This window comes from Mustela putorius, unplaced genomic scaffold (assembly GCF_011764305.1).
Source record: "Mustela putorius furo isolate JIRA1106 unplaced genomic scaffold, ASM1176430v1.1 tig00000407_pilon_pilon_pilon, whole genome shotgun sequence".
NCBI classification, from domain to species: Eukaryota; Metazoa; Chordata; class Mammalia; order Carnivora; family Mustelidae; genus Mustela; species Mustela putorius.
In genome coordinates, this window is record NW_025421373.1 from 27214631 (window position 1) to 27286719 (window position 72089).

A 72089-nucleotide genomic window follows, 5' to 3' on the forward strand; every position below is an offset into this window, starting at 1 on the left:
GAAGCTCCTTATTTCTCACGAGGCTTCCCAGATCCTTGGTGTGGAGTGAGTGCTATCAAATATGTCTGAATTCAATCAGGTGCTCCACGTATCCTCGGAATGCCATAGTTAAAAATTTCCCAGCCATATCAATGGTGTCTTGGGCCTTGACTTCCAATGTGTATGTGACCAAATTCCCCTCATTGAGGCAAGAAACAGAGGTACTTGTTTGACTGAGATCCAAATGACAGAATGCCTGGTGTGGGGAAAAAAAAATGTTTATGTGTGAGAGGAAGCCACTCATAATTGTATTATAAACACAAGGGCATAAAAATCAGCTGTTCCATTTGTAAAAGCCTTGAGTGGATTGAGTTGTTCTTAGCACACCTTATTCCTTAACACTATCCATTCATCCATCCAACACATATTTATTGAGCCTCTACTGTGTCAGGCATTCTACATGGGGGATATAATTCTGGGCAAAACTAATGAGGTCTTTGTTTTCATAGAATATATATGTTGTTGGGAGACTGAATAAACAAAGATAAAAACATAATTTCAGACCGTGATATGTATGATAAAAATAGTGTTTTCATACAAAGGAACTGAGGGTAGGGCTTATAGATAACCAGAGCTCCATACTTGTTAAATGAATCAATAAAGGCTTTTTATTGGTCACCAGTGGCCTTAGACCACAGGTTGGCAGCAGATACTCTTAAGGATATAAAGGATAGAACCAGATCAATTGTGATCTTAGCTTTCCCATGAGGCACAAGAGAAACTTCATTTGCCTGATTGAATGGGAGTTTGGCTCAGAGGATCGTGGTTAGAGCTTTATTATCTCCTTCTGTTTCTGAGCTCCTTGGCAATGTTTCTGCACCTACAGCAATGTCATAAAAGCTCCTCAGTCTTCATGGTAACAGAGCTTGGAGGAGTTGCCTCAGGAATTTATGGCCGCTGGAGAAGGGGCACTGGAATAGCCAACTTATAACAAAATAACTTTAATAAATTTTGTCGACTGAGGAAAGGCAAAGTGTTTTACAGATCTAGAAAGCAAATCAGAATGGGGAAGGACTCAGACAGAGCTGAGAAAAGGTGGTTACGGAGAGAACTCAAATTTGACAAGAAGGGAGGGGTGAGAAGCAATCAGACAAACAGAGAAGTTCAAGGAGCCAGAGGATGCCAAGCTGGGTTTATATGGACTGTGACTTCCCATCTCTCATATGGGAATAAAAATGGGAATAAAAGACTTGTGTGAAATCTGTTTCAGAAATACAGAGTTCACCAAAAGAACCATCAGCCTGACCCAAAAAAGAGATGCCTTAGATTTGAGGCATTTCTCATTTGTCCTCTTTGAAAAATCAACTGGTAGGGTCATCAGAGACAATGTCACAGGGTTGTGAGGGATCTGTCCCATGCCTGGTGCCCGCCCGTCCATCCTTTTCTTCCCGGAATCGGTGTATCTCTGCAGGTCCAGGCCTTCAGCTGAGAAGGAAGACAGGACATAAACACCTTTTTCCTCTTCCTGTCATCCCAGCCACCCACAAGGCCCCCTCACCTCTGGCACGTCCCTGCTGTCGTACGGTCAGGGAAGCTGGGGGAGGCTTGGGGACTTGTGTGTTCAGCTGTGTCTGGCCTGACAGGGGAGGCAAACCAGAGGGTCAGTGCGAGGCGCCTGACAGGTGGAAAAAGGAGCAGTTATTCTGGCTTTCCTTTACCCTTCAAATGTGGTCAAATGTCATTGTGTCTCATCCTAACACTGAAACTCCAGAACATTCTGAAGCCCCAGGAGACTGTGAGGTATGAAAGTGTTTCGATTCACCAGACTCTTTTGCATCTCCTTGTTTAGTGGTCTCCCGTATGCTGCTGTGCTCGCGTGAGCATCCTTGCTGGTATTTCTCCCCACATCGCCTGCCATACCTCCTCGGACCTCCCTGTGAGACCCATCCTCCTAGGTCAGAGTCTCTGCTCGGCTGCCTCCTACTCATCCCCGGGGACCCGCAACCAGATTTCTGCTTCTCCCACTGTTTTCCCACCCTAGCACTTACTCCACATAGTTCGTTTAAACGTCTGTGTTCTCCTCTCTCTTGAAGGCTTATGGAAGCAGAGGGTCGTGTCTTGCTCCCCATCAGGCCTACAGAGCCCGGCCCAATGCTTGGCTTTCGCTCACTTGTCCAGCGAACGCATCAGTGGCCTGCCCATTCCATGGCCAGTCATGTTGTTTCACTTCCTCATCTATGAAATCAAGCTCTTTCTTTATTCATATCACGGAATTTCCTTGAGGGCCAAATAAAGTGATGAACCTTCTTTTAAAGGGTACAAAAGGTTGTGTGAAGCTGTAAGGGTGTGTTAAATGTTCTGTGTGATGCCAAGTGGAAAGATGATGTCTGAGGCGCCCCTTTTGTTTGTTGTCTGTTCCTGCTCTTCAGACACAACCATGTCAGTGTCTAATCAGTGCTGTCTTCAGAGGAAGATTGACGGAGACAAGCTCTCCTCTCTGCTCCTGCCAGGGTAATGGGCTCCTACTGAGGTGCTCGTCTTAATTTACCTAATAGTGGGCATTTGCCTCCTGCAAACTTATTGTTTTGATTTATTCAGCAGGCTTGCCATGATGAAAGTGTCCTCTTCGTTATTAAGACAAAGACCGACCTTTTCTTTCCTGAGGTGAATGACTGATAAAAGATAATTTTTTCCTTTTCTTTTCTTCTTCTTCTTTTTTTTTTTTAACCACCCAGTCAGGTTAATTGGATGGTTTCTATCCAGAGACCATCACGTTCTGATTTAATATCAAGCTCTCTTTGTAGAAGGCTCAGTGCCACTGAGATTAAATCCGGGACTAACCCATGGGCACAAGGGACAGGAGATAGATGCTTTATAGCCACTCATTATAAAGCAGAGCTGTTTCACAGAGGGGCCTGGAGGGGGATAGGGTGTCTCTGGAGGTGGGGTGTGTTTTATGCTAGGGCTGTTCACACAGAGGTTGGATGGTCACTGAGCTAAGTGCTGGGAAGAACCTGCCCCACCTCCTGGAGATCTGAGTTCTAGTCTTGTTTTGATGAAAACAACAACAACAACAACAACAACAACAACAGCAGCAGCAAAGTAGCAGTTAATTCTTACCAATTGTTTACTATGTGCCAGGGAGCACGCCATTTATGCGCACCTCCTCACTCTTCACAAAGGCACAATTAAAGTGTTCATTTCCTCCTTTTGCGGCTCTCTTGGCTGTGTGACTTTGGACTGGTCCCTTTACCTCTCTGAGCATCAGTATTCTCATTTAAAAGAGTTGAACTAGAGAGCCCATCCAGCTTAGTCATGTGACTCTCCTTCCCTACACCTCCCTCCGCACTACATATAAAAACCAATGAGAGGTCTAGGTGTCAAGCTTCAATTTTCAAGGAAATGGGCCCACTAAGTAACATCAAACAAGGGGCAGTCAAAGAGAAGACTAGAGTTCTGTCTGATAATCAGCCTGTCCTTCCAGTCTGGGCCTCTTTATATACTTGCTGGCCTAGAATAATGTTATCTCTTATTCTCATACTGTATTCTTCTCAAGACGGTTTGAAACCAAAAGGCTTAAGGATAGAGATATTCAGACAAAGGTTTTTTTTTTTAATATTTTAAAAATTTATTTGACAGAAATCACAAGTAGGCAGAGAAGCAGGCAGAGAGAGAGAGAGAGAGAGAGGAGGAAGCAGGTTCTCTGCTGAGCAGAGAACCTGACGTGAGGCTCTATCCCAGGACCCTGAGATCATGACCTGAGCCGAAGGCAGAGGCTAACCCACTGAGCCACCCAGATGCCCCCAGACAAAGATTTAAGAGTATCTCTGGTCCCTGGCTGAATCCAGGAGCCTGGCTTCTGACCCATCCAAATGGAGTGTGAGACCAGGCAGGCTGAGCCAAAGTGTGGTGCATAGTCCTTTAGTGATCCAGGTGGGTGACACGGGTGGGGAGGAGTATTTCATCACTGACACTGTTTAGAATCACTGGTGCACGGTGATAATAAAGCTGGACTGACTGTTACTGGTTTTAAATTCTCTGACGAAAATGCTCCTCTTAAATTCCACACAGGGCTAACTGTTCCTCCTGCCTGCCCTCCCTCGTATGCCTCTAAACACAGGCCCAGGATCTGTGTCCTGGGACTCGGGGAATAGGAGCAAGGAGGAGTTATGGGATCCAGGGACTGAGCAAGCCGCTCTTACAGACTCCAGGATCTGCCTGGGTTTCTCTAACTAGGAGTCTGAACTAGGGAATCCATCATTCTTCTAACATTCAACAGTATTTGTGAAGCCCCTACTTAATAACAGACCCTATGCATTATATATGAAGCATCATTTAATTTAATTGTTGTATTTAATCCTTTCAGACAGGTGACATCCCTCCAAGTGAGGAATTCAAGCTCAGAGATGCAGAGAACTTTACATACTTGAGCTTGGATCTCTGTTGCTCTCAAATCTGTGTGTATCTGGTCAGGAGTGCTTGCTGCCCCTCATCTATGCTCTGTGACTCTCTAGGTCTGCACTGGCCCCGTTGTGTCTAGCGAGAGCTCAATGCTTCTCTCAGACTGAGATCAGACCAGAACCCAGTAGTCAGGATGGTGGGCCTGCCTGCGTGGTCATGGATACCTTGCCACTGGGGACATCAGTGGAAAGAAAAGAGCTAAGGCCAAACATTGTAGCCTTGGAAATGAGAGCTAAGGCTGTGAACTTGACTTTGCAATGTATGGTCTGAGGAGAAGTCCTTAAAGGGAAGATGGGAGCAGATAAATAACTCCATGATTTTGTTCAGGAACAGCATTCTTAACAAGTTTCTGGAAGTTTAGTCTAGGTGAGTCAGGCACATGGGAAATATGTTCTTTTGCTGTGTGTCTGTTCCCCAGTGTCCCCTCCTGCCGTGCCTGAGCACCTCCTCAGTCCCTCTTCTCAATTTCATCCACTCTCTGAAAGCTCATGGTGTTCCCAGGCTCAGGGAGTGTAAGTAGCTCCACACCGTCAAACTTGAAGTCCTGGACAATCCACACAGCCCAGAGTCACCAGATTCATAGTCTGATTTCTGGTGCGTGTGTGCCTGTGTACATGTGTGTGCGTGTGTGTGCATGCTCACACAAGGGCGAGAGAGAAAGAGAGAGAGAGGTGTTAATTTGCCAGTTTGCGTAAACTTTTTCCAAACACAGTCTAATTGCTGAGGAACTATTTGGGAAGTTCCCAAGGAAGAAAAAGATCAACCACAAACAACAGCCTTGAGGAAGTTGGTAGAAAAGTTTGATTGTTTTCTCTTGGCAGCAATTTCTTCCTTGCCTAAGAAAGGTGTAGGAGAGACAGCAGTTCTCTGGAAGAGCTCTGGGCCAACATTTTCTAAGTGGTCTCAGGAGGGGGCTGAGGCTTTCGGCCAAGTAGCTGGTTGTCACTGAAAGCCAAACATTTGGTTTTGAGTTCAGCTCCCATTTGGAATTCATTTCCCAGACCTCAAAGTACGAGATGTCACTGTTGTTATTTATTTATTTTTCTTTATTCTTAAGCTTGTTTGTTTTCTGGCAGGGAGCCAAGGTAGTTTCTGTGAAGGCTATAGTCCTTAGGTATTTGTAAGATGAGGAAAATGCCACGGATGGTGTGTGAAGGGGATGTACAGAAATTGGACAAGAGGGAATTCAGCCAACTCTGCCTGAATTACCTTGTTTTTCTTCTGTTTTAGGAACTCAGGAAGTCAGAAACAATGTTCAGGAAGTCAGAAACAATGTGATCTATCATTGTCAGCCCACTCTTTATTCCTTCCTTCTTTCCTCCCTCTCTTTCTTCCCTCCCTCCCTTTTTTCTTTCCATCCATCCATCCATCCATCCACCCATCTATCCATCCATCCATCCATCCATCCATCCTTTCTTCTATCCATAAATGAAAACTGAATTCGGCATCTATTATAAGCTAAGTAACACGACAGCGAACTAAATATAGTGCCTGGCTTCCAGAAATTTATGGTTGAATGAGGGAGACAGACACAAACAGGATACTGCAATATAGCAAGGTTCTTATTCCAGCAGAAGTTTATACACCAGCATAGCAAAGAGGGCTGTGGCCTTAGTCTGGCATGGGGTTGAAGGCCACAAAAGTCTTCTCAGAGCAGTGTTTCCAGATGAATCTTGAAGGGTAAGGAGGCAGGGTGTGTTGATAAAAGAACCAGTTTTATATGATGGGCAGTCCTCATGGAAGAGCCGAGAAAGCATTAGTAAATGAAAGATGTGCTCCGGAGGGGAAACTGACTAAGTGACCTTGAAAGACAGGAGGAATGAATGGACATGCCCCTGTGTGTGAAGGCTTCTGCAGGGATGTGGCCAGGCTTGTCTGTGTCCAGTGTGGGGTGGGGTGGGGTGGGCTGGGCCTGAGTCAGGGCCCAGTGGCTTGGTTCTGCTAACAAGAGTGATAAACTGAGCACTAATCTAGTTACTTCATGACAAGCCTAGTGACAAGAGCTCTTAATGCATTAGCTCAATTTACTTCGAATGTGGATTATGTGTTACGAGAGATTATTTTATATGCTCCCCAGCTGAAGCAGTGAATAGCACTGAATCACATAGAAAGTTTCCTTTTTAATTCTCTTTTGAGCTTTTTGAAGCTGCTGTGTTTTTTAATTCTATTTTTACGCATGCTAATCTCCGTTTGAACAGAGGGGATGGCCTCAGGCCCAGAGCCTTGAGCAGGAAACAGTACTTAGCTAGAATTTAACAGAAATTTAATTGTTATTTACTGAGACAAAATTTTCAGTGCGATTTTTAGTGACATTATTCTTATGGCGACCGTCAATTTATGATGATACTGGTTTTCTGTTTATGGTAGCAATTTAAAGTTTCCTGTTACAGTATATTCATTTAAGTGAAAACAGATCCACTCAAAGAAAAATATTCCCTAATATTTCAGGTTTCATGCAGATATAGCGAAGATCAGGAAGGACTATGCCACTGACTAAAGTTTGTATTTTTTCATTCCTTCCAAAAACTTTGTCAGGAAAATGTTATTTTAATCTCAATTTAGTTATTACAAAATTGAGATTTATAGAGTTTGAGTAATTTGGCAAGTGGCAGAGCTGGGATTTGAACCCAGGTCTGTCTGACTCTGAATCCCGTGTTTTTAACCTCAAGGACATAGACCTTCAGAGACCAGATATCTGACTGTAGGTCTAAGTAGGATTCTGGAATGTTAGAGCTGGAATGGCCTTTTGGGAAACCATTTGGTCCAGTGATGTCAAACTTCTTTACTACTAGTTCCCCTTTTGTCATTTATTTTTCAATCTTTTGGAAGAATGAACAAATAATGTAGTCTCCCAGTGATTATGAGTCAATTAAAGATGTACTATCCCTACTGGAACTTTGAAAGAAGTAGCATTGCCTTGGGGTCTTAAAAAATTGTGTTGACAATAGAGCGTGAACCTCTTAGCATTTGCATGGATCCCTGGGGATCTGTGGTTCCTAAGTTGAAAAGGACCAAGGTAGGCCACTCCCCTAATTACTAAGACATGGAGAAAGGGAGTGGTTTTTTTCATGTGTGGGTAAGCGGCCACGTCAGGAACAGTCTTGATAAGGTAAATTTTCCTTCTGCCACATTATTCAGATGGGCCCAATTCCTTCTCTGAGAGCCTTAATCCAAGAGCTTGGCTACCTTTTTGTTTCCCACCACCCCTACTCCCTGGCTGCTTCCCATTCACTAACTTCGTATTTATGGTTCTTAGTTTAATCTTGTCTCCATTGTTTTCCCCTGGGGAAATGCATGTTCCTCAAGGAAGTAGTTATAAAATGGTTGTCAAATAATCCCCGAGACCATATTGCCCTGAAGAATGCTCTGGATTTCTAAGTCTGGGTCATGTCGAGGAACATTACTGTGCATCCTGCTAGCCGTCTAGGTAATATTAGAAGAACCTCCCCTGTCTCACCTCTGCTTCCCCCTCCACCCTCAGCATTTCTGGTTCCTCTGACAGGCGTTGTTCACTCTGGCAACATTGAACTACTTCCCTTGAACGTACCATGTACTCTTGTACCTTATAGCCTTTGCACATTCTGTTTCTTCTCAGAAATAGTGTTACCATTCACTTAACCCTTACCATGTGACACTAACTATGCCAAGAGCTTTGTTAGTTTATTTAATTTGGTCCTTAACACAGCTCTACAAGGAAAGAATTATTATGCCCTCTTAATATATAAGGACAACGAGACACAAAGTGAATTAACAACTTGTCACACCACTGGCCAGTGTCAGAGCCAGGATTTGAATCTGTAACATCGGACTCAGGGTACGTGTCTTGAATCACTTTCTCTTGTGATTTCCCATTCACATGACTTACTTTTATACAGTTCCTCTTAGATATCACCCTTATTATTGGTTTCAGTTGGAAATCTTTTCTGATGCCTCTTGGCTATGTTAGAATTCTAGGCTAGCTGTCTCCACAACATCATCTTGTTCCTCCCACTTTGTTGTGATTTTCTATTCACTTGTCTGTCATGGTTACCAGAGAGCAAGCAACATGGGGTATCTCTCACATTTGTAACCTCCACACCCAGGAAAATGTGGAGGACATTGTGGGGCCATGTGCATCATTGTTGACTGAGGAAAAGCATCATCTTTGTTTTTTCTCTCTTTCTCAATCTCTATACTTAGCCATCAGATATGGTAATTCTTACCTCTCAAGTGCCTTCTCTTCCCATCCCAATGCACATCTCTCAATTTCTTGCCTCTCTTAGTTCTGCTTCATGATCTCTTGTGGGCAGTAAGGTTCTCAAGCATTTGTTACTGCAGAGAAGCAGTTTCTTGAGTGATAAAACAGCAAGATTATTCTGTGAAATAACGTTGATCCCTTTCAGTGACTGTGGCTCACCTTTCTGTAAGTAGTCTTTGAATCTGGAGGTAAAGACTGTCTGATAGGGTTTTACAATCTCACTGAATGCCTCAAACTGCCAAGTGAGTAGAAAGTTGCCAAGAATTGGAAAAAACCTGGTCTACTGGTGCTAGTTCTGGATTCCAGGCTGGATGAAGCTGAACTTTGATAACTGAATTTTCTGTAAGTTCATGGGGGCATTGCCACATTGGAGAAGTACATTTTTTTAGTTGATCAAAGCCATGTAGCAATATTGCAAAACTCCTGGTTAGGGAAGAGTGTAGTATTCACAACCCAACGACATGGAACAAGCTTAAGCTGGAGAACCTCCTTAAAGTTCTGACACATGGCCATCATCACCATCTTCCTGGTCAAACTGTAAAGTTTCCGATGCTGTCTGCATTTGGATCCTACTTTTGCCTTCATCCTCACAGACTTATTTGGTTATTGGCTTCTCACATAAGCCCTCCTCATGTTTCCCTTCATTCCCTGAGGAAAAAACAGAAGTACTTGAATCCAATTTTGTGATCAAGCAATTAGATGCCCCAGTTAGCTTAAGATAAGTGAAATGGATAAAAGGGATATGTAGTCACAGGTGCCTTGAAACACATTTCAAGTGATTCCAAACATGCTCATCATACAATATAACTTTCATGTTGACACCTGAGCATGAACTAAAGATTACTTTTTGGCAAGGGTATTGCAATGACTTCTCAACTACAGACCCTGCCTCTAAGCTCTTTCTCTTCTTTCATTCTCTTTTCTGCCCTCTTAAGCAAAACTCTGGTCATGTCTCTCCTTCGCTGGGCTTTCAAGACCTTCCTCAAATGGAACCAAACAATCTTTGTGGTGTTCCCTGACCTACAGTCATTGTTCAGACATGCTGGATTGCTCACCCTGAACATGCGACCTTGTATCACGTCTTTCTGCCTTAGCTATTTCTTTTGCATCTCCCTGGAGGATCACATAGCCTCCTATTTTATTTTTCAATCCATCACAGCACTACTGAAATGGCATCATCACCACATCTTCCTGGATTTCCCCAATCAGGGATTTTCTCTTCCCTATATTTCCAGCTGTGTTGATGTCCATATTTTATCTTAAATTTCTTATGAAATTATTTATCTTAAAATTCTTTTATCTTATTTTCTCATTGATTAAAAATCCAAAGATTTTTTTAAAAAAAGATTTTATCTATTTATTTGACAGACAGAGATCACAAGTAGGCAGAGAGGCAGGCAGAGAGAGTGGTGGAGGCAGGCTCCCCGCTAAGCAGAGAGCCTGATTCCGGGCTCGATCCCAGGACCCTGGGATCATGACCTGAGCTGAAGGCAGAGGCTTAACCCTCTGAGCCACCCAGGTGCCCCCAAAGATTTTTTTTTTTTAATATTCAGAAGCAAATGGAAAGCAAAGAAAAGGTCTATAATTTCCTTGCTCAGATAATTAAAAAAATATATTTTATTTACTTATTTGACAGAGAGATAGAGAGCACAAGTAGGCAGAGCAGCAGGCAGAGGGAGAGAAAAAAGCAGGTTCGTGGCTGAGCAGGGATCCTGAGGTGGGGCTTGATCCTAGGACCCTGAGATCATGACCTGAGCTGAAGGCAGACACTTAACCAATCGAGATACCCAGGTGCCCTGCTCAGATAATCACATTATGTTAGTCACCATACAGTACACCATTAGTTTTTGCTGTAGTGTTCCATGATTCATTGTACATACCCTCTTTAATAGCCGTCACTGGGCCAACCCATCCCCTCACCCCTCTCCTCTCTAAAACCCTGTTTGTTTACCAGAGTCCATAGTCTCTCATGGCTCGTCTCCTCCTCTGATTTCCCCCACTTCATTTTTCCCTTCCTTCTCCTAATGTCCTCCATGCTATTCCTTATGTTCCACAAATAAGTGCAACCACATGATAATTGTCTTTTTCTGCTTGACTTATTTCACTCAGCATAGTCTCCTCCAGTTCCATCCATGTTGATGCAAGTGTTGGGTATCCCTCCTTTCTGATGGCTGAGTAATATTCCACTGTGTATAGGGACCACATTTTCTTTATCCATTCGTCTGTTGAAGGGCATCTTGGCTCCTTCCATAGTTTGGCGACTGTGGATATTGCTGGTCTGAACATTAGGGTGCATGTGGCCCTTCTTTTCACTACATCAGATAATTTTTCTTGAGATCAAAAACCATGCATGTACTTAGTTGGAAAAGTATGATTGATGGCACAGAAATAAATGCAAGAAAAAATAAAAGCCCCCCCCCCCATCTCTTTAACTGTAGCAAATGACAATCAGCTATGGTTTTGTTTTGTTTTTGTTTTTTTGGGTTTTTTTGAATCAGCTGCGTTTTATGTGACATGTTCACTTTACTACTGGAATTTCTACCCTCCCTGAGTGTTGCCACTATAGCTTTGTATCCAGTACTGCACCTTGGAGGCAGTGAGCAATCAATGTCTGCACTGTTGTTGTCACATGCTATCATTTCTAACTTGTTTCATGTATAAGGCACATGGTATCTATCATATACATATGTGCACATATACACACATACACATATGGGAAACCCAACTGAAAAAAGGCTACACCTGGAATAGCCTGAAATATATGACTGCCCCTCAAGAGGAGAGCCATGAGAAAAGAGAGTTTCTAGTCCTGCATCTTAGGGTTGCAAGGAATAGAGATTTTCTCAATCGTCTTCATCCTTTATTGAAAAGTTGAAAAGAACTGAGATCCCAGAAAAGCTACAACTCAAGTCTTGGGATAGGCAGGAATGGTCTTTCTCTCATCCCAGTCTTACTGCTGGGGCCTCTGCTTCTCTCTTTGTATCTGTCCCAATATCCTGTCTTTCCTAAAATGCCACCTTCCTTTGCTTAGTCATCCCACTCCTGTTTTCAAACGGCCACTTCTTCCCTGACTGCAGAACCGTCCAGCTTGGCAGCCCACAGTTGATGACAACAATCTCTCAACGACCAGAGTTCCGGTTTTCAGGAGGGTAATCAGATTGGCCCAGCTCATCTTTTCTTGCCAGACTGATAATGCAGGATGCCGATGGGCTGCTGTACTTATGCCAGGTGTCCACCCCGGACCAATCAAACATGAGCACGCAGAAGGTCACACGGTGACCTTCACCTGACCAAGCCACCTCAGCAGGGCTCTGGGGGGGAACAGATTCCCCAAGGGAAAGATGTGGGCAGGCTAAGGACAGAAATTTGAGATTAAATCAAGTAGTGAGTAGTTAAGTACTTGGGGGATATTTAAAGAAATGAAGATTTTGGGGGAACTTGAGGGCTTCTTTAATTATTTGAAAAGATTTATCCAGTGGATGAGGAGGCTCTTTTATTTCTGCTTAACTCCAGAGAGGATAACCAGTAAGTTATGTATAACCAGTTATAAGTTATATTATATGTATACATATATCTAAAACCATATATACATAAAGGTATAATATACATTTATAAATAAATATAAATATATATTTATATATAATATTTTAATATATTAGTAGATATATATTTTAATATAAACATATTTTATATATAAATATATATGGTATATACTTATATGTACATATAACCAGAGAGTAGAACCAGTAAGTGGGAACCAGTAAGTGGGAGTGAAGTAAGGAGCTGACCATATTGGGTAAAACAAACTCTGATAATAACTCCCCAAATGGACCGCCTCTCCAGGTCATGAGTTTCTTTTATGGGAAGTTTGAAACAGAACTTGGGTGAGCTCTTTTGATGGGGGCATTTGTGTATTTGGAAAGGTCTAGATGAGATGACCTTGAAAAGTTCTTTCTGACATTTACAATCAATCCCAGGAACTCACTTGCAAGGGTTTCTTCCCACCCACATTCACAAAGTGACTAGGCAAACACACATGCACCTTGGAGTCCCACACCTGGTATGTGGCATTTGCACGACTGAGGAACTTTCCCTGATTTGTGTCTCCCAATTTGACTGTAATATCATCAGAGGCTACTTAGCCATCTGGCTGCCACTTTCTCCTGTCTTGTGGAGCGCTTGCTGTTTTCAGCTAGGTTTGGTAGTCTTGAGCTCATTTCATTTTCTAAACAGCAAGGCAATTACAATACAGGAGGCAAAAGCAAGGCTGATGACAAAGCCGCCCTGTTGGTAGAGCAGAAAAAAAGCTCGACTGCTTGGAAAGAATCTACTAGTGATTTTGCATCACCGAGCTCATTGCTAACTAACATTGTAATTAGAGTTAAACCATGAAAGCCAAGATTTAGGAGACCATCTGGTCTGCTGTTTGGAGAGAGGGAGAGATCATTCCAACCTTGGAGAATGGAGTTGCTAGGGCTCCTGCAAATGACCTTGTACTTTGCTTGACTTCTTTCTGTTTCAATCTCCTCTATGATGGATGGCAAATGCTGTGCTGAAAAAACACAGATGTTTTCCAAGACCTTGACAGAATGGGTTCCCTCCATTCTCTGGCTTGAATCCAGCAGCTCAGGTCTATGGACATTTACTGAGGGCCTGTGAAATGCAAGAAACTGTGCTAGTCCCTGTGGATTAAAAGCATATAGCATCTTCCTTTAAGGAGACCAGAATCTAACTGGAGGGCAAAACATAAATACTTGAACCGCTGAAATGACAAGTCCAAAGAGGTCAAGGCAGAGGGACCCTGGCGATGAGTTTTGAAGAATGGAGGGATAATTGTGGCCTACAGCTATCCATGGACAGTTCATTATAGAGATGTTAGCTGGGCCTCATGGACTTGAATAGGTCAAAAGTGCACTCAAAGTAAGTAGAGCTGTTATGCACGGGGCAAGTTGCCGAAAAGCCAAGAACCATTCAGAGGGCCAAGTTGCCGAAAAGCCAAGAACCATTCAGAGGGCCACGAGTCCATCAATTGGAGAAGAGCACTCACAGGATGTTAGCTTTAGCTCTCTTGCCTAGTAGAAGGGAACTAAATGATTCAGTGAAGCAACCTTAGCATGTGTATCCAGGATTGTATTTATAAACTTGGAAAGCAGCATTTCAAAGACAGTTCTGTTTTGTGTTACTGCCTTTGACCTTGAGTGGCAAACTGGTGTCCTTAATAAGTGATTTCCTGACTTGTGCCTCTTCTGCTGAGCCAGGAACCCCCGTCTCTCTAATATCCACTTATGGGGCATGTAGCTTTGACCTTGGGAGGCATTAAGGAAAAAGTATCATTTATTTTCTAACCTAGGTCATTCTGATGTTTGAAATCAGCTGTGACATCTTCCCTGAACTTTGTTTCTTCTGAGTTAATTGTCTCCAGCTCCTCCCTGTGTTTCTCAATACAGCCCTCATCATTTGGGTACACAAGCTATTACACATTTTTGTCCAGTTTTATACCTTGTGATAAGATAATGGGGGATACCTCTTTGGTAGCCTTCCATAAGTGCAATGACGTAGAAAGAACTCTTAGTCTGTTGGACCCCTGTGAGCGGTGGGCTTCTTCGGGGACACTGAAGGACCCGGATCAGAAACACATCTGGACCAGAGAAAGCTTTGAGGAAACGGCTCCCTATTCCTGTCCCAGTTCCCTTTCACCTTCAGTCTATTTCCCGTAGAAAGAATATATGTGCAAAGGTGCCGGACATCTCTATTCGGTTTGCAAAGCATGAAGCCTCACTGAACATTTACCTTCTAGATAATCTTCCCTGTTTTATCGGCATTTGTTTATGAAATTATTCGGGCAATTAAGTCATTTTTTCACTTGCTGGTTCAGTGAGCACCATATATAACAGACTTGTGCCGTGGCTGCCGACTCTGAATAGTGTCTGTGTCCTTAAGGAGGTGGCAGGCTGAGATGGGCTCTAAGGTGCATGAGAACACTCCAGTAGGATAAATGCTAAAATGGGGTGGTGGGGACCCAGAGCAAGGAGGCAGGAAGTGGGCAGCATGAGGGGAGGTCAAGGGAACTTAGGACGGGGAGGTCATAATGAGTAGATGTTGTGCTATTGGAAAGCAGGGACAGTGCCTTGTTCACGTACTTTATCCCCCACTCCTACCATAGTGCCTCACCAATTACAAATGCTCGGTAAACAGTTATAGAATAAGTTGAGTAAGCTGGCGTCCTCCATCAGGGCCAGAGCAGCTCTTTTTTGAAGTTGCATTCAATAAGCAAAAGGTTGAAGAGAAAGGACCGCAAAAGGATGCCCACGATCACTGGATTTTTACCAAGAGACTGCAGAAAGAGCACACCACGTTGAGTTATTCAGCACAAAAAATGCCGTCTCTCCCAATAACTTCAAGTTTGCATTTGCATCTTTCTACCCCTGCTGGGAGCTGGTGCTGGGAGGCCACCTGTTTCCCCTGCATTTGGTCTTGGGGAAATGGAGAGACCATGTCCCCGTTCTGCGACATTCTTCCCACTTCTCTCCCCATAGTGGCTCTCCTCCTGCATTCCCAAAGCCCAAGCCTCACCTCGCAGGGTGGAGACAGCCACCCAAGTGCCACTCAAAAGGCACAGCTTCAGTTCCCAACTGTCATCTCTATGTGGTATTTGCAGATTACACAACCTCTGGACAAATGCCCATCACCCTACACGGTGGGTCCATCTCACACCCCAAAGCACCCAGAGGAATTACTGCAGTCTGTGCAAAACTTCACAACAACATGATCCCATTACTTCATCTGAAGATAGTCAGGGTGGGTGGCCTTGGCTGCATTTCTAGCAAAGAAGCTGTGAAGACCTGAGGTTTCCCGAGATCACACTTCTGTTAGGAGTGGACTCAAACCCAGGGCTCTTAATGTTATTAGTATTTTTGAAATAAATGTTCTCCTGATTTTGAAAGTTAGATATGTTCCCCATAGAAAATCAGAATGAACGAAGGAAAGTAACATCATGATGCAGAGACATTGCCATTAACAGCTTGGATTTTCCTCTGGTCTTTTTTATGATGTTAGAATTATATGCGTATGCATGTTGGTATTGAAAGCCCATGATACATACCATTTGGTGGACTGCCTTTTAAAGACTGAGATATAACACAACATGACACAGTTTCAGGTGTAGCACACAATGATTTGATATTTGTATTTACTGTGAAACGGTCACCACGATACATCTGGTGAACCTCTGTCCCTTCACATACATACAATTACTTTACCCTTGTGATGAGGCCTTTTAAGATCTACTTCTCTTAGCAACTTTCAAATACACAGTGCGAGGTTATTAGCTCTAGTCACCATGCTGTACCTTCCATCCCTAGGACTGATTTATCTTAGGACTAGCTTTCCCCATTTTACCACCTTCCCATCCTGTCCCCCCCTTGCCTCTGTCAATCTGTTTTCTCTGAGTTTGGCTTTTTTTTTTTTTTAGATTCCACATGTAAGTGAGATCATGCAGTATTTGTCTTTCTGTGTCTGACTTCTTTTAGTCTAACCTGACTTTTATGAATTACACTATCATTCATTTGTTCGGCATGTATTTATGGGACAGTTCCTGGAGGCCAGGTAGGAGCAAAGTCCTGCAGGGAGGTGGGGAGACGGGCATTCCACTAATAATCATAGTAATCAGTGCAGAGTCAGAGACTGGTAAGCCACAGGGAGGAAAAGAGAAGATATTGGGAAACCAGGAGACCTAATTTAGATTGAAGGTTTAGGGAATGGTTTTCTGGGGAAGTGGCACTTAACACAAGCCCTCTAGACTGAGGAGGCCTTTTCCACAAAAAGATGGGGCGCAGGCAATATCCTATCAGAGTGATATGAACAAAGACCCAGAGCCGGCAAGAGCTTTGCAGGCCTCTGGGGCTGAAAGAGGCCCTCTGTGGACAGTAGGAGGTGAGCAAAGGGTATGCGCATGGTAGGAGATGAAGCTGGAGAGGGAGGCAGGCTCAGATCTCAGGGCCCGTATATGGATTAAGGGCTTCATCCTATTACCCAGTGAAGACAAGTGAAGGGTTTATTTTTTCCCCTTCAGATTTTATTTATCTATCTATCTATCTATCTATCTATTTATTTATAGCTGGGAGAGGGGCAGAGAGGGGAGAGAGGGAGAATCTCAAGCAGATTCCCTGCTGAGTATAGAGCTCTTCACGGGGCTCTGTCTCATGACCCCAAGATCATGATCTGAGCTGAAATCAAGAGTCGGTTGCTTAACCGACTGGAGCCACCCAGGTGCCACGACAGTGAAGGTTTTAAACAAGAGAGTGACATGGTCAGCTTCTCTGTGAAAAGATCACACATGCTGAATTGAAGAGTGTGGATGGAGGAAGGGGAGGAAGAGTGGATCATTAAATATTCCGTCGTCACAATTTTTAATGGCAGCATTTTATTTTTTCCATATGACTTAGTTTAAAAAAATTCCTTGGTTTGATGTTATTTTTGTTATAATTCTCAAAATAATGAATGTCCCTGCAGAAAAGTTAGTGAACACAGCGATGATGATTGCCTTAGATGAAATCCTTAGAGAGGGACCTTGCTGGCCCGAGGGCATGCGTGGTTCTGAGGCTGTTTTTCCATATTGCTAACTTACCCTCTAGAAAGGCTGTGTAAACTTCAGCTCTCCCAGGCAGGGAATAAATATACTGATTTCCATATACCCTTGCTCACTCTGACTGTAATTTTAAAACAGTCTGTATGCTGTTGGATTAAAAATGAGATCTTGTGTTTTATTTCTATTTCTTTGATTATCAGCATGAGAGAACATTTTCATAAGGGTATTGGTTATTTATAGTTCTTCTTGACTTGCTGCTGACCCCCTCTATTTATATCTCTGAACCAGAACACCTTTTTGAGATGCCTTCTAGAGAAGATTTCATGAGATTTCCCAGGCAGGCTGGCTGTAGCTCCCAGGAGGCTCTCTTCAGGATTCACAGGTGCTGACAGACGAAAGTGACCATCCTCTGAGCAGAAGACCCAGGTGTTTTTATTTAGCATAGAGAATCATACAGAAAAGGAGAAAATACATATATAAAAAAGATCCTGAATATTGAATTACTCTTCCTGCTGCTGATATGTGAGATAATGGTGTCCTTTAAACATTCAGCTGTTTAGAGCTGTGCTATTCAGTGGAAATACAACATGAATCATGTGTGCAACTTAAAATTATCTAGTGCCACAATAAAAATTAGGAAGAAATCCGTGGAATGGATTTTAATAACATTTTATTTAACCCAGTATAATCAAAATATTATCATAACAACTTGTAGTCAACATAAAAATATGAATGTGATATTTTTATATTCTTTTTTCATACTGTCTTCCGAAATTCAGTATACGTTCTATATTTACAGCTCATCTCAGACTGGATTAGCTACATTTCCATTCTCAGTAGTCACACGTGGCTAGTAGCGTCATACGGGACAGCATGAGTTTGGATGGTGCCCAGGAGGCCTGATCCTCATACACACGCCCCTTGGAGATACCAAGGTGCGGCTCTGGATCACTGCAGAAGAGTGAATGCCCTAACAAACGAGTCGAATGAATTTTTTGGTTTCCTAGGGCATATGTTTACCCTATACTGTAGTCAATTAAGTATGCCATAATACATGTCTAGAGGTACATATTTTTGTAATTAAAAAATTAAAATAAAAATTTTTTTTTTAGTGAGGTGTAGTCACGGATCACAGAGCACCATCATGAATAGAACCATAATAAAAAAAACCTTAAACTATTGTGAGAATTACCCCAATAGGGCGGAGAGACAGAAAGTGAGCAAATGCAGTGGGAAAAATGGTACCAATAGACTTGCACCAGGCAAGGGTTAGTGACACATCTTCAACTTGCAGACAGTGGGATATCTGTGAAGTGCCATACGAGGAGGTGTGCCTGTACTCACAGCTTTATAGGATTATTTCAGAGCTGGAAAGGAGTTCAGTGTCCCCAGCTAGCACTCACCAAAGGCAGGGCAGGCAGGAGTGCCTTTTCCAAGGCCATGTGGCTGAGGGGTGGTCTGTGAGGAAGTGGACTCAGGCTTCTGCCCTTCTGGTACCAGCACCTTCCATTTCTGGAGGTCATGCATGGCGGGCTGCATAGGAAACTCACTAGATGGGGAAGGCTGTGTCATGATTGTGGTCTTTCTGCCAAATACAACAGTGGCTGCATTTATTAAAACAACAATCACAACAAAACACAAGTTTGGCCCTAGAAAGCAGAGGAAGAATAAGCCAAAAGGTTTTCTTGGGAAAAACTTCCTGTTGTATCCAGCTGAGCCTTTGAACGTTGCTCAGAAAGGGGTGTTTCTGAGCCTCAAAGCAAATGGCTTCTGGTTTACTTTGGGAACTTCATCCTTGTGTTCAGTGCCTGGTGGATGCACCGAACGGCCGGCAGGTGGCGCCAGAGACAGTTGGTAGTCGCAGAAAGCGCTAACTGTCCTAGGTTTTTTGGGGTGGGGGCGGGTGCCCCTTGGCTGTAGATGAGGAATTGGGACTCACAGGCCCATCTGATGGAAAGAGGATGTGGAAATCTACTACATCCTTGATATATGGAACACGGATAACTGGGAATTTGTTCTTCTCCAAAATAGCAGACTACTTCTCGCTTTAATAAATATTGATTAAAAAGCCAATTCTAGACCTGGCCAGGAAAACAAAATCCTCAAGGAGGTAATTTTCAAGGCTTGATATAAAAAATATAAAATATTGCATGAGTAAATTTTGCATTGAGTACCTGTTACTACAATACCCAGAGTGGAAAATATAAGAGAATTTTAAAAATGGCAGAGAGATGGTTTATAGAAGGAAAGATGCAAAATAGGACTAATAACATTGGCCCCCAGGTGGAGCCGGGAGCTGAGGATAGGAGGACTTCAGTAAGTAAGGGGAGAGCCTCTATGGGTCTGCATAAGAAAAATCTAGTTTTGCAGGGCTTATTGGCCCTGAGGATGTTTGCAGGCAGCCCCCAGGCTGACTTTAGTCCCCATATCTGCATTGCATGGCTTGTTCCATGTTTTTAGAAATTTCCAAATTAGTCGTTATTGTGTAAGCATCTGGATTTACTGCTGAAACATCTATATTTCTGACTAGAGCTAAGCAGTGACCCCTTTGATCAAGACTATGTTCCACTGCTTCCTTCTTTTCAACTCCCTGCCTGACCATGTGGGCATTCAAGTGTGGAAGCTTTCGCTTGGAGGGACAGTAACATTTTACATGTACTCTCTTACTTTCTTAGGGATTTTTGGCTGGACCTGAGAATTAAATTGACATAAGACAGATTAACAGGAGAAAGGCATGCAAATGTACTTAATACACGTTTTATGTGACAAAGGAGTCCGCTTAAGGAAATGAAGACCCAGCAAAATTGCAAAACCTAAATGTGTTTGTACTGGTTTGAGCAGAGAGAGGCAATTGGGGAAAAGTAAACTATGTGGGGAGGCTAAAGGAAGGTACGAACTCTTTTAACAAGGTCTGTTGATACAGAATTTTCTCTGCTATGATTCCCCATTGAAAAAAAATGTTTCTTTTTCCCTGGTAAAGTGAGGGTATCTTTCACATGGGACTTTTTAATCTCTTGTTTTCAGGAAGAAAAACAAAAAGATTAGAATTTCCTCCTTGCTTTTTGAAGAACATTTAGTCCAAGATAATCTTTATGCCAAGGTGGTATATTTTGGGGTAGTATATTCTGCCTCTCCTCAAGCTTTACTTCATCATAACATGTTCTCTGTGAGTACAGGGTTTAAGAAAGTAAGAATGTATATATACTGAAAAAAAAAAAAACCCAAAAAACAAACAAAAAAACCCACCCGAAACTCTGCTTGTCCCAGCCAGAACCCGAGAAAGATCAAGACTGTACAAATACCCATGGAGCTTTCCCCAAATGAAGAACTTCTGGGAGAGAAGTTCTGTAGCCCCAGGGAAGGAGAGTCAAGTGTCAGTGGGGCAGAGGAAAGTTCTCGTGAAATAAAACTTCCAAGGAACAGAAGCAAGATTCAGGAGATAATTCATCCTGAATCAAACAAAGAAAGAGTATAATTTCTTAAAATGTCTGGGATCAAAGAAAGTAAAACAAAATGAAAGTCATGACTGGGATTGCTGATTGGAAGCAGGGAAAATGGAGTCTATACCGTGGAAAATGTCACAGGAACAGGAAATACATTTCATTTCATTTTATTTCGTTTTGTTTTATTTTTTTATTTTATTAAGATTTATTTATTTGAGAGAGAGTAAGAGAGAGAGAGAGGGCACACATGCATGAGCAGAAGAGCGGGGCCGCGGGAGAAGCAGACTCCCTGCTAAGCAGGAAGTCTGTCACAGAGTTCCGTCCCAGGACCCCGGGATCATGAGCAGTTGCTTAATCAACTGAGCCACCCAGGCATCACCCGGAGATAGATTTTTCAAAGTTCTCCAGAATGCAGGGAAAGGTGTTAAAGATGAAAGGTAGGTAGAGATACAGAAGACAGAAGTGACAAGTGTAACCCACAAATGATAGGAATATTGAAAGAAAGACACCAAGCAAGCAGATTATCTGCAATGATCAAAGGAACAACTAAGGACAACTTTCCAAAAGTAAAAAAACAAAAAACAAAACAAAAAAACCCCCCACTTGGATAGAAAGTGAGCATTTCCCAGGTTTTCCCGGCAAACCTTTTATAGAATCTATGTCAAGAAGAATCCCAGTAAGGATTTCAGGGACAAGCTCCCAAACAGAAAATTAGAGAAAGCAAAAAGAAAAGAGGTAATTTTAAAATGATATATCTCAAGTTAGTTTCAGTTTTTTTCACATTAAATAACCTCAGAAGGACGTCGATAAGACCCTCAGAGTATCCAAGAGAGCTCTGCTGTGAATCCAAGAATTTTATATCCACAGAGGATGGTATTCTCTGAATAAGAAAAGGAAATGCAAAAGTCTCAGATAATATACCTCCTAAATAACTCCATTTATGAAAAGCAACTATAAATGTTTCTTACCACAAATAGTTACTTTGGAAACAAATTGACAAATGGGAAAATTTCAAAAGGCAAAAACATGGCAGCAACATAACCACTAGCTAAAGAACTAAGTGAACAAAAATACTAACATGGAGAAAAAATGGCCAAGCCCATGATTGCCACCTACAGACAGAAGCAGTTTGAGCCACATAAAAGCCACATAAAAGCCTCATAGAGCGGAGGGCAGATGTGTGTACTCGCAACCGTTTGTTTATAAAGCCTTTTGATACTATTGAAATGTCCAGCCTAGTGGCAGCCCCGGAAACATAACTCGTAATGTGGTTTTTCATCCAAGATTCCAAACAAAGTAGCCAAACAAAGTTCACAGCAACAGGAAACACTAAAGGGACTCATTCTAGGACTTTGTCCTCCAGTTGACTCTTTCAGAAATGACTTTTCCATAACAACTGCTCATCACTGACCTACCGGTTTAGATGAAGATGTCTTCTTTCCCTTTGGTTAAATTAAATTGGAAGACTCAAGTACAGTCAGTGTTGCATGTTTATTTATTTAAAAATCTTTCTTGCCACCATCAAGATTGGTAATTGTGGGGGACAAGATATGTGCATTGTGTTCAGCTTTTGCTAAGGAAAATGTTTCCACTGGGCATTGAACTGTAAATTCCCACCTCGGCACTTGAGCAGGAACCAGGCTGCGCTAAATATTTCCACAAGGGATGTTGCCAGCAGGCACATTTTGTTTTTCTTTTGACTCATGATTAATAATGTGCCTACTCAGCAATGTCTGCATCTGGTCTGTACTTCCCTAGTGTTCATGAGACTTTAATGGTTCCTAACATCAGCCCGTGGTTTTCCTTTTCTCTTTTTCCATTTTCTTCTCTCTACTTCTCCCCTCCCCCTCCCTCTCTTCCTCCTCCTTCTTCATCTCTTTCTTCTCCTTCTCCTTCTCCTCCTCCTCCTCTTTCTCCTCCTCCCCTCCTCCTCCCCTTTTTATTCTTCTCCCCCTCCTCCTCCCCTTCCTCCTCAATCACCTCCTTCCATGTTGATGTAAATGGTAAGATTTCATCCTTTTTGATGGCTGAGTAATATTCCATTGTTTATAAATATATATAACCACGTCTTCTTTATCCATTCATCTGTCTGTGGATATCTGGGCCTTCCCATGGCTTGGCTATTGTGGACATTGCTGCTATAAACGTTGGGGTGCAAGTGCCCCTTCAAATCACTATGTTTGTATCCTTTGGGTAAATACCTAGTAGTGTAATTGCTGGGTCATAGGATAGCTCTATTTTTAACTTCTTGAGAAACCTACATACTGTTTCCCAGAGTGGCTGTACCAGCTTAAAATCCCACCAAAAACGTAAGAGTGTTCCCCTTTCTCCACATTCTCACCAACACCTCTTGTTTCCTGAGTTGTTAACTTTAGTCCTCCAGACTAGCATGAGATGTTATCTCATTGTGGTTTTGATTCGTATTTTGCTGATGCCAAGTGATGTCGAGCATCTTCTTCATGTGTCTGTTGGCCATTTGGATGTCTTTTTTGGAGAATTGTCTGTTTATGTTCTTTTGTCCATTTCTTGACTTGATTATTTGGTTTTTGAGTTTTAATTCGATAAAAGTTCTTTATAGACCTTGGATACTAGCCCTTTATCTGATAAGACATTTGCAAATATCTTCCCTCATTCTGTCAGTTGTCTTTTGGTTTTGTTGACTGTTTCCTTTGCTGTGAAAAGCTTTTGATCTTGATGAAGTCCCAGTTCATTTTGGTTTTTGTTTCCCTTGCCTTTGGAGATGTGTTGTGTGGTTGAGGTTGGAGAGGTTGCTTCTCCTCTAGGATTTTGATGGATTCCTGTCTCACATTTAGCTCTTTCATTCACTTTCAGTTTATCTTTATGTATGGATGTATGGTGTAAGAAAATGGTCCAATTTCATTCTTCTGCATGTATCTGTCCAATTTTCCCAACACCATTTGTTGAAGAGACCGTCTTTTTTCCATTAGATGTTTTTTCCTGCTTTGTCAAAGATTAGTTGACCATAGAGTTGAGGGCTCAGACCACACTTTGAGAAATGCTGCTCAGGAGAAATCCATTGCTCCTAGAAAGTTTTAGGGCCTTCTAAAGCCCCCAGTTGAAGTATAAACATCTTTGCAAGTGGTTATCACTCTTATCGGTTTGTTAATAAGTGTTTATTCAGCCAACAGTTCTGGAGAACTTGCTGTTCACAGTGCACTGTTCTTTAGGTGGTAAAATAGTAGTGAGACCTTGGTTGTTATACTTAGAAAGCCCAGAGCCCAATGGAAGAGAATACAAGGTCAGTATGGATGCTACTGGTAGTGTCTAAGAGGATTTTAGGTGGTATATGAATAACCATATACAAATGCTTAGTGTTGTGTATTACCTTCCCTTTTTTAAAAAAAGATTTTATTTATTTATTTGACAGAGAGAGATCACAAGTAGGCAGAGAGGCAGACAGAGAGAGAGAGAAGCAGGCCCCCTGTTGAGCAGAGAGCCCAATGCGGGACTCAATCCCAGGACTCCAGGATCATGACCTGAACCAAAGGCAGAGGCTTAACCCACTGAGCCACCCCGGTGCCCCACCTTCCCTTTTTGATGTGGGATACTGGTCTTCGCTTGTTATAGTGATATAAAGTTATTTGCCAAGTAAAATGATTTCACTTAAATAATAAGTTGATCTAAGCAAACCTAGAAGTGATAGAGCAGAATTTGAACGTGGTTCATGGAAGTTTAGGAAAATGCAGTATTTTGGTGGGATGGTAATGCCAGACCCAACATGGCTCATTAAATAGTGTAGAGGTCAGGGAACTTAGCCTGGGAGGGCAGGCAGCATTTCACAGACGAGGCAGTAGTCTCTCTCCTTCTTCTCTTCCCATTCCTAATATAATAGTTACCACAGAAAGAACATTCATCTGTAAGAAGTGCACACTCACTCTCCTTTACATGTGTTATCTCATTTAGTTCTTTTTTTTTTTTTAATTCATTTAGTTCTTGTATCAATCCAGTGAGGAGGTGGATGCTATGTCCATTATGCAGATGAGGATATCAGGATCACAGAGCTCATAAGGAGAAAGAGGAATTGAACCCAGCAGCCCACTCTGAGCTCCAGCTCCAAAGCAGTGTTCTGCCATCTTGGCTCAGGGAGGGTTAGAACAAGTGGATATGATAAGGTCCTGGAGAAGTTGTCTGTGGTGTGTGTGTGTGTGTGTGTGTAGGTAGGAGGCTTGGCAGGATTGGCTTCATAATTTGTGAGGCCAAGTGGAAAATGAGTATGTGGGGTCTCTGGTTAAAAAGTTACTAGAATTTAAACATGGTGATAGCAGAACATTAAAGGCTGCACAGGGTCCTTCCTAGCTCAGTGCTCTGTGAACACTGCACACCCACCCATGAAGCCAGCCCTTGGACTTGGGGTTGTGTGGAGAGGGGCTATGAAGAGTCAAAGGAAGGATCCCAAGACTCTTCACCCCTTTTTTTCCCCCTTGACCTGAGGAACTGTTATTATAAAGCAATTCCCTCCTGTTTTTTCATGCCTTTTGGGGGTGAAGAAAACCTCCACAAACACTAAACCAGATAACGAAGGTCCCGTTGCCCTGTGATGGCTTGAGACCTTAACATAGTTCCAAATGTTAATATTCCTTCGATGGGTTCTGCAAATAAGAGTCTTGTGGGTAATTACATTTTTAATAAATTACAGTTTGCAGCTTGATAGTCAAATAGATTTCCTGTTCTGTAAGCTGGCCTTTCTTCCCAGCCCTGTTACCAGGCCCTAGTCATACCCCTTCCTTCTTGTAAATCCTTCATAATTAGGACAAGAGTTGTTCATTGACTTAAACCTTGTCGTAGTCTCAGTTCCTGATAATTCATTGTGTGAAAGAGCTAAATGTTATGAAAATCACCGTTTATTGCCTCATATTCATAATGTGCCTGTTTAATGAAATGAAGTAGGAATTTATTTTTGGACTTCATTGGTAGCTGCAGACCACAATGACAAATAATCCATGTGAATGGAAGGTTTAAATGGAATTTTCATAGAAAATGCACATCTAACTTGTTTTATTAAGCAACCTTGGTACATGACAGTCTAGATTCATAAGATGTATTTCAGGACTCATTATTTACTTTCCAAGACAATGTCTAGCATTCCAAACGCATTTGCTGTAGTTTTCTTTTAAACAGTAGCTACCTTAGGTATATTTGAGGTAGACTTTCATTTAAAGAGTAATCAATTTGCACACAGTTGTTCAGGATGCCATCTCTGTGCAGAACCCACCTGCAGTTTCCTGGAAAAGAAATAAGGTGCTTCTGAATTCTGGATTGTTTTGTGTTTAAAACTGGTATTGGCCTTTGATTCTAACTCCTTCTCATTAGTTCTGTGTATATGGGTCATACTGGGAGCACCTTCTAATCTGAACAAATATGCAGCATTGTCGAATTAATGCCTCATTCACATTTTTTTTTTCCCCACCAAATATGCAATCTGTGGGACAATAAGGACATTCTCTGGTGAGTCCTTCTAGCTGGGTGGTCATTGTCAGAAGTGGATAAAGATTCACAGACGCTAAAAGAACAATACTACTCTTAGAAAGGATTTGCACTGATTCCTTAGTGCTCCCTTGAGGGAAAAATATGCATACTTCTATATGCAGGATAATTGTCATGTTCATTGGATGCTCATTCCCTGCCAAACAAGGTGTCTGGCCCATACTAGGTTGGCAATAATGGATGAATGCATGGCTGAGTCAAGAAGACATTTCTACATGAACATTCCAGAGAGTGAGATGGTAACCATCTAATTGTTTGGAATCATCTGATTATTTCAAAGGAATTTCTAAACAACCCATCTTTTGTTATATATAGAAAGATGTGGTCATAAAGGGGCTCAAAGAGTGTCAGAAAGAGCTGGTCATGAGATTAAAGCTCATTTCATTGAACTTTGAGACAGTAACAAGTCATGATGACGATGAGGATAATTATGGTGTAGAGGGTATTCTTTGAGCATGAGAATTTGAGACCCTGTACACATATTACCTCATTTAATCTTTACAGGTGGGGGAAGCAGGACTCAGAGAGGGGAAGTAATGTCACCAGGGCCACAGTTAGTCATGTCTTTTTTTTTTTTTGCTTCAAAGCCCACATTCTCTTCCACCACCATTTTATCTCTGCATAAAGTCCTCGGGCTTGTCATTGCCTGAGGCAGGATCAGAATACAAGTCTCTTGACTCTTCTGTCAGTGTTCTTAGACTCTGTGGCCGGCTGCTATCAGAACTCATACAAAAGGATGAAGAAAATGCCTCTCAAAGTGTTTTGAAAGGCATATTTTAACTCTAACCGAGGGTCATAAAGTGGGGGCCAAAAGGCATCCTCGGTAAGTTTATAGCAAATTGGTCAAATGGATTCGGGTTACTCATGGGATATTTAGAGTAATCAGGGCGAGATGTGCCAGTGTAGCAGAAAAATCACACAATATGTAGACATGAACTTGGTTTTTGGTCATGATTTGATCTAATTAGTTGTGTGATCTTGAGCACTTAACCCTCTTTGAACTCGACCTCTTCATTTGTGAAATAGAAGGAATAAAAGTGGCTGAGGTACTATAGGAGATCAGGTATAGGAGAGTTTTATAGACTAAAGCGTAGTTAATGTACCTTTATTCTCAATCACTTGCCTTCCTCTTTTCCTCATTTGCAGTTTTTTGTTTTGTTTTATAGACATTGTTTTATAGATATTTAATAAACATTTTAATTTTGTTTTTTCTTATGTGCTTTCTTTGACTACTTTGATGGTAAATAGTGATTTCCCCTTTATGGTGGGGATAAGTGTGGTTTTTTATAAGTTATTAAAGTTGTGAAACTGTGTTCAGCAGCTGGACCAGAAAAATTATTTGTACAGAAGAGGTTCAACGGAATAATCTTAACCATAGTAAATGCAACAGTATCTCCGGGATGTCAGCTGATGGCCAGGTCAGTAGGAGCCAGGACCAAGTCCAGCTGGATTAATGAATGGATGCTGAAGACCCAGAACAGAGGAGATAACTGTACCTGAAGCTAATCACCAACACAGTGAGTTGCTTACTCAATTTAAAGAGTCTCGCTGGGAAAGGAGCATTGTTTCCCATTCTTGCCAACACTCGGGGTCATCAGTCTTTTTAATTATACCTACTTTACTGACTGTGAAGTGGTATCTCTCTGTGGTTTTAATTGCATTTCCCTGAAAATTAAATATATACCTACCCTATGAACCCAGTTACTTCACTCCTGGGTATTTCCCCAAGAGAAATAGGAATGTACATCCAAACAAAAAACTTGCATAAGAATTTTTTTTTTAAAAGATTTTATTTATTTATTTGACAGAGATCACAAGTAGGCAGAGAGGCAGGCAGAAAGAGAGGAGGAAGCAGGCTCCCCGCTGAGCAGAGAGCCCAATGCGGGTCTCGATCCCAGGACCCTGGGATCATGACCTGAGCTGAAAACAGAGGCTTTAACCCACTGAGCCACCCAGGCGCCAGAATGTTGTAGGAACTTATTCAAAAGAGCCCTAAACTGGAAATAACCAAATGTCCATCAATAGGAGAATGGATACAAAAATTATGGTCTGTTTCTGCAGTGAAACACTACTCAGCAATAAAAACGGAATGCATTGCTGTAATTTACAGCACAATAAATTCCAAAAATATTATGCTGAGTTAAAGAAGTCAGATGCAAAAGAGTACTTACTGTGTGATTAGAGGTAATATTAATCTGTGGTTATAGGAATCAGGCCAGAAGTTCTCTTGGGTGGGAATGAGTGGGGAAGTCCCTGCCAAAGGACACTAGAGAAGTTTTTGAGGTGATAGAGGCAGTGTGTGTGTGTATATATATACATATATATATATACACATATATATGATTTTATTTACCAATTTGATAAATGAATTTATTTATCAATTTGAGAGAGAGAGAGAGAGAGCATGTGTGAGAGAAAGAGAGCATGAGCAGGGGGAGGGGGAAAGAGGGAGAGGAAGCCGACTCCCTCATGAGCAGGAAGCCCAACCTGGGACTCAATCTCAGGACCCTGGGATCATGACCTGAGCCAAAGGCAGGTGCTTAACCAACTGAGCCACCCAGGTGCCTGGAGATAGTCTATATTTTAATAGAAGCTTGGGTTTCATAGGTGCCTTTTGTCAAAACCCATTAAATTGTAATATTTGAAGTCTGCGTTCTTCTTTGTATGTAAATTACACCTAATAGTGTTGATTTGCAACATAAAAAACCAAGGAGATAATGGAATGAAGCCCTTTTGGATGTTGAGGAATCTTAGAGTCTTTGCACAAGAGCGTTAAGGATTGAGCAGGAAGAGGAGGGAGAGGTGAGAGCCCAGGAGAGCTGACACCAGAGATTGGAAGGACAGTCCTGTGATAGAGGGATTAGATGCCCATTGTGTGTCACTCCAGAGAGGAGAAAAAGAGAGTGTGAGGGAAGCAGATGGTTTTAAAAAATTTTTTTTAAAGAATCCGTGTTGTCTTGTGATGGAATAGGATGTCTCAGGAGATTGTGAGCTCCTTGTCACTCAGAAGAGTCTAGGTAGCTTCTTGTCAAGCATGCTGTCAAGTGGGTCCTATAGTGATTGAAAAATTTAACTAGAAGACCTGAGGACTTTCTCCTGTGCAAAGATTCTGCATTTATAGGTGGTGTTGGATGATGGGGAGAACATGGGCTTTGGAGTCAGGCTGCCCATATCCGGATCTAGAGATCACGAATGAAATTATCTTATGCAAGTTGACTTCTTTAAATCTGTGTCTCTCTGTGTGTGCGTGTGTGTGCGTGTGTGCATGTGTGTGTGTGTGTATGTGTGTATTTTTCTTCCTTCCAATTTGTAACCCACGTACAGTGCTATACAACTTCAAAGAATTGTAACTGAGACTGAAATTGAAGTGACTGATGTAAAGAGTATAGCAAAGCACTAGCATATATCCTAAGCACATGATAAGTGCTCAAAAATTTCAGCCATTATTATTATTCTTATTGCTATTATTATGATTCTAAGGATTTTAGGTATTAGCTCATGCCAAAGATAGATTTGGGGGCAGAATCTAAGATCTTACGTAGAATCTCTTGTATTAGACCCTGAAAGTAGGTATATATTATCTCCAACAGAAAGCATGATTAACATTCCACAGGTTAATTTAAAAACAGGAAAAATAAGCCTTTGTGAAATGTCAAACTTTGTGGATTAAAAAAAAAAAGGGGCAATGCATATGTGTCCTTGACATAAAGAGATTCTTTTGTACCTTGTTTTGTTCTTACTCACTTAATAATATTTTATTTTAGAACTTGACAACTTCTCTTTCACTTGATGGCTACATTGCATTCCATAGTATGTGTATATCATACTGCACTTAACAAATCTGGTACTGAGGGACATTTAAGTTTTCCCCACATTTTGCTGATAAAAACAAGGTTTCAATAAATAATTTGGGTTCATAGGTTATTTGACACTGCAAATATATCTGTAGGATAAATTTCTGGAAGTTGAGTTGCTGGGTGAAATGTCATGCATTTTTAAAACATTTTGATAGCTCGTGACAGTTTTCCTCCATGGAGGTTATACCAGTTTACCTTTCATCAGCAATGCATTAGAGTCTGTTGACTTCAAATCCTCAGCAACATGATACATTCTCAGACTCTTTTACCTTTGCCAACCAATGAGTGTAAAAGTGGGGTTGAGAATATCTTTATGTATTTAAGGGTAATTTATGTTTTCTGTTCTGTGAATTGTCTATTTATATATTTTACCCATTTTTTGATTAGTTAAATTATATAATAATTTTCTGTTATTAAATTTATTAAACATGTTAATATTATTCCTTTTATAACCCTTTTCCTTGCAGACTTTCAGCTTTCTTTAAAAATTAACATTTAGTCAAATAGACCTTTCTGGTGTACAAGTCAATGACTTTCAACACATATGTAGATTCTTGTAACCACCCCCACAATCAGGACAAGGAAAGGTCCCATCATCCAGAAAATTCCCTTGTACTGCCCATATGTAGTCAAATTGTCCCCCACCCCCAAGCTTTGGTAACTATTGTTCTGTTCTCTACAGCTGTAGTTGTGCCTTTTCCCAACTGTAATATAAATGGAATCATTCAGTATGAAACTTTTGGAGACTGGTTTCTTTCTCTCAGCATAATGCCTTTGAGAGTTATCTTTGGTACTATAAGTATCCGAGAGTTTATTTCTTTCTGTTGTTAAGTGGGTCCTTAACAACACCATTGGATGGATGTGCAAAACTTGTGTTTCCATTCATCTGTTGAGGGACATTTCAGTTTTTGGTGATTATACAGTTTTAAGCATTTGTATACAGGGTTTTTGTATGAATGTAGGTTTTCATTTCTGTTGGGTAAATACCTAGGTCAGTTTCACCTGACTGATTTTTTTTTCACTATGTTTTTTTTGTGTGTGTGTGTTTCAATCTTGTAATATTTTATTGTGTACTGCTCATTGGTGATATTTTGTAGACTCTGGATTTTGTAATCTTCCTCTGAAGATGATTTATTTTTGTTTAGTAGATGGCATAATTACTGGATGATCACTTAATATTTGTGTAGACTTGGCTTTATTTTTTGTTATGCTGTATCCGTGAAAAGCCCAGGGTAATTCACAAGCCCTTCTAATTTGGAGGGACTCAAGTTTTAAGCTGTTTCCTTTGTGGATCTAATCAGGGGATCCCCAACATGAGGGAACCCCATGGGTTTGGGAATCCCGACATGAACTTCTAGAGTGCTTCTCTGTTATAGTTCTCTCCTCTCCAGTGCTGTATGTCAGCTACTGCAAACTGATCTTAGCCACTTTAGCTAAGCAAGACCAGCATGCCCTACTTGGACTTCAGCTTACTGTGCCTTAGTTGGGAAATTGTCCCCAGGCATATTACTGGGGTGATTTTGCAGCTCAGCTCATGAGTTCCTTGTTTCTCAGGGGTGCAGTTCTTGCACTATCTATTGTCCAATGCCTGGGCTCAGTGGCTTCTTCAATATATCTATTTTTAGGGTTGTTTCCAGCATAAGGAAAGCCTGGTACTAGATATTTCTATCATAAGCTTTCTTGAATGGTGGATCCAGCATGATTTATTAAGGGTAACCAGGGGTCTTTTGTTTGCAACCTAATTTTTCCTCAAGACAACTTTGTTTTTTCAACTGCCAGAGAACTCTGCTGAAAGGTATTAAGGATCTGACCTGGTTTGGTGATTTTTGTATTCTTATGTTTGCTCCACTGAGTAGATTGGGAACCTTTTCCAAGGAGCTGAAACATAGCTTCTGTAAGCTACACTAGGTAATGAGTTTTTAATTTTTGGTCCAGTTTTATCTTGGTAGTAAAAACAGTTTCAATTATATGCTTATTGGGAATTCCTGATTCTTATAAATTCTAGAGTTTTATTACAGCAGAGATTAGTTTTTCCCCCAGCACAGTGTGACTTCAGGGAAGTTCTGTCCTTCTCAAAAGAGTAGTTTTCTTATTTGTGGGACAGAGACAAGGTCAGTGAAAGAAAGAGTATATAACAAAATTAGACAATTTTGTCCCTTTGTTTAACTTGATGTTAAGTAATACCATGTCTACTAAATTTCCCAATATGGCTGTGGTACTCTTAGGCTTTCCTCCTCCATTGAGGGAGAGACAGATATTGGAATAATTTTCTAGTGATGAATGATCTGGTTTCTTTCTTGTTACTCTCTAGGAGATAAGTAATTGGTGTCTGACAATACTCAAGTCACAATGCTTATTTATTTATTGGGGGTTGACTAGTGTAGGCTGTGCTTGGTAGGAGCCATTGAATTCTGCTCCCCATACTTCCTATACTTCTTCTGAGACCTGTGAGCTAGCTTAGAAATTTCTTCATGGTTACACCAGAAGTCCAAGAGAGGAGGAACACGTTTTTAGCCTTAGCTGTATCACATTTGTTAGCATCTTATTGGCTAAAGCAAGACACATGGCCAAGCCCAAATCAATGAAACCTGTTACTCCTAAGAGAGCAAAAAAGAGAAAGTAAATATTACTGAACAATAACCCATTCTCCTCTAAGCACTTATTATGTACTAGTCACGAAGGCTGTGAAGATGAGTGGGACAGAGTCATTTGCCTTAGGAACACAAAAAAATTGATCTTGAACTGCAAGTGTAGCGATCTTATAGCTAATGCAAGGGGCAGAGAAGGAGTTAAGCTGTAGTTCAAATGAACAGAAACTCAGGCTTTTAGAATTTTTTTTTCCTTTTAATTTCACACCCTGGAGGATGTTAAACTTGGATTGCTGGCAGTCTACCAGAGCTTTGTGTTGAACTGAAATCCCCTGCTATTAATAACTAGGTATACTGTGATTTTGAGATTTAAAGCCATGATCTCATGTTAGAAGCTGCAGTGGGCCAGGAAGCTGTTTGGGTTCATACCACTTCTAAAAGCTCTTGGGTAAAGGTGCTTGAGGATTAAAGGGAAAACTCATAAGCAGGGACTTGAGGCTTGAGGGCTTTGTTTCAGGAACTCTTAGTAAGAAATGCACAACAGAAAACTAAAATATACAAGCTATCCAAACCTTCAAAACAACAATCTAGGTTATTGTAAGGGATGACTAGAGGGACCAAGGAGGATCTTGATGGATTGTGGAGAACAGAGCAAATGACATGGAAATACTGATGCTTTATGCCTGCTCCCCCTTTCTGAGGGTCCCTTCTTCACCAGTTAGTGTTGAGGTTGGAATTGGACCTAAGAAAGCCTCAGAAAACTTGGGCCAGTGGTATGTGGAGAATCTTAGCCATTTTTTGGTGGTGGTGGGGGGTGGGCTCTCATCCAAAATTCATGACATGGAAGTCAGTGGTCTTGAACTGATTGGTGAGGTTATGTTGTCCAGGATCCCCAGACTCCTCCAAGTCTGACTGTGGACCACATCCAAGGATGACTGAACAAAGGGACAGAAATTAAAGAGGAAAAATCTTACTGGGACATAAGAAAGAAGATTTCAGGTTTTGTGGATTCCACTGCAGAAATATCTGTTGTGGTCCAGCTCTCATTTCACAGTTGAGGATGGCTTTCTTGAGGTCATGTGAGTTTATGCAGGGCTAGGGTAGAACCAGTTCTCTGGCGTCATGGTGGCAGCTAACAGCTGACATTACTAAGGACTTGTTATGTGCTAGGCCTTTCTGAACACTACGCAGATTATAATATTTTGTCCTCACTAAAGTTCTATGAAGCAGGTACTGATTATTCCCATGTAACAAAGGAGGTTACCGAGACACTAAGATACCACACACCTTGTCTAATGTCACACAGTTGCTAAGTGGGGGGAGCCAGGACTCTGGATCTGGAGTAATCTGACACAGAGCCTGGACTCTTAAGTTCACTGTTACTCTGCAGTGAGAGAACCAGTTAGGTAATCATGTACATCAAAAATCCTCAACAGACAAGAATGTTAGTCTTTCTGGAGACCGGCAAATCCCATAATTGCAAGACAGAGAGCCCTTAGATTATCCTTGCAGAGAGGTAAAGCTGGAAAATAATGTGGGCTGTGTCAGAGTGGCAGCTGAAGGCTGTGAAAACGTTTTGAGCTGTCCAAGGTTCTGAGTTCCAGCTTCATTTCGAACACCTTTTGTCTATTGCACTCATCACCAATATTTAATAACTTCTACCCCAGAGTCTAGAGTTTTAGAGCTGAATAGATTGCAACAAATAATAATTGTACTTCTACTGGGTTCTAGGCACTTGAGATCTGTTATTTCACCATAGCCCCACATCGATTCAGTAACCTCACTTTTTCTTGAGGAAGAGAGAAACAGATAAACCACTACCCATGTTATAAGGCAAGATGAAGCAATTACTTTTGGGGAGCTTAAAAGTTAGGGTAGTGAAAGGGGTAGTGAAAAAGTATTTATGGAGCCTTTGAAGTGGAAATAGAGGGTTAATTTCAGTAGGGTTAAGGGAGTAGTATGAACAAAGGAGTGGTCTATTAGAGCAAGGGAAATCTGTATGGCTTTGTTGAGACTATCAAACATTCAGAATACATGTTTCCAGTCTCCTTCTCACATGCATGACACACATCTCTGAATGATCATCTCTCCCCACCCCCTGACTTACCTGAAGTAGGACCTCAGAATCCTTCCCAACACAGAACTTCAGGTGGGCACTAACAATTGAATAGTTGGAACATTTGAGATGTGCTTTTTTGGTCTTCCTGGAGTAGCACATTTGTGAATCGAATGTGCTGTAAAAAGTTAGATCATCTACACCATTCTTCTTCACTAAGAGATGATACAATTGAGAGTCAGCAAAATAATTATTCAAGGTCATGCAACAAGGGAATGACAAAGCCAGAAGAAACAGATCCCAAGCCTCATGACCATTACTGCATAGTGGTTACCTATCTCAGGGTTTCTTAAAGTTAGAGTCCTGGACCAGTTACATCAGCTGCATCAGCAACACCCAAGTGCTTAATAAAAATGCATGGTACTTAAGTTCATGCCAGACCCACTGGAATAGAATTCCTGGAGGGCAGGTCTTGAGAATCTGGATTTTTTACAAGCTTTCTAAGTTATTATGCATAGAACACTGATAGTCTATTAGATATTAATAAGATTCCACTGGGAAATTGATGCTAATAATATCATTTCTTTTACCATTGGCTTAAAGGATACATCACAAAAATACTTTACGTATTATGTAGTTGTTCTACTCCTGTGATAATCTGCCATTAAGGAAATATGTTCCTTATTTAAGAATTGACTTTATGGCATTTGAATTTTTGCACTATATTTATTTGCTGAATGATTTTGAATATATTCCTCAGTCTGTCAGCACTACAGTTTTTCCACATGTAAATAACACCCACCTTATAGAGTTGCTGTAATATTTATATAGACAATACTAATAGAACATTTAGAACATTGTCTGTCACATAATAAGCATTTTGTACATGGCAGTTATTTTTAGCATTGGTTGTTTTAATATTGTGGCCATAAAAATCTTCTAGAAACATATTTAGTAATTTTTAATTGTATACATATTCTCTATTTGAGCATACATTATTATCTTTTGATTTTATTTGAAAATCAGTATATTGGGGCACCTGGGTGGCTCAGTTGCTAAGCGTCTGCCTTGGGCTCAGGTCGTGACCCAGAGTGCTGGGATCGAGCCCCACATCAGGCTCCCTGCTGTGCGGGGAGTCTGCTTCTCCCTCTCCCTCTCCTGCTGCTTGTGTTCCCTCTCTCTGTGTGTGTGTCTCTCTCTGCCAAATAAAATAAAATCTTTAAAAAAATAAAAATCAGTATATTATGTTTAAAAATATTTCGTTTGGTCAAATACTATTATAGTGCATGTGGTGGTCCAACTAGGGAGGTAAGAAGCCATCATATCAGGAGGAGTCTCATATGTCATGCTGAACAGTTTGGAATTTATCCTGTAGATAGTGGTTAGCTATTGAGGGTTTTCATCTGGAGAGTGATGAGACGCAATGTCTTGAGAAAATTAATTTGGCACGGGACATACGGGAGACAGGTAGGCCAGTTAAAAAATTATTGCAATAACTCATGTAGGAGGTGATACATTTTTGTATCAAGTTTGGCCATTGGGAGTATGAAGGCAGGAAGAGAACTGAGAGAAATCATTATTAGGGAAAATAGAAAGGATTTGGTTGATGAATATAAGGGAGGAGAACGATGAGGACAATTGTGGGGCTTTCACGCTTGAGTGATGAGAAAATTGACAGTATCCTTGACAGAGAGAGAGATTATCTAGACAGAAACCAGGATTTGAGTGGGAAATCAGTTTAGATCTTGATCCTGTTTTCACAAATTGTGAAAATGTGATCATACCCAGGAGTACTGGCTCCTTTGTACAGGAGTCAGTTTGAGTGAGATTTTTTTTTTCATCAAGTACATTTGAATATCATTTTTAAAAGAAATTCTACCTCACCCACCCCTTATATTTTTTGTCACATTTTAGTCTTATTCCTTGATATATCAGCGTTCTTAGTTACAAGCAAAAGAAAGTGCCTCTGGATGACTTAAACAGGAAAGGGATTTATTAAAGTGATATTGGTTTGGCCAAAGAATACCTGGGAAGGTTGGAAATCCAGGCTCAGAATACGGACAGAAACAAGGGATCATGGGCAGCAGCTACAACCACTGCCAAAATCATACATAGAACCAGTTTGTGAAAACAATGCTGTCCCCTCTGTAGAATGTGGATGGCATGGCTTCCACTGGCAATGGGCAGACGATGCGGTCCCCTGTCTGATGTCTTTGGAAATTGGAAACTTCTACTACTATTGTTGCTCCCATTTCCAGAACAGATTCTCCTCTGTTTCTGCTCATTTGAATCATTATGTCCTTATTCAAAGTCCAGGATAAAGGCATCTGATTGATTAAGATCAGGTTTTAATGCCGTAATTGCAATGGAAGCTGGGAGAGGAGTGTCTTGCTTTTTCAGCTTCTGTGGTGGGAGGTGGATGTTGCCACCCACCAAGGTTCTTAAGAGGAGACATCTGCAGTGATAGGAAGGACATTCAGTATTTGGCAGCCAAAATGAAGCACAGCAAACAAACGAAGAAACCATCACCAACCATTATTCATCATGCCTGTAGGTTATATTTTATATCATGAGAGCAGAGTTTTGAGAAACATTTTTTTTTTTTTAGTTAGTTTCAAATATAGATATAGAGTATCCCAAGAATCAAAGCACTTGCAGCCACAGCTAAAAAGGTCAGGAAATTGCCCGGTATTTCATGGCTGGGGTTGCTCAAATTGCAGCCTATTACAGACTGAAACAGCATCATTTGACCTTTTCATGTGGCAAGATGTTGTATTATCAGAGCTCCCTCTTTCTATGATTTTTATTTTTTTTGCCCTTTCACCTTTTCCCGCTTATTTGAATTCAGGCTCAAGAGGGGGAAAAATGAAGATAAAATATATGATCTGAAATTTTAGGTTGGGGGTGAAGTGATTCTAATTTCGAATTTAGTAAGAAAAGAGATTTCACCCATTTATCTGAGTAAAACAGTGGTTTGGGAATCAGGAAACTAATCCTGATCTTGGACAAGTTTCTCAGATCTGAGATTCCTCATTGATGAGCACCCCCCTAATTTGGACTCAGGAAGACCCACATTTGAGCTTCCACATGCTGACTGAGGTAAAATTCAGGGATAGCTTTCTCCAGCTTTCTTTTTCTCATGGGAAAAATACAGATAATAATAGTATCTTTCTCATGAGTTTATTATGTGAATTAAATAAACAGTGTTTGTAAAACTCAAGGAAAAAATAGGGTGGTTGTGCCTTAGGTGATCTTTAAGGACTTCCTAAGTACCAGAGAATGTGATATTCAGTATAATTTACTGAGTGACCCACACTATGTGTGTGTGTGTGTGTGTGTGTATTTTATAGTTCATAGTGTAAAAGATAGATTATATCTTAGAGCAATAAGTATTCTCAGAAAATAGAGAAAAATTCCTACCTTCCCCTCTCTGTTCCATGCTCTATGATGTATCTCCATTTAAAATACTGTGAGAGATACTCAGAAATCATATGCATAATACATATTTCTCTGGGAGCCAGTGACCCAGATGAAGAGACCAGAAGTTCTATTTTGATATGGATTGAAATATGGAATAGTCATCAAGGCAGTGTCATGATGAAAGAGTGGGTGCTATGAGCTCAAGAGGGAAGACAAAGGGTTACATTGGGCAGAATGGACAGAGCTATCTTCCTGGAGTTCTAGAGTTGTTCCTTAAAGAATATAGTTGAGTTTATACTGGGGGTGTATAGGTAAAGCAGCTTTACCTAAAGCTGTCAGATTTAACTAGAGGACCTGAGATGCTCATATCCCTCTGAAGGTTGGAAACAATGGCTGGGGTGATAGTTTTAAAGTATATTAGGAAATTCTTTGGCATGCCTTTTATCAAAAGATGGGCTTTCATTCCTCTCCCCTTGAATATGGGTTGGTCTTTAGTGATTCACTTTTAATGAATAGAGTGAGGTGAGTGACTCTGTTGACTTTTGAGTCTGTTAGAGAAAGCAATAGAGCTTCCACGAGACTCTCCCTTTTGGAATGCTCATCCTTGAAACATTCATGCAGTGTAACACTATGTGATATTATTGCATTACTTTAAATTAATAAATATATTTATTGATTGCCTTTCTCCACCCTGCATAAAGTAAATCCCATGAGATCAGGTCTCTTATTTATTTTATGCTCCATTTAACACCTAGCTCAGGCCCGACAAATAGATGTTTTACGGATATTTGCTGAATAAATGAATGACTGACTGGTTGGGTAGATATATGAATATAAAAGGCCAGGATGACAGAGATTTGAATACTATTAGCACATAGGTGATGCTTGAAGCAATAAGGTAGAAGAGATCATCTGGGGATAGTGTAAAGATGATGGTCAAGAAGAGAACCAATGAGGTGTCCCATGATCTCACTCTCTAACCAGCTTTTCAATAACCAGATTTAACAAAAACCTCTACTTTCTATTTAGGAGATAGCAGAGAGCTGTGCTAAAGAGTGGGGTTTCTGGAACTGGACTGCTGTGGTTTGAATCCAAACTCTGTAACTTATTGTTTGACCTTAACCCAGCCCTTTTAAACTCACCGAGTCTCAGTGTTTCCTTTATAATGGAGCTAATGATAGTATCTAATACATGAGATTTTGGTGAAGGTTAAAGGATATTATAGCCTAGAATCCTGTAAGCCTTCAATAAAAATTGATTATTATTATTATTTCAGTTATTAAGCATAGGGTTTAAATGCATTGACCCAAGGGGGAAATGATTGTAATAAGAAACAGACATTTATGTAGTACTTTATAATTTCTGAGGTACTTTTGCATTTGTCAACTTACTGATTTTCACAACAACTCAGCCTCTGAGATATCATTATCCTAATTTTTAAATGTTAATAAATGGCAAAACTTGGGAAAGAATTTAGATTTTATATTTCCCAAGTGAGACATCCTTTCAGGTTGAGGAATCAGAAGGAGAATATCAAATACAAAGATTTAGGATTGACATTCCCTCATGTTGGATAAAAGTGACTTATCTCTGAAAGAGTTTGGTGCCAAGCCTTTGAATCATATATATCCTAAAAATTTCCAGCATTCAGTAGAAGAATGTCACTCTAACATGGTTTGTTTGGACTGCAACATTGGAGCAGTTAAAGTTAATCTTTTTCATTCCTTCATTCAACAGGTATTTGTAGAGCTTTGCACTATGTACCATGTGGGATATAGAGAAGTACAATTTATAGATTTTCCCTTTTAAGTTTTTATTGGTTAACCGGGATGAGAGGAGGGGAAAAAACACACAGTATGAAGTCATAGCTAGATAGAACAGAGTATGAACTTTCAGTCTCTATATTTGAAGTTTAGGGAAACTTATATGAAATATGGATCATATTTCCTGTTGATCAAGCAAACATCACTTGGCAGAGAAGCCATTAATCATTGCTTTCTTGTCATGGATTTACTTGTTCAGCATGGGGAGGAGGTTGTTCAAGGTACTGGGGACTTTTTATCATCATGTGTTATGACATACAGTTCCTGTGTGTGAGACTGGGAGGTGAGAACAAGATTGGGTGAGCCCCTCACCAGGTTATTGCCTCCAAAACCCACTTAGATTTTCAAGGGTGGGAGGAAGGCTTTTAATTCCTTCCTTTAACAAACATTGGCTGAATGCATCTTTTGAATGAGAGGATGTGAAAGACTCTGGAAAAATAAACACAAGAATAAGACTTGTCTCTGTCCTCCAGGAGCTCATAGGGCAGAGGAAACAATATAGAGTTGTAGCACTTCCCTTGAGTCAGACTGCCTGGGTTTCTCTTCAGTGTCTACCACTTGGTAACTGAGACCTTGGACAAGTAAGTTAACTGCTCTGTGTCTTGATTTTCCAACCTAGGGAATGAATGTAAAAATGGTGAGGATTAAATGAGCTAATCCATGTAAATCCTATAGTTCTATGCTAGGCATGTCCTAAGTAGGCAACACATATTGGCTTTTATTATGTATACAAGCATAGAGAATCTATGCTTCCATTTAGGATATAGAAAGTTGAAAAGAACATCAGTCCCATTAGAGCAATGAGAAAAATTCAGCTGATTACAAAATCATAACTTGTTTTTGAACCTATTAGAGAGCTGAGGTCACAGAGCAACCAGCCTCTAGTCTGAGATGGAAGAAGTCCCGTCAAGGGGAGACTTGACATGTAGATTGTCTCTTCTGTGACAAAGACAGGAAGAAGGGAGGCTGTTGTACAAATGGGTAAGAAGAAATTAAATAACATTCAAGTGAATTTTTTTAGGGTGAGTATGTACTCGCTTACCCTCTGTCACAAGAAGGGTTTGTGCTGCTCTCAGACTCTTTTCTATATATCTTCCCAAGTATTCACAAGAGAGTTTGGAGGCAAGGCAAGAGATCAGAAAAAGTCATCCTCATTAATGTGGGTATGGAGGAGGGGATTGGATTCTTGCCCTGAACCGTATCTCCTGACAGAGCAAAAGACTTAAGCTGCTGGGGAAGGGCAGTACTCTGTAATCCTCTGAAATACCCAAGGATCCATTATTGCTAGAGAAAAAAGCAGAGGCTCAAAAGATCAGGTATAATTTCATGAGCACATTTCTAGCCTCTGTTGCATTATGTTTGCTAGAATGACTCAATCCCTGACACTGATGGGCTGACCTAAGTGTAACTGTGCCCATTTCCAGGTATAAATACTATGGATCTCACTGGTCCACACACAATATCTGTCCTTTAATAAAAAATCATGAGACATACAAAATAGGAATTAAAAAAACAAATCAATCCATTGTCAAGAAACAAGGTAATTAACAAAACCAGACTCAGAGATGACCAAGATGTTAGAATTCTCAGTCAGGGATTTTAAAGTAGTTATGATTACTTATGATCTAGTGAAAAAAGTGGACAACCTAACATATAAGAACAGATGGGGAATTTCAGTGGAGAGATAAAAACTATAAGGAACAGTTACATAGAAATTCCAGAAACACACACACACAAGCATACATCCACACACATATCAGAGATAATTCTTTTTTTTTGGCTTATCAGTAGACTTGACACAGAGAAGGAGAGAATCAATGAACTGAAGATAGGTCAGTAAGAATTACTCAAACTGCAAACACAATGAGAAAAATAACAGAATATCCAAGAGTTGTGGTACAATATCATATGGTTTGGCATTTGTGTAGTTGAACACTAGGAAGAAAATCTTGGAGACAGAATGGGGCAGAAAAAATATTTGAGAATATTCCAAAAATGAGTAAAACCACAAAACTACATATCTAGGAAACTCAGAAAACTCCCAGAATGATTAAAAAAATTGAAAATAACAACAAAAATACACACAACTAAACCCACATACAAACTGCTGAAAACTAGTAATAACAAAATTTTGAAAACACTCATAAAAAAAGACACACTGAAGGGAATAAAGGTAAAAATTACAGCTGATTTCTTCCAGAAGATGTACAAGTCAGTGGGCAGTAAAGTGATGTCTTTAAATTGATGAAAGGAGAATAACCCCAGGCCATGCAGAATTTTATACCCTATGAAAAGATCTTTCACAATTGAAGGTAAAGTAGAGAAATATTTCAGGTAAATAAAAGCTGAGAGAATTTATTGCCGGTGGACCTATACTAGAAGAAATGGTAAGGAAAGGTCTCAGGCACAAGTAACATGACATCAGACAGAAACGTGGATGTCGACAAAGAACTAAAGAGCTCTAAAAATGGTAAAAATGAAGATAAACAGAAGGAAATTTTATTCTTATTTTATTTTGTATAATATTTTATATAACTATATTTAATATATAAAAATATATATATTTGTTGTTGTCGTTGTAGTGTTCAAATGACCCCGTGTTGCATATAACACCCAGTGCTCATCCCAACACATGTCCTCCTTGATGTCCATCACCCAATAACCCCATCCCTCCAACCCCCTCCTTTCTGTAACCCTCAGTTTGTTTCCTGGAGTCCAGAGTCATGGTTGGTCTCCCTCTCTGATTTTTTCCCATTCAGTTTTCCCTCCCTTAGCCTGTGGTCCTCTGTTCTATTCCTTATGTTTCACTTATGAATGAAACCATATAATTGTCTTTCTCTGCTTGAATTATTTCACTTACCATAATCCCCTCCAGTTCCATCCAAGTCGACGCAAATGGTGGGTATTCATCCATTCTGATGGCTGAGTAATATATTGCATACATGTATATATCTTCTTTATCTATTTGTCTTGAAGGACATCTTAGTTCCTTACATTTAAGTTCCAAACTTAGTTCCTTAGTTTGGCTATTGGGGATATTGCTGCTATAGATATTGGGGTGCATGTGTCCTTTCCTTTTACTACATCTGTATCTTTGGGATAAATAATCAGCAGTGCAATTGCTGTGTTATAGGGTAGCTCTATTTTTAAGTTTCTTTTCTTTTTTTTTTAATATTTTATTTATTTATTTGACAGACAGAGATCACAAGTAGGCAGAGAGGCAGGCAGAGAGAGGGTGGTGGGAAGCAGGCTCCCTGTTGAGCAGAAAGCCTGATGCGGGGCCCGATCCCAGGACCCTGGGATCATGACCTGAGCCAAAGGCAGAGGCTTTAACCCACTGAGCCACCCAGGTGCCCCTATTTTTAAGTTTCTGAAGGATCTCCATACTGTTTTCTAGAGTGGCTATATCAGCTTGCATTCCCACCAACCGTGCAAGAAGGTTTCCATCTTCTCCACAATCTCGCCAACACTTCTTATTTCCTGTCTTGTTAATTTTGGCCAGTCTAGCTTGTATAAGGTGGTGTCTCACTGTGGTTTTGATTTGTATTTCCCTGATGGCTAGTGTTGGTGAACATTTTTTCCACGTGTCTGTTAGCCATTTCGATGTCCTCTTCGGAGAAGTGTCTCTTCACGTCTTCTGCCCATTTCTTGACTGGATTATTTGTTTTATAGGTGTTGAATTTGCTAAGTTCTTTATAGATTTTAGATATCAGCCCTTTATCCAAAACGTCATTCCTAAATATTTTCTCCCATTCTGTGGGTTGCATCTTAGTTTTGTTGACTGTTTCCTTTGCTCTGTGAAAGCTCTCTCTCTCTCTCTCTCTCTCTCTCTGTGTGTGTGTGTGTGTTTAATTTAAATTCAATCAGCCAAGGTATAGTACATAGTTTATTCTTCAGGTAAGTACCCAGTAGCACTAGGTTTGCTGGATCATAGTGTAGTACTGTTTTTAACTTTCTGAGGAACCTCCATACTGTTTTCCAGAGTGGTTGCACCAGCTTGCATACCCATCAACAGTGTAGGGGGGTTCCCCTTTCTCCACATCCTTACCAACATTTGTTGTTCCCTGTCTTGTTAATTTTAACCATTCTGACTGGTATAAGGTGGTATCTCATTGTGGTTTTGAGTTATAGTTCCCTGATGGCAAGTGATGTGGGTTTATTCTTATTTTTTAATCATTTTGAAAGATAACTGACTGTCTAAAGCACAAATGGTAATGATGTATTTGGTGTAGTGTCTATAAAAGTAAAATGCACAGCAACATCAAAATAAATTATGGAGGGAGGAATTGGAAGTATGCTGTTGTGAAGTTCTTATATCCTACATGAAGTAACATAATATTTGAAGATAGACTGATAAATCCTAGGGAAGGAACTAAAAATATTAGAAAGAGGTATATTTAATAAGCCACTAGTAGAGGTAAAATGGAATTCAAGAAAGTAACCTAAAATCACTGATATGTGAAAATTATGATGCAGTAGAAGAAATTATGAGAAGCCTGGTAAAAATGTTGACTATATAGAAAGTATGGGGTAAGCATAGAGTGTAAAGAAGATAAAGCTGGAAAGCATAGAAGAGTTTGATTACAAAAAGCTTTATAAAGTGTTCTAGTGATATTGAATATTTAAGAAAATAACACTTTTTTCTCATCAACTTTAATGAAGATTTTTCATCTAAGTTGATTTTCTGGTGCTTTTTTATAGATATAGTATCTTTAGATAATAAAAAATGTTGGTGATAAGTTTGTGAGTTTCACAAGGATGCTTCAGTGCTGTTCTCTTAAGAAAGCAAGTTACTTCATTTCAAATTTTTGAAGAAAGCTTAGCTCAGTCGTAGGCATAAAGTTTGTTTTCAAAGAGAAACGTAGTCTTTGTGTGTAGGGGTTATCTTTTTGTGGCTTACCTTGTGCCCTTTCCTCTGACTCCATCTTCTTCCTATGGATCACAGTATGCCAAGCCGTGTGATTTGGGTGGGACAGACCTAACTCTCAGCTCTAAGGACAGGCTTTGAGCAGCATAAGCCAATCAGCATGACCCCCCCCATCCCCATCACAGTGATTGGCTCTGGGATGAGCAAATAACCCAGTCAAACCAATCAAGAGAAAAATCAAAAATTCTGGGATATTTGTTTAAGTTGTACCAGTGAGCATATTTTTTCAGTGTGAACATGGAAGTTTCTGGGACTACCAGGAATAAGTATGTTTGAGCATGAAGTCCAGGTCTGAGGTGAACAGAGGTGGTCTGGGACCACCCTGAGACCTGAGTAAAATCTTCCTTGCTGGCAGATCAGTTAAGAACTCAATATACCATCTTTTAAAAAGTTTAACCAGATCGGGTATGGTGTGGTGGTAACTAAAAGAATCTTGTGTGTGGAACTAACAATTTTGATTTTAATTAGATTTTCCTTCGTTCTTGCCTCTTTCTCTTGCTCAAAATCTTGACAATTTTTTCCCGCCTCTCACCTTCCATAGATATCATTTCTAGCCTTCTTTCAGATAAAAGGTCAGTGGTCTCCCCATTTTCTCACAGGTATCACTTATTCCAATTGACATTTACACTTGAGTAAACCTTAAACTTCTCTGACCTTTTTTAAAAGCTAGCTTTTTTTTTAAAGAGATACTTTGTCTGTTTTAAAACAGTACATTATTGTTGCTTTTCTTTGTAACAGGCCACATCATTCCTTCTAGATTTTTTTGGATGCTTCGTGTGCCCATTTAGACCCCCTCCCCCTTTTTAGAGTGGGCGTCTCCTCCTTTTTTTTCTTTTCCCTTGCAGCATGGGATGCAGATGTTTTGTAGACACGTGGGAACTACTTAACAGTCATTAAAAAATATTTAGCCATTTTCACACACCATTCTAAGTCATGTGAAATAAATAAGGGAATAAATCAGCACTTAAATATTCCGTTTGGTGTTGAAAATGAAAAACAACAGATGTAGGTATTCGAGTGGGATAAAATACTGGTGGATGTTAGTTCTGAAGTCTTGCCTAGTTTGCAAATTCAATTCAGTTTGAGCAAGATACGCTGAGCCCTTCCCTTCGCTGACTTTTGGAAATGCATAGGCAAAAGATGAATGAGACGTAGATTCAGAATCTACCTGCCATGGTTGGCTCTATAAACATCTTCAGTCAATCTGCTTCCTCTTTCCACCAGGGCCTGGTGTCTCACTTGACTTGTCTATTGTTCAGTTCTTTTTTTTTTTTTAAGGTTTTATTTATTTGACAGATAGAGATCACAAGTAGGCAGACAGGCAGAGAGGCAGGCAGAGAGAGAGGAGAAAGCAGGCTCCCTGCTGAGCAGAGAGGCCGATGCGGGGCTCGAACCCAGGACCCTGGGATCATGACCAGAGCTGAAGGCAGAGGCTTTAACCCACTGAGCCACCCAGATGCCCCTATTGTTCAGTTCTATTGAACCCTTGCTGTAGCCCCTTCTCTTTCAGTGGCATCTTGTGTTGATGCTACTCCAGGCACTGGGCCACAGGCTTTATCCATATTAGCTCATTTAACTCTTAGAACAACTCTAAAAGATCTCTGCAAGACGGGCATAATTGGAGCATGTGAAAAACCAAGATTTGGAGGGTTAGGAACTTGCCTGTGCCCTCAGCTCATGGTGGGAAAGCTGAGTCCTCGCTGAGGCTTGTCTGAATCCAGAGCCCACATGCTAACCGTGGCTGTACACCGTCTTCACTTCCACTGAGGGCCCTAGGCTGATAAGGCAAATGCCTCTGAGTGAATCGATAAAATATTTCATAATGGGATGAATCCATAAGACACAAACCAGTCTCACATGGATTGATTTCATGCTGCTGCATTAAGGTCCTATTGGAGAAACTGTTGGGGTAAGCTGGTATTCCTGTAATCATAATCTGTTGGGTTACCAACTCCCCCTGGGGTGTTTATATCCGTAAAATCTTTGGGTACCATAAAGTCTTCCCCGATGTATCCTCTAAGGTCTTTAAAGTCTTTTCCCTAATGTTATTTACTGTTATTTATAAAGGCTGTAGGTCTTTAGATCTTATAAATAAATATACTTCATATATTTAGAAATATTACCAACAAATCATTCAGAGTAAAAGTCAACTCAAGCATTGGAGTATTACTGAGAGGAACGGCTCCCTGGGCCCCTAACCTAGTCATCCTGGGAAACTGTAACCTCTGTCTTTCTTCACATTTAGGGTAGCTTTGTATCTTGTTTACCTTTTTCTTTATACCCTAGGGGATTTGAGAGATCTTAGGGTCTTAAGCTGCCTGAATCCTTTGCTGACGTGTCAGCAAAAGCTTTTCATTTTCTCTTCCCCACAGACATCCTCCCGTCTTCTCTTCATGCCTCTTCTCATGTCACTCTATCTTGGTAAGTTCTGGCTAAAGAACTCCACACCCCCCTTTTTTGAAGTGCCTACTGGTGGACCTACTTGTGTCCTTGGGTCTACTATGCACCATGTAGCTTGAGAGACCACACCACAGAACCGCTCAGAGCAGAAAGTCATGCCCCAGAATGACCCAAGGTGAGGACCCTCAGGGCTTTGCTGGAGTTTCTGATTTTCCCTCTTGCTTGGCTGGAGATTTACTGTCTGGGATTTGAACACAGGAACTTCTCTACAGTTGAAGCCGTCGGGACTGGAAGTACAGTGGAGCCCTCTGTAAGAGCCATCTGTGGAAAGGGAATGTGTCACCAAGCAGCCTTCAGGCTTCTGACTCTTTCTGATGCGTGAACATTGGGTGTTGTGGACACAGCTCTCGTTGGACCAGTCTTTAACGCCAGGCCAGTGAAAGGAGGCTCATTGTTACTGGTCCAGAGGGAACTCTGAAACCAAACCAGTCCCTTCAGCAGGTGTTTTTTGGAGAATCAGAGGACTGATTCTCATCAGAAAGCCCCACTTGCCCAGCTTGGCATGGGAGAATTTTCCAGTGATGCCCTCCTCCTGGGGGGGATGGGAACCCCTGCAGACAGGTCAGATTCTTACTCTGGGTACGTGGGGATGTGCAGAGATGGGATACAACCCCCGTGAAGTCAATTCACAAAGGTTTAGGTTTCAACCTTTGTGATATTTTACATCTTTGATTTTGTCTAAGAATTTCTCCTTCTAGACATCCATTTATCTAACTTAAAATCTTTGGATATATTTTGATAGGAGTCCTTTGGAAACTATGCCCTGAGTTAGGTTCTGCAGGGGCATTGTTATGCAATGGTTGGTTAATATTTCACAAGTAGGTCCTGGTTTGTGCTAAAAGCGATTATTTCTTGATTCCACTGTACAAAAATAAAGTAACCAAGGACCAAATAATACCACAAATGAGCTTTATCTGGAAGGTGAGTGTAAGTAAAACCATTTTATCCCCGATAGTTAACATACAGCACAATAGTAGTTTTGGGGTTCGGATTTAGTGAGTCATCACTTGGAATTTAAAAACTTGGAAGGAAAAACATCATTTTCTCCCATAACTGGCTAAAGTGAGACAGCATGTCTTCATAATGTTGCCTTCATTAAAACAAACCAGGAAAGAAGAAAAATATTGCTAACGTCCATCTCATGACATACTGCTCTCCCTTAATGAGCAAGTTGCATTTCTAATAGTAACGTTTATTTTACTTGCCTTCATGGAAGAAAGGTTATTGAGTATTCTCCAGCTCTCCAGGGAATCATTTATGAAGTGAAGGATTTTACGCGTTAGGTAAACCATAAATCCTGTTGACCTTCTTGCAGTTAGAAGCATTTAAAGGTGCATCACTCCTGTTTCCTTGGGACTAATATTTGAGCAAAGTCACCTACCGGTTATTAACTAACCTCTAGACACCTGGCTCTACGATCAGACAGAGTGAAGCAATGCAGCTACTTCTAGTGAATGGTGACAGATTGGTTTTTAGAGAGACAGAATTTTCAACACTGTCCTTATGAATTTGATTTACCAGCCGGTTTCTAGAAACAACTTGGGTACTGATATGTTTACATATTTCTCAGATGTGAACACGAGAAACAGATATATGTTGGGGAACTGACCTATGCAACCTATTTTAATTTCTTCAAGATGAGAAAAGACACAAATATAAACCTCATTAAGAGCTCATTGAAGGCAGGGATCTGTAGCTTATCTTTTTGTATCCTTAGCACTTAATAGTCCCTCATCCATTTAACTATTTCATCTGCTAAGTATTTACTGAGCACCTACTGTATGCCAGGCATTGTTCTAGGTGCTGAGGGTATAGAAATGAATAAAACAGAATTTCTGTTTCTATGGGACTAGTATTCTCAAGAAGGAGGAGGCTAAAAAATAAGAATATAATACATCAGGTGTGAGAAAAATGAAGGGGAAGAAGGACAGAGAGTGATAAGAGGGGCGCATGTGCTCTTTTCTGTAGGTGGCTTCTCTGCTGTGGCGATTTATGAATCCAGACAGAAGGAAGTGCGAAAAGCAGCCTGTAGTTATGGAGAGAGGAGGGTTCCAGGTGGGGCAACAGCAGATGCAAAGGTCCTGAAGTAGGAATGTGTTCGATGTGTTTAAAAGACAGCAGTAAGGCATGGGGAGTGGAGTGGAGGGAGGAAGCACCAAAGAGGAAGTAGGGCAAGACTTGACAGGTCTTCTTGTGGGAAGAGCACAGGCCACCTAGGGTGGAGCAGGGTAAGGATAAGACTGTGAACTTGACTCTGAGTGAGAATGCAACCTTGGAAGTGGGGTGCTGGATAGGCAGGGAGGTGAGCGGATTCATGTTTTAGAAGTCTCTCCATTGCTATATGCGGGGCATTAATGGAAGCAGGGAGGCTGTTGATGTAGGTCCGTGGGGGAATGATGCTGGCTTGCTGTTGGAGGTGGTGATCACCTTACAGAGAGACTTACATCTACGCAGTGCTCACTCGCTAAGGGTTTATAGCTTTCATTCACCTGGATCCCAATTTTCTTCCCTCCCAATATCTGTAAAAACTGGCCTTTTAGGGCAAATACTTTCACTACTGCTCTTATGTTCTTTTTCAAAGACTTTTGAAGTGTATTGTTTTCAGACTACAGAAAATGAGATGTCTTCTTAGAGGTTCCAAATATTAAAAAAACAGCGATACCTTAAAAGGAGTTGTTTTTGTTTTGTGGGTTTTTTGTTGTTGTTTTTGTTTTTGTTTTTGTTTTTTTTTTTAACAAATAAAGATTAATATACCTTTGCAGTCTGCTAATATGCCCATCACACCAGCTGTTGAGAACGACTCCCTATTCCCTCTTCTCCACTTTCTTTTTTTTTAAATAAAGAAATTTTTAAGTCATTGCACTATACTTTCTAAGTCCTGGTCAAAGCTTTGCTGCAAAAAAATCTTTCCTGTTATACTGATCCTTCTCTACCTGTCACAGATGACTCTCTCCCATCTCTGCTTTCAATGGAGCACAAGCCAAGATGGTTCTCACCAAAGGGACCTTTCACTTCCATCAGAATCTCTGATGATGATCAGTGATAAAGTCAGCTCAGCTCTGGAGACTGGAAGTCAACCAGTTGATTTGCTTTAATTCTCATTTTGTGGTAGTGTGGCTACAGTAAAGGCAGAATGTCTGGAGGGTGACAGAGGTCTGGCATTTTAGGAATACAGGTAACATAGAAGGATTTCACAGTGTGTAGACCATTGATCCCAGTGACAGTGGTGTTGTATTCCACAGACACTTGATTTAGGGCAGTGGGTCTTCAGTGTCAGTTTGCATTAGAGTTACCTGGCGGGCTTGTGAAACCAGGATTGCTGGCTCCTATCCTCAGAATTTCAGATTCATTTGGTCTGGGGTGGGGGCTGAGGTTTTTGCATTATTAGCAAGTTTCCAGATGACCCTAAGGCTGGGGACTAGGCTTTGAGAACCACTAAGCTGGAGGAATTCACCTCTGAGAGAGACAGAGACAGAGACAGAGAGATAGGAGGAGGAGAGAGACAGAGGACTCTTAAAGAAGTGGAAGCATTGATTTTTATCTTTGAGAAATTTGTAACCTAATTAATGCTGGAGAAAAACAGTGCCACTTATTCTGAAATACATGCATGCCAGATAATGGAATGTATGTTGTCCTTAGTGTTGAGTAAAAGGGGAGTCTGAAGCCAGGTCACAGAGGACCTGGTGGGGTGAAGGCCTTTGTGGTTGGGTTAATGGTGGGAGTACAGTCTCATTGGCAGGTGGTGAGCAGGAAGGATGTGTGTGCACAGGGGGACTGGGAAGTTAGCAGCCTGGCTGGCTAGAGGGAAAAGATCTCTAGTTTTGGGGAGACCAAAGGAATGAATTTTGGATTTTGGATACAGGACAAATGAGGAAGAAGCCGAAGAGGCCTTGGATCCTGGAGAGTGTAGACTGGTCAGTCATATTTGAAGTAAAACAAAAAAAGTTTGCTTGAGGAAAAGGCATAAATCTGTGCCTGAGTACTTGGTTAATGAGAGGGGTGTGTGTGCCTCAGGTTTCTTTTCCTGTGGAAAGAGACATTACCTTGTGAAGGGCAACACATGGTTACAAGCTCTAAGTGGGTGATGTAGTTATGCTTTTAGACATTGGGGAGGAAGCATCCATTATAAAAATTGAAGGGACGAGTAGAAAACATTAACATTCTGTAAAAAGGCCGCAGCACCTGATTAAAGCAGGCGTGCGGAATGCTTTCATTTTTATTTATTTATTCATTTATAGTCTCGAGTATCGTGATTTGGAAAGTTGACTTTCGCAACAGACAAAAGAGCGGTTGAGAATTCTAGTAATCCTCTCACAAGGTATGTTTGTCTTTTATTTTCAAGTACAATAAAATCACGAGGACCTTTATTGACCTTCCACTGTGGCTCTTGGAGTTTGTGAACATGCTAAGAATTTGATAATAGGCATTTTTGGTAAGCAGGTGATCCTCTAAACATAAATAGCTCTCAAGTTATTTTAGGGCAATAGTTACGGAAGGGACAGGAAATGAGAGTTTGAGAGCAGTAATACACATTTCAGTAACATGGTAAGAGATGTGATCACTGTTAAGGGGTGACTCTGTGCCAGGCCCTGTGTGTGGGTACACACTACTTGCACCAACATTCTTAGGAACCACTTCATCAAAGTATAGATATATATCAGAACATTTGCTCAGTGCAGATACGCAGTTCAGTGATTTGGGTATAAAATATAGACTTGTGCACCATCATCACAAGCCTGTTTTAGAACATCGCCATCACCCCAAGTTCCTCTCTGGTGCCTGGTTGTGATCTGTTTTCCCTCCTCTCCCAGCTCTGGACTGCTTTACTTTCTGTCTCTATGGACTCGCCTTTTCTGGATATTGCATGTAAAGAGAATCATACGCTATGTAGTCTTTGAGCCTGACTTGGCTTCTTTCACGTAAGCCCACGTTTTTTAGATCCACTCATGGAGTACCATGTGCCAGCCGTCCATTCACTTTTGTTACCAAAGCGTATTTTATTATATAGTTATACAACTTTTTGTTTGTCTGTCCACAAGTTGATGGGCATTTAGAATTTTTCCAGTTTGGGATTATTATGAATAATGCTGGTATGGCTATTTGCTCACGTGTCTCTGCTCATACATAAATTTTTTAAAAAAAAATTTTATTTATTTCCAGACAAGATCACAAGTAGGCAGAGGCAGGCAGAGAGAATGAGGAGGAAGCAGGCTTCCCGCGGAGCAGAGAGCCCAATGTGGGGCTCGATCCCATGACCCTGGGATCATGACCTGAGCTGAAGGCAGAGGCTTTATTTAACCCACTGAGCCACCCAGGCGCCCCATCATTCATAAAATTTTAATCATCCCCATTATCCTATGTTTTAGAACCATTATAATTTTTTTCTCCAGATAATGAACGTGAAGGTCAAAAAATTATGAAACTTGCCCAAGTTAATAAATGCAACAGGGGTAATATTTTGAAAAAAATACCAAGTTCACTTTCTTCCTTGGCACCTCCATAGAGTTTGCTGACTCCCAGCTTGCCCTGAGTCACTCATCCACTTCAGGTGGGAGGTGGCATAAGGAACATTAGAGCAGAAATGCAAAGGTAAAGAATTAGTTAATCAGCCGCTGACATTTAACATAAAATTTAGGGACAAGGCAGGAAGATTAAAAGCCAGGTTTTATTTATTTATTTTTTAAATTTAGATTCAATTAGCCAACTATAGTACATCATAAGTTTCAGATATAGCATTCAGTAATTCATCAGTTGCCTATAACACCCAGTGCTCATCACGTGTCCTCCTTAATGGCCATCACCCAGTTACCCCATCCCCGACCCACCTTCCCTCCAGCAACCCTCAGTTTGTCTCCTGGAGTTAAGTCTGTCATGGTTTGTCTCCTTCTCTGATGACTTCCCATTCCATTTTCCCTCCCTTCCCCTATAATCCTCTGCACTGTTTCTTGTATTCCACATGTGAGTGAAGCCCTATGATAATTGTCTTTCTCTGACTGACTTATTTAGGGAGAGAAAAGGGAAGGGGAGGGGCGACTTATTTATTTTCTATTAGTTTTAGTATATCAAGAGGGCAACTTGGAAGGTTTAAGCCACAGTTTCTTTCACGGAGTGGGAAAGAAACCTGTTCCACCTGTTGGCTGGACTATTTGTCATCCTGATCCAGGTTAGGATGAGGATATGGCAAATTGTAATGAGGAGAATGGTAGGATCCTGCTCATCTGGCTAGAGACTTTGTGAGGAGAAGTGGCAAGAGAGACAGGGCTTGGCATGTGGGCCCTGACCTCTCCACTGTGGACTTTGGGTTGGACAGAGCAGGGGCGGTAGGGTTAGTTGAGGCGGTGGCCATGTCAGTGGCTTTGGACTCAAGGTGTGTTTGGGTTTCTGGGCAGAGATTGTCTCCAGGCTGACATGCTCCAAATTGGGGGACAGCCGTATCAAGAGAAGCCTGGCAACCCAGCATGGTTAGGCAGTGAGAAGGCCAAGTATAGCTACTAGTCACCTTCAGTGTCTTTGTGGTGTGGAGGGATCCTTAGAATTCCCGCCTACTCCCAAGAGTGCGCCCTGTCATCAGTGGTTTGGGGGACATCACGCTGTGTGATGGAGGGTATAGGTGGCCTTCCCACTTCTGGGTTCTGGATGGAGGATGTGAGTGGGACTCAGTAGCTTGAGCAAGAGCTGGGGTGAGAACCTCTCTGGGTTGTCATTGACAGAGAGCAGACATGGATGCCTCAGGCACTGATTTCAGCAGTAGCATAACATTCAAGGGACAGAACTGGTAACAACTGTGAGGTCCCTAAGTGGCTGATTCATACCCAGAGTCAGCATGATACCAGGGTACTCTAGCCCCCATGGTGGGGCTCGAGTGATGGCTACGAGGTGCCATCAATTTGAGGAGGCACTTGCTTCTCCAATTTTACATAAATCCACCTCCCATATTCCTGGTCAACATCTTGGGAGGGAGGGGACATCTATGGTAGAAAATTTATATTGAAAGTGAGTGAACCTCACCTAAAGAATTTTCCAGTAGTGTGTGTATGTAGGTTTGCTGGAGTACACTGTATCTAGGGTTTGTCCTCTGTTTGTTTCCCACTCTGCAGGTCTTGTGTGAAAGAGCAGGTCTGTTAGGGAGATGGATAAAGAAATGCCATTTCCTTGGCACATGGCAGAGCAGTGTGAGCTAGTCATGGATCACTAGCGAGTCATGGGCTGGGATTGGCAACCACATTTGCTCGCTGCGTGCAGAAGGTAATAATAATAACTCACATGTTTTGAGAGCTTAGCATGTGCCACGTGTTCTAGGTGTTTTATCTGTATTAACCTACTGAATCTTCACACCACCCTGTGTGATTTTTGTTTTACAGAGGAAGAATTGGAGACAAAGAGAGGGACAGTATTCCCTGTAGGTCATACAGCACATGAAGGCTGGCGAGTCAAGTGCTCGGGCTGTGGACTCCTTCTTCAGAATCATTTGAACAAGAAGGCAGTCTACTTTGATGGTACCATCTCTTGCTGTGTAGCACTTCTCTCTTTGCCAGCAACTTTTACAAAATGGTCTTATTTTATCCTTGTGATAGCCTTAGTGGTTAAATGGGACAGGAGGCAGAGTTGTTGGTTTACATCTAAGGAAATCATGATGCCAAGAGCAATCTGAAAGTGCCAGAACCACTCTGACCAGGGGGAATAGAACTCCAGCGGGTGTGCAGGGCTGCAGGAGGCATGATGGAGGACCCTAAATGTCCTGTCAGAGAAACTGGTGGGGAAAGTTACATACAGATAAATCAGAGACCCAAAAGAAAAGAAAAGAAATGGAAGACATAGTTGAAGTTGACAATGTGTTTCATAATTAGTTCTCAATACAATTCTGTCTGGATCTTGAAAAAGAAAATAGAAAGCTGTGGAATGTGTCAGCTTTCTGGAAAGTCCCATGACCACATCCTTCTTGCCATCAATTCTCATTAAAGGTTGGTTGAATGTAAAGAAAATGCCAGTTGTGCTAATTACCAAAGATATTTAAAGAATCATCTCCATCATACAGTGTTAGATGAAGCAAATCAATGGCAGCACAGATTGATTGATTACCAGAGCCAACTTGAGGTAATCAGTCACAAACGTCATTTACTCAAAGGCACTCAATGGAGAAATGTTTTCTAAAATGTGGTCTATGAGATGGTTTTAACTCCTACCCAGAATGCATTATTTTAACTTTAATAGAAATAATTTTTACTTTGTTAGAGGGATATTGATTTTCTATTTATGGGAACAGTATACTTGAATTAAAAATCGAGTTGATTTAAAGAAAATTTTAAATAATAACATAGGTAGTGTACCAATATGGGAAAATCACAAAGATGGTATACTAATAACCAAGATTTGGGAACACTGTATTAATGTCACAAAGATCAACCAGATACATAATAACTTAAAAGTGAAGAGAAGATATTTTTATTCCCTTCCTGTGCTACTTTCACCTTTTATTCAGGGTTTACTATATATCAGGCACCAGCCACATATTTTGTATTAGCTCCTTTTAGCTTAGAGTGTTTGTCACCTGAAAGTCATTTTCTTCTTCCTTACAGAATTCAGATTTTGTTGGGATGGTAATGACTCCCAGCAAAAAGTTGACATTCCCAGGTTGCTTTGCAACCAGAACCATGTGACTGTTCTAATGGATGAGCTATAAATGAGAGTGCTCTGTGGAACCTTTAAGACTGGGTGCTTAAGTGGCACTAACTCATGTGGAAGAAGTGTCATTCACTCTTCCCTTTTCCTCTTTTCTGCAGCCTGGAATGCCTTTGTGATGGCCGGCCATCCAGTAGCCATCTTGGAACACAAGTCAAGTTTGAGGATGGAAGCAAAATGCTAAAATTGTGGGATTAGTGGACTCTGGTAACCATGGAGCTGTACCTTCTCTTGACTGTCTACTTCAGATCTCTTCTATTTGAGAGATATAAACTTCTGTCTTTGAAACTTTCACCATTTTGGGGGGCTTTGGCCAAAAAAGCCAAATTTAATACTAACTGATCAAAGATGAAATATCAGTTTGGAGTGCTTTTGGGTATCAGTAACAGTAAACAAAACTTATGGAAGCTTAAACATAGGGTTGAAGAATTATGTGGCTGTTGGATGATGCTATTCAGAGTCCAAGTTCTCTCCACCCTTCTGTCCTTTCACCCTTAGCATGCTGGCCTTTATCCTCATGCCTGACACCTCATGGATGCAAGATGGCTGCTGTAGCTCCAGGCATTATGTCCACACAGCAGGGAAGAGATGGAAGAGTCAAAGTTTGCTCCTCACAAGGTGTTGTCTTTTTATTTGGAAAGGAAATTTCTTCCCAGAAGATTTCCCCTAACATCCCACTATTATAGAACTGTGCCTTCTATATCTATGGTGAGATCCATTCTTCTGAAACCAAGAGATCTCTGTCAGCTACTGAAATAAATTGGATTCTGTTACTGGGGAAGAAGGAAATGGGGAGAGTGTGTGGCTAGGTCATGGACAGCGAGGAATCCAAGGCTGAGAGATGAAATGACATGCTCCTATTTTAGAGGAGCAGGTAGAAGGTAGGTTTTGAATGAACGTCAAATCCTGAAGCCTGGGATCTTAACCACTTTGGTAAACTGCTCTTGGAAGACCTTACACATCTTAGCTTCCCCTTCCTCAAGTTTCATTTTTACACTCTGTTAGGAATTTTATACAAAACGTTCTAGCTGAAATGGCCTGTAGAACTAGAGTGACTTAAGAGGCTCCTTCCAATTTGAACTTAAGAAGCAGCTCTGTCTAAAAGAAATTTTGAAATCATGAAAAATGTTCTATGCTATGCTATTTAATATGGTAGCCACTAGCCATGGGTCTGGGGGTCTGAAATAGGACATTCATGACTAAAGAACTGAATTATTTTATGCCATTATAATTAATATAAATTAAAATAGCCACACATGACTAGTGGCTACGATATGGAACAGTGCAGTTCCAGAACCTCAAAATACTGGTTCCCAGAATACCCCCAGAGGTTAAGAATCAACAAAATTCCACTCCCTGAACAGATCCTTTTGTTTTGTTTTTAGGAAATTAAGGCCCACTGTTGCTTTGCATAAAGTGGTGGTAAAGGCCAGTATAGGTCATTATTTTATGAAAGAAGTTTGGTGTCGACATAGCCATGTTATCAACATCGATATAAAGGATTGGCCTGTGAAAATTATTGATTTATGGAGCTCCAAGTTTACTGACAGCAAGTCAGGCTTATTTTTCTGAAGTTACAGGAGGCCAGGTCTTTTGGCCTAACAGAAGAAGAAAGCTGTAATAAGCAGGGCTGGCCCCCAGTGGCACAGGGTTAGCAGGGAGGAGTAGTGAGCCTCCCATTAGTTCCCATGCTGGACTGGTGGTACTATTTTAAGTTGCAGAAGCCTACAATGACATTCTTCTGAGACAGTAATAAGTTTAAATCTTTAGTTTCCAGGACACAGTTTGCTTAAATGCTTTATTATTTAATATTGAATCCAAGGAGATGACAATATGTTAAGATGTGTCCATCTGGCAGCAGCCCGGATGACTCAGACCTCTGAAAAGCAGGAAATGTTGTCTTTTGCATCTGTTAATTTGGTTCGGGAGGCAAAACCCTGCTAGCTGGATATTTTCGTTTCTTACTGTGAGATTATGGATCTGCAGACCTATATCAGAGAAATAAGACAAATCTGTTTTAATTTATTAGCCTTGCCCATGTTCCAAACCCGTCCCCTTCCAGTGACAACACTAGCAAGAGTCTGATGAGCGCAGAGTGCTGGGGGACTAGATCCATCTTGCTGTTCTCTGTGGGGGGTGGGGGTGGGGGTGGGGGAGAAGCCCGGGAATCTATCTTGGGAATCCTTACTCTCAGATTTTCTGACAACGCTCTGTAGCCTGACTTCCAAAATTGGCATTGGGAAAACCCCAGACAGCATCTAACTAGCGAAACTGTATTATTTTGGGCTTTGCTCGCTGTCCCTTAGGTTCACGGCACAGATTTTTTTCGCAGCACTTATGTTCGTTCTGCTTTGCTGTACCAGGCTTCCCACCGAGTGGGAAGTGTCCCATCGAGGACATGATTGGCTGAAGGGACTCGGAGCTTCTCGGTGCACCGTGATAAGTTGGCACAAGAAATGAGGACCTACAGAATGGAGCGTTACTCACCCCGGGTGTCAGGTTGGCTTGAGTTCTTCCATTCTGAATAGCATCGCAGGTGACCACTTCGATTGGCTTGTCGGCCCTTTCACCATTCCCTTGAGCTCTGCATCTTTCCTGTGCTGTTCCTCCCACCAGAGCGGGTTCTAAGTGCCATACTCAAAGCAGCCCTGTCTGCCTCTCAGGAGCCAAGGTGTGCACATCTAGGCCCCTTAATTTCTGCAGGGCTGCCCCATAGAAGTTCTTCGTTAGTCACGAGGCACACGTCTTTTTTGTCTGGCCTTAACTTTCTATTCTTGATCACCGTGGTCTTATTTGGAAATCTCAGGATAAATGCGGTAAATCCCATCAGCTTTTCATGTCCCGTAATTGCAGGAACAGCCCCATTTCTGTGTGAATAAATCACTCAGAGCAAGGAAGAACGCACTAGTGCAGACTGAGCTCTCAACAGGAATGGGTGCCAATTTGCAAACATGGTCATTAAAAAAAAACAACACCACCTTATTGAAATATGTATGTTGACGTCCGGTATTACCATTTTGGCAAAAACCTTCATGCAATATGCAAGATCTTAGATGACAAGCAGTGCAGTAAGGGAGTTGTTAGTGATGTCTGTATTTAACAATAATAATGATTATTTAGTAAATCCAAAAACTAAAGTTGAAAAACTTTCTTTACCCTCCACCTTAAAATTAAGAAACAGATGGCCATCTGTAGCCATATATTTCTTGTTGTTGCAAGTAAATGCAGCCACAGGAGCTTATTTTATGCTAAAAGCCTCCATCTGCTAGATGTAATCTTTTCGTACCTGTGGAAAAATGAATAAAATAAGAAGGACCCGCTCGCTTCTGACCTTGACTCTCAGACAGATTATGCATCTAAGATTCTTTCCTTTCCTCCTTGACAGGTGTTAAGTCTGAAATGATAGCACTGTAGACTTTTGACAGTTTCATCCTTTTACCTAAATGGGAGCAAATTTGGCTTAATAATATTTCTGGTTGGCATATGTTTCGCAGCTACACAGGGAGTGGATTTTCCTTTAATGAGCAATACGTTGTGTCCTCCACAGCATCTTTTCTTCTTGTAAAAATGCTCGAACATGCTTTGCCTCTTTGGTCTCTTTGCCAAGCATAAATGAGAAATCGTTATAAATAAAGTGGTCTTAAAAAAATCTTTCTATGTGTCATGGATCTGTGTATTCACTGGAGGGAAGGGGAAGTAGGAGAAACAGAACACAGCACTGTGAATGTGCCCACTCATTTGTTCTCCTCCTCTTTTCGGCCCCGGCTCCAGCCCCAGATGGCTCCCCACCTCTCTTACTGCCTTCTATTCACTACCATCACCCCAACACTATTCTGCCAGGATTCTGTGTTTCCTTCCTAGTGGTTAAATTATATATATTATATGGCATGTGATATAAACAGAATTCATTGTCATTCAGGCATGTTGCTTCTGCTTCTACTTGGCTCTGTGGAAAGTTGGCGCTGGATTGGGACCTCACAGGCTGCACTCCTCATTTTATAAGAAAAAAGCCCCGAGGCCAGAAGAAGGGACTGACAGCCTAAAGCCAAGCCAGAACTGGACCCGGGCTCTTGTTTTCTTTGACACACTGCCTACACAAGGCAAGAAGAGGAGTCTTAAGGTTTACATGGAAAACTAGGATGCCTGACTCCAAACCAGAGGATGTTTTTGAAGATTTTATTTATTTATTTGAGAGAGAGCATGTGAGTGGGGGGAGGGACTGAGGCAGAGGGAGAAGCAGACTCTCCACTGAGCAGGGAGCCTGACATGGGACTTAATTCTAGGACCTGGGATCATGACCTGAGCTAAAGGCAGACCTTCAACCGAATGAGCCCTCCAGGCGTCCCAGTGGAGGATTTTCCTGAAGTTCCTTGGTGTTGACCTTGGGCAAAGTAGAGTACATAAAAGTGCTAGTTAAATATGAGGAGAAAACTAGGATTTAAGTTGCACTTCAAGATGGTTTATTGCAGAAGCATGGTGCTGCTCTATTTTTCAACGTAATCACTCCTAACCCCACATATTTATTCTAGTGATGGACAAGCTTTCTGTTCTTATGAAGGAAAAAACAATATATCAAAAAAAATTAGATGGGGGTAAAGAGAAGAGAAATCGTAGAGGCACCACGTGCTTGGAGACGGAAGACTTCCGACTGTGTCAAAAACTGGCTATGTGGTGCGAGCAGATCACTTCCCCTAGCGAGGCCTGAGCAAGGTGTGGCCCTGGCCCAGCATTAGGATCATCACCTGGGAACTCGTCAGAAACGCAAATTCTCAGACCACGCTCAGACCTACCAATCGGAAGCTCTGGGGGTGGGGCCCAGAAATCTGTATTTCAACAAGCCCACCAGGGGTTCTGATCACGCTCCAGATAGAGAACATGTGTGTTACAAAAGACCCCGTCTCAGACGCCAAAACTCAGTCCTGCCAAAGAACCCAAACAGCCAGATCTTTCTATTCTCAGGGCTCACTTTCAAATGGCAAGACCTGTCATTCCAAGATTCTACCTGGTTTTGTACATCATTCCCTGCATTTCTGTAACCGTTTGATGCTCTCTGCACATAGAAAGCAAGTATCAGTTTACCTTTCAGAATGCAAGGGTCCCTTCCAGCAGCGGTCCCAGGCCGGAGCTCTTGCTTTCCATCCGGAGAGGCACATGCTGTGGTCTTGAGCATTCAGCACGTGAATATTCTTTTTGGAAAATGAATGTTCCTGTTGGCTGTCAAGTCCTTTTTTAGTCCCTTTTCTGGTCTCCTTGTGATGGAGGCAGTATTGCCTCATAGGGGAAGCCGCGGCTTTCCACTGGAGCTACACCACTTCCAACCTTGGGTAAGTAACTTTTTGTCTCAGTCTCGGTTTCTCTTTCTGCAAATAAGGAAACACACAGTATCTACTTTGTAACATTCTTGTGGGGAGTCCAGAGGTAAAGTTCCCTTAAATAGGCGGGGCAGAATGAGTTGCATGTATCTAACACTCAGTAAATGGTAAGCTTCCCTAAATCCTCTTGTCAGTATTTTGCAGCTCTCAAAAGAAAGTTGTGGTTTTTTTTTTTTTTTCTTTTGTAATAGACAATGTGTGAATGGCATGTAAATGTCAGGGAGAATGTAAAGTATTTGGCAAATTCTTATCTCAGAAGTATCTTCCATATGCAACAATAGCCCTATGGTTAATGATCTCAAAGAGCATAAGGGGTCAGATAGGACTATTTCAAAAAGAAAAGGAGAACAGATTAGTGCAGCTAATCCTTCGCGGAGTGTCCTGTCTCTAAATCTATTTCTCACCTTCTCACTGGGCTAAATCCTCACCCAGTTGTTTTGGATCACTTCCAGCCTTCACTGAGCTCTAATAGGCTTCTCAGTTTAGGTGGTTTTCCTGTTCTGTGCTTGAGCGACCCCCATAATTTCCCTTTTGGGTAGCCCTTGTTACTCTTGAAATAATTTACTCATTGTCTTTATCTGGCTGTAAACTCCAAGAGGGCCAGGACGGTGGTTGTTAATGCTGTGTCCTCATGGCTTAGCCTAGTGTTGGTTCAAGTGTAATAGCTCAGATTCCCTGCTCCCACCGCTTGCTCAACCAGGTGCCTTGGCATACATGTATCCTGATGAGTTACAGGTGTGTTAAGTTACTGATTCCTTAGCCCTTGGTTGGGGGTGAGGGGGATTCAGGCAGGGATAAGGATTTGCCAGAGTCCCAGGACTAATCTTCTCCCACCTCTAGTAGCTTCATCTGTTTACTCTAGTAAACAGTTTACATCTGTGCTATGATGTTAAAAAGGGTGGGAAGTACTGCCCTGTATGTTGCAGGGAAAGAAGAATAACTATGAAGATGGATGTTCTAAGTGACGAGAAGTTAGGCTTATCTATTGACCAATGTGATAGAATGAAAGGAATATGTGGGACCTATCACAGAACAGACACAAGGGCCACCAAAACTGTTCAAAGTTGCATCAATAACTTGATAGGCGAAAGAGACAACCCCTTAGGAGAGAGAATTCGGTTTCTCCCAAATAGGAAAGAACCAACTGGAGCCTGAGAAAGAAGCTTTTTCCAGGTAAGATCCAAGTCTGCTCTCCATCTCTGATTGTATCAAGAGTGAACTTCATGTAGTCTGTTGAGACAGGCGGATAGACAGTTTTATGGCATGGGCATGAAGAATGTAGTCCTCAGGTCTGGGAGGCTTAAAAGACTCCAGGTCATTAGCAGGCAGTGTGACACCTGCCTGTTGCAGGGCTAGGCAGAGGTTTCCTATTACCTGTCACTGTGCAAAGTCCCTTATCAAATTCATGTCAGCAAAATGGCCAAGGAGCGTTGGTTGAGGGGAGGTAATTCTCATTTATTATGGCCAGTGAAAACAATGACAGAACATTGTTGCTCCACTTGTTGCTTTAGGAGTCCAAGTCAGAAAAAGGAATTGTGGAGTAATAAGTCATATTTCAGAGATTTAATATCCAAACAGAATTGAAGTGAAACAGGAAAACGGATTTCTAATACCTCCTTCCCTACCATTCTCTACTTGTCTGACCCTATTTCTTCAACGCAAAACAGCCTTGAAGGGCCATATAGGTGATAAATGGCTTTCCTCTTGTTTCTGAGTGCCTTCAGATGTCTCTGTTACATTCTGGAAACTTGGGGGTAGCATACTTGATAAGATATATTAGACTTGGCTATTTAGGGTTTTAAATATTTGTGTTTCGGTGTCTGTTTGGTATTGGTAGAAATCAGAGTTTGGCTAAAGCCTATTTGGTGGTGATGTAAATCATAAAATAACATGTGATGAGCAAGACCCCGAACATATTCCATAGGAGAAAATGTCTTCCCCTTCCTCTGGTGGGTTCTATGGTGATTGGTGGGGGTGGCAGCAGTGAGGTTTGGAGGCAATCAGGAGACACCATATCTTGCTGGGATTGGAAAAAATGTGTGAGATTATTCCTCTAGTGATTTGGCTACCATGTACCCCATTAAAATTCCCAGAGGGCTTTTTTTTTTTTTTTTTTTTTTTTTTAGTTCAAAGGGTTTGTCTCCTTTGGGTTGACTTGAGGGGCCACAGCTATGGCAGAAAACGGATTCCGGATCTCTTAGCAGCAGTAGCAACCAAAACGAGTGGATTAGGGATGGAACTGTAAACCCAACATGATCTCCTGTTGTTGCTCCTGTGAGTCAGGTGCCAAACCACAGCATTCTTAGCCATTTTTCCCTCCCCTTCTCCCTTCCTGTGGAAATGCGTGCTTGCTGGTGCAGAGTAACAAAATAATGAGGACAGCTGCCCATCATCACCTCGCGGCGGGTCACAGGAAAGGTGAATCTGCAACATATAGATAAAACCTTTCTGGGGAGGGACTTAATGGTGGCTGAAGTATAATAAATAAAACACAAGGAGCAGTCGGAAAGCATTACTTCCAGGGGGGAAAAAAAACCCAACAAACTTGAATGTGAGAATAAAATGAAAATGTCTTTCCAGAATGAGAGAAAGCAAAGCAATTCAGAGAAAAAGTGACCAAGGCAGAACTGAGCTGGCACTTAATAAATTCTTGTTATTATATCTCACTTGATTTTTCTTAGAGCTCCAAGTGCTTTCAGAGGATCTGTCTGAAATTGTTGGTTAAGCAGTCTTTACAAGTAAGTTCCTTATTTTAACTCCGTGGGGTCAAGCCACACGCAAGGTAGACAAGGGGGAGAATTATTAATAATACTCTGCAAGCCAAGTTGCTAAACTTGTTTCCCTTAGGTTTGCTTTTACGAAGTCTGTGGCTCCAGCTGGGGATGGAGAAGGGGTAAGACTGGGGCAGATGGTCTCCTGATTCTTGTCCATTCGTCCTGGGACCCTTCTTTCTCTTTATTCTTCATATGGTCCCTTCTACCATGAAGGACTGAAATAATAGTACCACTCACTACACAGATTCATTTTGGTGAATAGTGAGTGTAACAGTGAGGATGTATTACCCAGAAAATATATTCTTGTGTCTTTTTCGGTGCCCCTCTCAACAAACTTACTGAATTGTAGTTTATTTTTATACATTAATTCATTTATTTTTAAAGATTTTATTTATCTATTTGACACAGAGAGAGAGACAGTGAGAGAGGGAACACAAGCAGGGGAAGTGGGAGGAGGAGAAGCAGGCTTCCTGCCAAGCTCAGAGGCCGATGCGGGGCTGGATCCCAGGATTCTGGGATCATGACCTGAACCGAAGGCAGACACTTAACACTTAATGATTGAGCCACCCAGGAGCTCCTGAATTGTAGTTTTAATCCCTGTGTTGAGGTTTAATGATGGAGGAATCTGGTGGTCTGCATTTTACGGGAGCACTGGAAGTCTTTCTAATGCAGGTGGTCTAGGAACTCTACTTGGAGACCCATAGGCATTGGTCTGTGTCTGTGTTAGGCTCTGATATTAGGTAAACATAGTTTGGATCTATGTCCTGCCACCTTCTGAGCTTAGGCAAATTACTTGCTTCCTCTGTCCTTATTTCCACCATTGTGAAAAGGGGGAACTTCTAGTATTTACTCCACAGAGTATTTAATGAAATGATGCACAAAAAAATTTTAATGTAGTGTGATACAGAGTAAGCCTTCAACAAGTATTAGTTGTCATATTTATTGTCATCAATGAGCCTGATGATCTTTTTTAGACTTTTGGATATAAAGAAGGAAAGGCAACATGAACTATTTTAGGAAATGGAGAATGTATTGGCCAATGTAATAAAGATTCTCTGCTTGACCAAGGTTTAGTTGGGCTCCTTTACCTTCTCATAGGCCTGTCTGTGCCCTTCCTTGTAAAACCCAGTGTTCATAAAAAACAAAACAAAACAAAACAAAACAAAACAAAACACCTAAGTAAGTTTATCAAGAGTCCCCGTTCTGATCAGTCCCGATATCTAATGGGGCTCCCCAACCTCTACTGTCTCCCCCCTCCCTCCCCCCAGGATCTGCTGATCCTGGCCTGTCTTAGTAAAGATCTTGTTGATTCAGCTAGATGTTCCAACCCTTGACGTTTTCTCTAGGTATTTTTCCATCCACTGACCCCTACCCTGCTCCTTGGCTAGAAATTTCTACTTGTCTATGCTTTATTCAGAAATGACCCCAGTCCTATATTGAGGTCTCTTGTCCCCTACTCTAATAGTCCTGGATAAGATATTTTTACTACTCTAACCACTGTTGAGTTCTCTTTTTTCGCTGGTATAGATTGTGGAAGTGGCAGGTATAGAGGGACCCTGGTGACTAGATAGGGGGACATGGGCTCTAAGTTCTTATTTCTCCTTTAATACCTTTTGTGTGTCATTATCTTGCTTCTATTCCAGATAAGGTTCTTCCCCATGCAGGGGACAGTGTGCCTTCAGATAGCTCTAGGTTTTTATTTTCCTAACTTGCAGTGGGGTGTGGGGGTGGGTGTTGGGGGAACTTTCCTACCAGCTCTAGCCAGAAAGACTGGTGGGAGGACTAATTGGCTCAGCTGAAACCATCTACCTATCCTCATACCACAAGCAATTGTACCTGGATCACGGCTATACCCGTGTCAGAAGGTGGGGAGGACAGGGTACTCATGCTGGGCCAAGACCCCTAGCCGCTCACCACCTATTTCTTCCGCTTTTCTGCATCCCTTCAATTTTGCATCTCTGATACAGACACAGCCCAAGCTCCCCCCCACCAAGCACCCCATCAGAACTGGGTACACAGTAGGATCTAAACCAGTATGGCCCCTGCCTCCATGGAACTTCCACTCTAGTACAGTAATGAACTTCCAGAGTGAAGAGATAAAACACAAGGGTGATTCCAGTCTTGGCTCTCTTGCGATAGTGGCAACTGAGGAGATGGTATAGTAAAGCAAGGAAGAGGGTCATCCCGAAATGAGAGTGGAAAAAATCACCTCAGAGGAGGTGCAAATGTGCACCAGGCATCCAAACCCTGAGATACTTAGAGATATTTAGAATAATGAGATATTTAGAATATTTAGAATAATGCTGACTTCCCCACTTCATTATGAATGAGGAATCTCTTCTACCAAGGAAAGCACGGGTCCAGGTAGGTCTGACTTAGCTTATCAGATTGCTTTGCAGAATTTGCTCAGACATCCAGGGCTCAAATTCCTTCCTTCTGTATTAAAAGGGATGAGTTTACTTCCATTGTTCCAGAGAGAGAGTCCGATCAGCAATACTAGTTAACGTTACTGAGCTCTGACTGTCATAGCTGCTTAAATGTTCCTTTAATCTTCTCAACACCCTCACAACAATAAGGTATGTATTGTTTGTTATCATCCTTACATAGACAAGGAGACTAGCACACAGAGGCCGAGGGACCATAGCATTTATTGAATGCACAGACATGTGCGGTTCATTGCTAAGTGGTTCTCACAATGTTACTTCACTGAATCCTCTTAGTAAGAGGAGGATACTATTTTTATACCAAGCTTAGAGAGGCACTGAGCCTTGGACAAGTTAAGAACTTGGAGTTCTATAATGAGTACGTATCAGTCTGGTCTTGGACCCAGGATATCTGACTGGATTTTGTTCTCTTAACTACAGAGCTCAGCTTGGATTTCCAGATTAGCTTGCTGACAGAGGTCTTTGTACACTACGTCCGTTGTCCTTAATGTTCTCTCGAAGGAGGAGACGACTGGGTGGTTCATTCAGTTGAGCATCTGAGTCTTGGTTTTGGCTCAGGTTGTGATCTCAGCCGACTGTGGAGCGTGCTTAAGATTCTCTCTTTCTCCCTCTGCCCCACACACTTGTGCTCTCTCTCTCTCTCTAAAATCATTAAATAAATCTTAAAAAAAAAAAAAACCAGCTTAAAAATTCTCATGGAAGGAGAATGATTTGTCCTTATCTTATCTGTCCTTATCTTCATCTTCTTGGAGGAAGAGTGCTTTCTAGGCCTTTCCTCACTTCTTATTATTCTTGTTCTGCAAATTGAAGTTACCGTGAGCTGCCCACATAGAAGTGACTGCAAATATAGCACTTTAAACAATTGGTTTTATATTCAATATTAAAAAAAACAAAAAACAAAAAACAAGTGGTCCCTAGCCTGTGTACCAGGAACTGTTCTAGGCAATGAGCATTCCAAGAAGGTTCCCTTTAATTTCACCCTGGTGGTTTCCTTCACAGCACTGATGACAACCTGTAATGTTCCCTCTGCTTGTTTATCAGTCCTCCGATTGGAACATAAGCCCCACGAGATAGAGCCATTCTTTGTCGTGATAACTTCTGTGTGCCCAGAATTTAGGTCAATGCTAGATGTACTGTAGGTGCCTATTAAATACCTTTTGAATGAATAAATGAACAAGTGATTCAAAGACCAAATAAACTCGTCCTAAGTGTACTGGGTGGTAAGTTGGTTTTTCATGTGTGTGTGTGTGTGTTTGTATGTGTAAGTTCAATAATTTTTTTTTAAGAAAATTTTTTTTTGAGAGAGAGAGAGTAAGGAATATATGGTTGGGGTGGGAGTGGATCAGGGAGAGAGAGAGAGACTGAGAATCCCAAGCAGGCTCCATACCCAGCATGGAGCCCAGTGTGGGTCTTAACATGGGGCTTGATCTCAGTATCCTGTGGTCAGGACCTAAGCTGAAATCAAGAGTTGGTCTCTTAACTGACTGAGCCACCCAGATGCCCCGATTTAATTTAAAAATTTAAAAAGATTTAATTTATTTATTTGATATAAAGAGAGATCACAAGTAGGCAGAGAGGCAGGCAGAGAAAGAGGGGGAAGCAGGCTCCTTGCTGAGCAGAGAGCCTGACGTGGGGCTGATCCCAGGGTCCTGAGATCATGACCTGAGCTGAAGGCAGAGGCTTTAACCCACTGAGCCACCCAGGTGCCCCTTAATTTTTTTTTTTTTTTAACCACCACTTCCTCCATTACCCTTTGTGAATTTCATCCACCCCTTACTTCTGACCATGAAGCAGCTGAGCTCAGACCAGAAGATGAACATTTAGCCTGGGATTTTGGAAACTGATGCCATGGCAGCAGAGGGAACCAGCATTAATCAGAAGTTATGTCTATGAAGTCACTGAACAAGGAGCTTCTGTATAGTTTCCTTTTAGCCAGGGCTCCAAAATCCCTCCAGTGCTGGAAAAACATGATTCCTTTATTTGGGTGTAACTGACCATCAGGTGTCAGGCACAGATCACTGTTCAGAAAAGCAGCGGCCAGACTCTGGTGATGTTAAAGGGGAGTTAGAAGAATTTTAAAGAATTTAGAGAATCTCCAAACAGCCTGGACTCCAAGCCTGTTTATTGTCTTGCTGAAGCCTGGCAAAGATTTCTCCTGCTTTGGAACAAAAAGCTCAGAGGCTGCCATAGACTTGGGAGTAAGGGGGGAAAAAATCAAAATGTCTTGGTTAAATAGTTAAAAATTATCACTGAGTACTGTTGAGGACATGTTCTTTATCACAGGCAAAAAAGTTCTGTTTAAGTTTGTAAGCCAAGGAAATTTCCGTTGTTGTTCACCCGGGAAGAACGCAGAATGTGTGGGAATCCCAGGGAGGAGGTCAGCAGCATTTCCCCATGAGGGGCCAGGTAGTGATTATTTGAGGTTTTGTGGCTCATGCGGTCACACTATTCAGTTCTGCTGTTGCAGTGTAAAAGCAGCCGAAGATAGCCGGGAAGGAAGCCGCGTGGCTGGGTTCCAATAAAACTTTATTGCAAAAACAGGTGTCCACCTCTGCCCTAGGTGGTGTTTGGCATTTAACTTAAAATTCTAGAACCTGGAAACCTAAATCCCCCCTCCCATTACCATACACACATTGGAAATAGACTATTTCGAAGTGGTAAATATACCTTATGGGAAGCCCCAGTTTGGGTTTTATAGATCTTTGCACACTCAAGCTACTTGAATCAGTGTTGCGTGAGCATGTCTGAAGAATTAGGTATAGCTTAAACTTCAAGAACTTAAAAACAAACAAACAAACAAACAAACAAACAAAAAAACCCCACACATATAAACCCAACCTTCAATCCTATCCTACCCCCTCTCAGAAGCCAACTTAGAGTTCTCACTATTGAAAGATGCAGACCTCGAGGGCACCTGGGTGGCTCAGTGGGTTAAAGCCTCTGCCTTCGGCTCAGGTCATGATCCCAGCGTCCTGGGATCGAAGCCCCGCATCAGGCTCTCTGCTCAGCAGGGAGCCTGCTTCCTCTTCTCTCTCTCTGCCTCTCTGCCTAGTTGTAATCTCTGTCTGTCAAATAAAATAAATAAAATCTTAAAAAAAAAAAAAAAAAAGAAAGATGCAGACCTCAGCTACAAAGACCCAAGATCAAAGCTTGGAAGTAAATTCCCTTCAGAAAGGGCTCAGAGCTGCATTAAAAATTACGGAGCTTTGTCCACATCACCCTCCCAGAACTCCTCACTGGCCCAATGCCACCTTACCCCAGAGGCCAGCCTGGCCTTGGGCCATCCATCTCAGCTTGCTAAAGCCAGGCTCCACAAATCTCATGGCTTCTCATTGACTTTCTGTCAGGGTGAGGTAACCAAAGCTCTTCTTTAAGCTGAGAGGTGTGACATGCAGCTCGTTTCTGCCCATCTTCTAGAATGGGACCTGGCCAGTCAAAAGTGCCCAAGAGGGCATGTGCCTGGAGAGGATAAGCCTATGTGGCATCCCTTCTGTGCTCCAGGCACTGTGCTAGGCTCTCAGGAACACCAGGTGGATCAGACACATTTGGAATCGTCCAGCCTTGAGGGGTGCATGGAATTCTACACTATAAATCCTGGAGAAGAGTGGGCGGTACATCTGCCCTTGTGTCAGTTGATCGTAGGAAGCCTTGGCGCTAGCTCCATGTCCATTGGCCCATGCTACATTAGCTACAGCCCAAAAGGACTTAAACAAAGAGCAGGTTTAATTGAATAAAATATGTCATTGGCTTCTTCCCTGCTGCTTCCCTTGCTTTTCCTCAGTGACTTCCACGGGTCCCATTTTGTTCATTATAGCTGGTTAGAGGCTCTCTTCTCAGGAGGAGGTATGAGTCAGTACTCATAAAAGCATGGTTCCTCCATTCTTATTCCTGGAGAGACCCCATTCTCTCCTTGCTTGAACATACTTTCTCTATAGTCTGACATCAGTCAGGGGCGTCAGTGGGCTACTTTCTTTGAGCAAGTGACCGTTTCAGTGCCAACTTCCACCTCCTCAGCCTCGAGGTGAAGTTTTTAAGTAGGTCTTTTTACCTTATAGGTTATTTTATTGGTCTCATCTAATCTTTATAAAACGAAGCCACACCTTGTCCATTTAAATGGATGCATTGATCAAGTTCTATTTGAACATGCACCATGGCCCATCGTGTTGGAAATTTTGATAAGGCGGTATATCTGCTCTAGATGGCATTGCATCTGTTGTTCCCAGATTGTCCCAATCCCTACAATATTTCGATGAGGACATTTATAAGGACCCTACTAGGCTAATCTTTGCCTTTAGTCTGAAATGGCTCCTAAGGACCAAACAGTGACAGAGAAGTGTCCTTCTCCAATGACTCTGGTCACTTGAGCACGCGAAGCCCCCATATAGTGGTGTTCCCGGCGCTCTGTGTTCCCCCAGTGCTTGTATGTGTCCTGTTTTCTATCAGTCCTTGTTCACCTCTGTTTCCTCCTTGTACTGTGAACTCTGTGAAGGCAGGGCCATGTCTCCTTTGTTCACTTAGTAGGTATGTTTCTGTGTAGCTCAGCACTAAATCTCAAGTTAGTAGTTCATCCATAAGCTCAATGTTCAGCCTGTGCTGACCCTGGAATTCATGGTGTGGGTACTGGCTTTCCTTCGTTCCGGCTCTGGGCTCAAAAATAAAAACCTACAAACACTAGTAATTGTTCATCTGTTAAACACTGAGTTAGGTGCTAGAGATTCAACAGTGATGAGATGAAATCCCCGTTTTCACAGTTGAGTGCCACACTACCCTATCTTGGTAAGGCAAAATGCCGTATTACTTAAGGATGAAGGTTGTGTTGTCATCCTGAGTTCAAATCCCTTCTATACAAATGACTAGCTCTTTGACCTTGGGCAGGTCCCCCAATGCATCTGTGGCTCACTTTTCTAATCTATACAAATGTGATAATGACAGTAACTCTGTCTTAGGGCTGTGGTTAGTGTCACATAGAGAAATATACATGAATTGCTAACACAATGCTTGCCCAAAAGTAAGTGCATTTAAGATGTTTAAGAGATTATTCAGACTTGCAAAAAGATAATTGCTTGTTCCTTCAACGTTCTGTTGGAGAACAGTTGAACTAGCTCACCCAAGGATTGCGTATTTCTAGGGTATGTACCTTTGTTTATTATGGGCCAGATCCTGTGCTATTATGTAGTAATATGTGGATCAAGGTTCAAATAATTCCTGTCCACTCATGGTGAGGAGCTCAAAGGTTACAGATTTATTGCTCCATAGGATTCCAACCTAGGAAATGTAAAAAACATAGTTGGGCATGTTTCTTATCTGTATGAATCTCTTTTTTCCTCAGATGCTCTTTGAACCATCCAGCTGCTTTCCTCCTTAATGAGTTAAGTTGTTGGCATATATGTTCATTCTATATTTATATGGGGAGGTAATATTTTTAACTTCTTGAAATTATACTTTGAGAAATGTCATCTATTATGTGGGGAGGTTCT